The sequence below is a fragment of the Mytilus californianus genome, unplaced genomic scaffold (genome assembly GCF_021869535.1).
Source record: "Mytilus californianus isolate M0D057914Y unplaced genomic scaffold, xbMytCali1.0.p SCAF_3, whole genome shotgun sequence".
NCBI lineage: Eukaryota > Metazoa > Mollusca > Bivalvia > Mytilida > Mytilidae > Mytilus > Mytilus californianus.
The window spans coordinates 50,565,510-50,637,598 of record NW_026262679.1 but is presented as its reverse complement, the minus strand read 5'-3'; the positions used below and the strand labels follow the sequence as shown (position 1 = coordinate 50,637,598).

The window sequence follows — 72,089 nt, the reverse complement described above, 5'->3', positions numbered from 1 at the left end:
GTTCAAACTGTACTTGTTGATGCTACCGTTGCACGGGTTGCGATTGTTGTTTCTTTGTCTTTAGGTTGATTTGACCCTTATCTTAAATTGTAGCAACTGTTACCGCTTTTGATTGGTGCAAGCATGTCTTATACTTTTTAAATCTCAGTTAAACTAGGTGGGAACTTTGGGTACTACTACCAGATGTCGTACTTGAGTTTCTGTCTCTGTCGTATGGACTTTAGCTTACCAGGTAAAAATGAATAATTCCTAAGTAACTATATTTCAAACAACTGAATCTCATTGCAACTGACATATTTGATAACAATCCCATTTTCATTTAAATGCACAAAATATTTCGTAAAATTTAATAAATATACAGTAAATTATAAACAAATCACAACCACATAAGTTAAAATAATAATAATGATTGTAAAGATTTTTCACAAATCTATTTCAATAATTGTTTTCAGATTTCAAGCAGAAGTATTCAGTATTCAAAATACCTTTGTCATGTTTTGTCTCAACAAGATAATGCCTAATAAGACTTTCTGAGGAAGACAAATGCGGCTTTTAAATTATCAAATTGAATTTTTATGTACAAAAAAAGGCAATCGGTCATATTTTGACCTCATGACCACACTGCTTTCATTTGGGTTTATTTGGGATGATAACAGTTTAATAAGACTGCAAAATGCAATTTTCTGGAAAGTTCCAAAAGCTTTTTATCTTGCGTAGACGTGCGTAAAATACATTTCGCTGTTTTTTGGTTTTTTTTCAAAATAATAACTCTTTCAAAGCATGAACATGCATGATCTCTAAAGAATGAATGTGACAGTTTAATATTGTAAAACATTTCTGCATTCTATTAATTTTGTGAGAAACTAAGACCTGGCAAATCGAATTTTTCACAACTTTTGTCTTATTGATAAAAATAACATGAATTTGTCGTTAAAACACGAAATCCCTGGGATGTGTTTTAATTGATTTTAGTCTCTGATGCATGATTTTTTATTGTTAATTGTTTTTTGGCTTTTAACTAGCTCTCAGTAACTGCAAGTACTCTCAAATTGTACTTTCGTGTTGAGTTGACCTGTTGACACAATTTGTAATGCATATCTGTAATTCAATGTTTACTTATTTTGTGTTAGATCTCGTCTCACTATTTTTAATATGTACCACCTTTGATAAGTATTTAGTATGACGATAAATTTTCACTTCTGTACGCGTACTCTGAACAACAAATTTATTATTTTGTAAAAAAAAGTTTACTTCCGTACTCCTCACAACAAAATTATTATATTTACATTTACCTGTGTACGTTGTCTTATTTAACGCCATTTTGTCCCAGGTAAGTGTTGTATTATTGACACTCTTCCTACAACTTTTTTATTACTACCTGTAACATCTATGTTATATAGGCACCTACGTTTTAAGTTTGTATTTATATTGTGTCATAGATCAAACTTATTCGTTCAGTGTATGTTTACTTTTTTTGTTTAAAGTCTTTTTGATCGAGTTAAGCCATTTCAGTTGATATTTTATAGTGTGTCTTTTTATGTTGTAATGTTACACTACTGTCTAAAGTTGGCGCCTTTTAAAACGTGTAAACCCGCTGCATTTTTATGCACCTGTCCAAAGTCAGGACCCTTGTTCAGTGGTTGTCGTTTGTTGGTGTGGTTCATAGGTGTTTCTCGTTTCTCGTTTTTTATATTATTTAGACCGTTGGTTTTCCTGTTTGAATTGTTTTACACTAGTCATTTTTGTTCGGCATAGGGCCAACAACTCTATCCTGTAAAAAGATTTAAGTTACGGAAACAGCAACAAAAGAATCAATTCCAAGTAAAATCATGGCCAAAATCATTATCCAAAGAATAATAGATGCAATTGATAAACAGCTAAGAGAGGAACAAGATGCATTGATCAAATCTTTGCTTTACGTAACATCATCGAACAATGTACAGAATGGCAAAGGCAGCTTTACATCAACTGTGTGGATTTCCAGAAAGCTTTTGACAGTATCAACAGAAAGAGCTTGTGGCGAATACTTAGAGCATATGGAATTCCTAAAAAAATAGTCGAGCTAATCAAAAGTTTCTACAACAATTTCACTTGCAGTGTTGGGCATAGCAACATCTGGTTTGAGGTAAAAACAGGAGTTAGACAAGGATGTTTGATGTCTGCTCTTCTTTTCAATTTGGTCATTGACTGGTTAATGAGAAAAACAATAGAAGATGCTCCAAGAGGAATAAGACGGAACATTTCGTAAACATTAGAAGATCTTGATTTTGCTGACGATCTAGCTCTTTTATCACATACCCACCACCATTTACAAGAGAAGACGAACCGTCTTAATAACTTTGCCAGCCAAGTTGGACTTAAAATAAGCCAAACGAAAACAGAAGTCATGACCCTTAACATCGCTAACCCAACTCCTATCCTAGTAGATGGAAAAGATCTTCCCATCACAGAAACATTTATATACCCAGGAAGTACAATAAGAAACGATGGAGGCGCATGAAATGACATCATGAACAGATTAAACAAAGCCAGAAATATATTCAAATCACTAAACAATGTATGGAAATCATCACAGTACAGTAAGCGGACCAAACTAAAACTGTACCAGAGTTGTGTACTATCTACTCTGTAATAGGTTGCACTTCTGTAAATATAGACAATGCAATTTCCCATAGGAACTCCCTTTGTGGCTAAAGCTGTGCCACTTTTACTATGAAGTTTCGTGAAAAATTATATCCTAGAACGTAAAGTTGATATGCACTGCTTTTTTTATTCAAAGGTCAAAACATAGGGCTGTGCGGCATATTTTCAACATTTATATGCCCCGAACTTCTAAGAGTTTAAACTTATACTAACATTCTGTACAACCCCTACCTTCACTTCGAGTCTCCCTCAGAATTCAATTTTCCCCGTTACCATGTGTTTTTATACTGGTAACATTCCCAAGTTATTTCTCTATGAGATGAAACATAGAGATCATTTCTGGGAACCAGTACGTAAACACAACAAAATATCTATGAATATTATATATCTCCCCAAAAGAGGCGTTGCTTGTGAAGCAGCTGTATTTACAAAGTGCAACCTATACGGATCAGAAGGCTAGAGGATAACAGAAATCGATCTAAACAAACTGTCAGTTTTTCATACCAAAAGCTTAAGAAGAATCCTGCGCATTTTCTGGCCAAACAAAATATCAAATGAAGACCTTCTAAGACAGTGTAATCAAGATAGCATGGGTACAATATTAATGAAAAGGCGTTGGAAATGGACTGGGCATGTGATTAGAAGAGATAGAAATTCCATCAGTAGAACAGCATTACATTGGGCTCCAGAAGGAAGGCGCAAGCGAGGAAGACCAAAACACACATGGAGACGTACTGTAGAAGGAGAACTGAAGATCATGAATAACACATGGGGAATAGTAGAAAAGATGGCCAAAGACAGACAGAAATCGAGATCCTTTGTTGCTGCCCTACATGCCAATGGCATACCGGGCAGTAAGTAAGTCATTTTGGGGCCCTTTATAGCTTGCTGTTCGGTGTGAGCCAAGGCTCCTTGTTGAAGGCCGTACTTTGATCTATAATTGTTAACTTTTTATTCATTGTGACTTGGATGGAGAGTTGTCTCATTGGCACTAATACCACATCTTCTTATTTATATTGACCAAGGTCCAATGTCCATGTTGATGGTCAATTAAATTCCTGTACACGTGTTTGTAAAAAGAAATACGAATTAACCTGTTTTCAGATATACAGAATAGGATTATATTTCAAAGGTATTCATATTGGGATCGTACAACAAAATAAATTTATGAGGGTCTGGATAGAGGTGGTCTTCATTTTTGTATTCTTTTATTTTCTATGGAATTTTTTCCTTTATTTATTTAGTCTATTATACTCTATTCTGTTAACCGCATCCAAACCCTCAAGTATATGAAAAATTCTTTTTAATTATCATATTTATATAAAACAAATCAATGAGTAATTTTTTTCGACTGGAACTTTTAATATAGTAGGAGGATAGAGTAATTTTATAATTTCTTAGAATGATCATACAACATATAAGTTGTACCCACTGTGTATGTGCCACCTTTGTTATATTTGGCAATGTTTCTTCTCATCATCATACCGTTGTCTTCGATGTTGTTCTTTACGGGACAGACACTTGACAGAAAGTCTCGGTCCTTGTCAGTTTAAAGATTCTTCGGTTTATTTTATGGTCCGTTTTGAAACTACTTTTGTTTTTTGTTTTTTTTATGATACAAACTTCTCTTTTTCTTTTTGACAATCTTTTGTGTTATGGCCTTTCTTATTACATTCAAAGTTTCAGGAATTCTTGGTCCAGGATTTGTTGTCTTTATAGATTTGATTGTTTGGCCTTTGGCTACTGTCATAATCCTGTTTTGTATCATGGTACTTTGCCATTTATCTGTTGCTTATTGTCTCTAGTGACTCAGGAATGATTGATTGTTTGCTTTACGTTCAGTGGCAAATATTTCATGCTTGTTCAGGACAACAACAAATAAAAAATAGATATAATAGGTATGCCTTGCAATAGGAAGTAAACATGATGATTGGCGAGAAATTTGGAATGCCAATGAAAAATCAGAAATACTGAATTGGGTCAGACATTTTGCCTTACAACAGGACACCTCAAAGAGTTCTTCAAAGGGTTCTTAATGGCACTCACTCTACATTAGGCACCGGATTTAACCTTCCTATTTCTGTCACAATACAGACGCCCTACTTTGGCAAGGTTTTACTGCGAAGAAGAAGACCAAAGTGACCATATTTCTATACCACAGTCACCCTTGACTCGGAAATGCCCATTCCAAACTAGGTTAATATTTCTTCTGTTACAAATCTCTTTCCTCCTGTTTTCCTAATCTCTGTATCTTCGGATTTACGGTCATCAGTTTTATTGTAACCTGTCGTACTATGCCGACGAAGTTTTGTGTCTCTTTTACCTCTCTAATATTTTTTTATATAGAATACCTGATATATTACCTCTGTGATGCTTGTAATTTTTTTGTAAAGTATCTGAATAATAATACTCGATCCGGAAGACCTTTTTACATATACTCCAAACTCAGTGTAATGTTGGTTGCTGTGTCAATCATATGGAAAGACTTTCTGACCAGAATCTCGACCACAAGCACTTGAAATTACATATTTATTATACCTTTATAAAACATGAGGTACCTGTCTCACATTTTTGAGAAAAGATACACAGTCGTTAGATTTTGCTATATTTCGATTTCTTGGTAGTCGTAAGTCTGCATTAAATTATCCACAAATAGTGTATGACACGCCTATATTTGTAGTCGGAATCATACGTAGCAGGCCTTCCAAGTAGGTCAATCGTAAATAATTTCTTCTTTTCATAGCGAAATTGCATTGTTCACTCCGTAATGAATAATTAATTATAAACAGTATTTCCTAAAAGTTAATAGGTTATTGCCGTTTATAAATTCATCCAATGTTAGAATTTGTCTAACATTCATTTTGTTAAAATACACACACCTCGATATCCAATTTGAATATTCACAGTGGTAGGAAAATCGCAATTTCAATGCGAGATCTACAGTTGACTTACTTAGAAGGCCTGCTATGAACGATTCCGACAACAAAGACAGACATTCCATACAATACACCATGTTGTAGATAATGTTATGCAGATTTATGACCACGGAATCAAAATATAGCGAAATTTCACGACAGGGTGTCATTTTTGAAAAACGAGAGATGTATACATTGCGTTATATAAAGGTTAAAAATGTCAGTGACAAGTGCTTGTGATCTCGACCTTTAAAGCATATTCTTTTTTCTCTCTTTTTTTTTTGTCTTTTCAAAGTAGGGAGCTCTTGTCTGTATGTTTAAGGAAACCTACGATGTCCGGATCTGTTTAACATGGCTGCACATTCTGTAAATGATCTTTGGTGAAAGAAAAGAGGCGTAGCCAATTGCTTTATCTTTTAGGACTGAAACATTTCTAAGGCTTTCAAATTCTTTTCATTAACTCCAATTGTAGTTTTAAGCAATCAGTTCAAAATGCATCACATATGCGTTCCAGGGATCCTTTCCGTTATAGTATGGCACTCGAGTTCTGTGTCCATTGTCATTTTATCTTGGTACTTCTGATGATTAATTGATATAGTGTGCAACGCTGAAATACTGAATTGGTGACTAGTTCGGCTCTGTGGTTGTTTGATACTGTAGGAAAGCTCTATTTTGAATCGAGTATTGTGACAAATAACTGTTTAGATCTTAATTCTGCATACAGTTGCTTTCCGGAATTGGATGTTGTGAAATGTAAATTCTGTGAACTCTATTATGAGGTTAGTTGCTTTTGTGTCTATATGCTTCTATTGTTAAGATCCGGATTCTGTGAAATGATGTTGCTTGTAATATCATGGTTAACATGGTTATATGTACAAGTTTATAAATTTGGCTTCTAAAGCTATGTCGAATGAAAATTTGTGTTGACAAGATTTGGCTGATAGTAGGTAAAAGGAGGCTGTTTTGTTGGACTGTTTCAAATTTGCTCCTAATTGTATTCTAATTTGATCTTGATGAAAACAAAGAGTTGTCACTTATACAATGAGTTGGAACAGGGAATGGTTTTGTCTTTTTCTTCACTGGTAGCATGTTACTTGACAACATGATCCACAGTACGAGAGGAATTTTTATTTGTCAAATGAAAATATATTTGAGAACTGACTTATTGTATACCTTAATTAGGATCATGGACCAAGCTTGTACTAAAAGAATTATGTGATCCAGGATCCCCTGAAAAATGAACCTCGAAATTCCAAGATGAAATAGCATTATTGGGGAATGCTAAACTTCTCCGGATTTATTCCGGATCCCCTTTGACAGACATGAAATCTGAAGACATACTAAGTTGTTAATAGTCGTCCTATTGTCAAATTGAGCTTCTTAATGTTGATTGCTAATTGGAATGAAGATTTTTAAATTAATAGTTAAGTTTGATTGATATTCAGACAAAACTTGTTAGCTTGTGTCTCGCCTGCAACGAAAGTCACAGAATGCGAGACTGGGATTACAATCCTGCGGCGACGGCGAAAACAATTTGTATAAAGCTTGATATTTCAGAAGGTAAAAGTCCTGGATGCTTCATACCTTGTATGCAGATACCTTATTCGACAAAATTTCCGTCTATCATATGTCCATTGTCATTGATCTCATTTTCATGGTTCATCGACTATTGGAAAAATAGTGAAGTTTTCTCGTCATGTGAATTTCTCTATTATTATGAGTAATAGGCATGATAGGATAACTATATTTAGTATATGGGTTCCTTGTAATGTCTAAATGTCCGTTCACCTGACTTCGATCTCATTTCATTGATCATTGATCAAGATTAAAGTTTGGTGGTCAAGTCCGTATCTTACATACTATAAGTAATATGTAAAAATTATAAGGGGTATAGAATGATTGTATCGTGAACATGTACGACTGGTAGGTTTCATCTGACCTTGATCTTTATTTCATGGTTCATTGAATAATTTCCAGTTTTTGTGGTTTGGTCTATTTCTCGGAAACTATAAGCAAAAGGGTCACTATGGTTGGTGGATGGAATGATTGTAAGGTGTACATGTCTGTCTGGCAGTTTTCATATGACCTTGACCTCATTTTCATGGTTGATTAGTCAATATAGTATATTAAGTTTTCATATTTTTTGTCAGTTAATCGGATACTATAAGCAGTAGTTCAACCATATATATATATAAGCAAAGGCGGAAGATACCAAGAGAACATCCAAAACACACAAGTCGAAGAGAAACTTACAACGTACATGTAATGACAAAAGACGACGAAGAAACAAACTAGTCTTGGCTAGAGGTATAGGGGGAGGGTTGAGATCTCATCAAACATGTTTAACCCCGCCGCATTTTTGCGCCTGTCCCAAGTCAGGAGCCTCTGGCCTTTGTTAGTCTTGTATCATTTTTAATTTTAGTTTCCTGTGTATAGTTTGGAGTTTAGTATGACGTCCATTATCACTGAACTAGTATACTTATTTGTTTAGGGGCCAGCTGAAGGACGCCTCCGGGTGCGGAAGTTTCTCGCTGCATTGAAGACCCATTGGTGGCCTTCAGCTGTTGTCTGCTCTATGGTCGGGTTGTTGTCTCTTTGACACATTCCCCATTTCCATTCTCAATTTTATTCAAAATAATACAAAAATCTAAAACTAAAGACTGAGCGACTTACATCCACATAAACTCGGGTTGGTCGCAGCTGCTCAGGAAGACAGTTCCTACTCCACTATTGATATACATCATGTAACTCATGGGAAGTACAAATCGTTGATAATTCTTTTTTGGTGCTGTCACAATCAAGGAAAAGAAGACAGGATTGTGATTACGACAAATGAAACATATCCATAGTCATATGTGACACAGATATTCCGTAGTGGTCAACCAACTCGTGTTTGAGTCCGTAAAACGCTAGAAGGGATAACTTCTACTTTTCCACTCGGAACGCATGGGTCAATAGCTTTTATAAAAGCAGCAATCCTCTGTCAGGAAAATCATGGAATGAATGCAAGCTCTGGAATATAGTAACAACTCAGAGATATATGATCCATTTAATTTGCAGGCGCTGCTGGAAATTCGCTATATAGAATGGGTAATTTCACAATTGGGAAGCAAACATTATCTCTTTTGTCGTAGAGTTTTGTTCTCAGCAGATCCTCATTGTCAATTTCTAGACGTAAGTCAAGATTTGAAGCAGATGTCACTGTATCTTTTATATCCTTTATTTCAAGTTCGGTGGTATAGATGCGTTCAACATAATCATCAAACTTTGAATTATGATTTCCTCTTTTGTAAATGTCTGGGCAGTAAAAGTTGAGTTTCCAAGTGAATTTTCAATACCTCATTCCTCAAAATACACTTGTGACTTTATCCTTTTGTTCAAGTACTCTATTAATTATTCGGGAATGGGGAGTTATTTTTTTGTTATTGTTCATCTCCATATATCAAAACGTTTAGGATAACTCTTAGGGCATTTTCTTTAATTGTGTTCATCAATGCTTTAGGACGAAACGAGAGAACGAATGAAAAATAAATATATAAAGACGTTTAATGTAAAAAAAAATATTTTCAGCTGTATTACCTGGCTTCTTTTTTATGTGTTACTTGTGTGTAACATGATCAATCTATAACCTTTAGTTTGATTTGAATTATAAAAAATTACTCTTTTGTGAAAGAGGCAGTATGAAAAAGGGAAAAATCAAGAATCTTAGCTGATAGTGTGTTAACCTTTGTCTACGTTACATGAAAATTAAACATTCTTCGATAGTTTTATTATTGTTTGAATCATTTTCTCTAATGATGTATGTGTTGAAATCAGCCAAGCAAAAACAAATGTGGGGTAAGCTTTAATTGCCAATTCTTAAACACTTTTTTCTTGATCAGTTTTTTGTCATCTGATAAAATCGTTTAAAAATTAGAATAACGCTTCGTTTTCGAAATCATCAATAATCGAGTACTACCATTATGAGTTAAATAATATTTAAAGTGCATATACTACTGTTCAGAAATATGCTGTTTAATGAGTAGATGGCCTGCTTGATCTAAAAGTTCTGCCTGAGGATTACGGGAAATTGAAAGGAAAACAATTCTGAAATTAAATAAAATCAAAAAATAAAAGTAGAATCTGGAGATCCATTTTTAATATTTAATGTAAATTTTTCTGTTAGCAAGCAAAAGTCCATTTTTAAGAAAAAATGTGCGTCGGCCCTACGAATTGTCAAGGAAGCGACGGTTATTTGGATTTTCTCTATAACGTAATCAAGCATTTACACACTAAAACGATGTTGTATGGCACTTTGTCTTCGGGGACAACAACATATTTGTCTTGGAGGTAAGACATGTGTTTAACAGCTTTTCTGTCTTTCAAGATAGATATAGCATTAGTGTTCATAGACCATTCGTTTTTCTGAAATTCAACGACAGCATAGTCATAACCAATTCGGAAAGATTAGACATGTCTTCTGTTTTGCGTTTAGGTCATTAATACCACAATCCTCGGCTGAATTCATTAGTATTATGAAGTTGTGTTTCCAATTCATGGATTCAGGTTCACGATACTTCGGGTAAATGTTTTTATCACATTTCGATGAGAAATTTTATCATAATGTTCAAGTCAACAGTAATTACGTGACTAAATGGATTATGTATGAATGGGGAACTAGCACAGGTTTAATCAGGAGGTTAAGATTTGAAGTCGTCAATTTAGAGGTTCTGCAATACTTGTTTATATATGAAAATTGTAATCGCATTAGATGTGGTATGGGTATAAGATATGAATGGAACAGACTGATCTTTAAAGTAGGAAGGTAATTTCGATTAAACTGGTTTATGTTGATTAATTGATTGATTGATTGATTGATTGATTGATTGATTGATTGATTGATTGATTGATTGATTGATTGATTGGTGGTGTTTAACCCAACTTTAAACACTTTTGGCTGTATCGTGGCGGCCATTTTTATTAGTGTAGAAAACCAGAGTGCTGTATAGTTGATGCTTTATGATAAAGGATATCGGTGAATTGACGGCACTGAGACATTTGTTGGCAAGTGAAAGTTTAGGAAAGATCCTTACTCCGTTACATCTTTTCCAATCCGTCTGACAGGTTGTAATGTGCAAATCCCTGATAATTATTTTTACTGGTTTGAATGGTAGTTTGTAACTTTCCAAAAATAATTTTAAAACGGAATGAAGTTTCGAAAGATGTAGTGAAAATAGCTTCGTGTGGATATGTTTAATACCCACACAATTAATGTAGCATTGGCAGAGGGGCATTAATGGAAACATCAAGAAGAGTAGGTGATGTATAATGACGATGACTATTGATGCTTCAATGCTAAGGAACATAGTGGAACATTTTCGTCACATTCACTGAGCAGCAGGAAAAACTAGATATAACACCAAGAGAAACAGACAACACCGTGGCAATAAGTAATGAAAAACGGCGAAAAGAAAAACAAGCCAATAAAACACTACATTGAACACTAAAAATGTACAACACGAACCCCATGAAAATCTAGGGAAAATCTCAACTTGAAGAAAAACAATGAAACCCTTTCCATAAGATTGTGTTGTAAAAAACTTTGTTTTAGTTCGATCATAACTTAGATTACGTAAACAATGTAGACAGAGCCATACAACATTTTCGTTCTTACCGTATTTCGTTTATTTACTATCTTATTTTCCTTTAATTTCAGATTATGAGGAAACAAAAGCCAATGTAAAAAAGACACTTTTCGATACTATAATGGATCTTGGCGAATTTGAGGCCATAATACACTTTCTGGATCATGAGAAAACAAGAAAAACACCTGTTGACGAAGATTTGAATAGTTTTGTATTACATGCAGCAAAGAAAAAACAACCCTGTCTATGTAGACTCCTATTGAATAGGTTTCGAAATACTAATAAGTATGGAAGTATTCACAAGGCGTTTAATATTGCATTAGCGAATGAGGATATTCAAACAGCAAGGGTCTTAAGCTGGAGCATAACAAAAAAATTTTATAATTATCATCAAGAAAAGCTTTCTAATGCGATAAATATATATCCTGGTTTGCGTTGTATATGTAAAGAGAAAAGTTCCATAAAATGCTACTCTTCTTTTAAAAGTCGAGCACATTTTGTAATTGTTGTAGTACAGCAAGAAAAAGACCCACAATTACCTAATCAATTCATAAAAGTTGATATTGAATATGTGTGTCCTAATGTGTCGTCCCAATCTGAAGGAAATACAATATTAGAATATCTGACAAAAATGAAAAAGGATTCATTTTCTTTTAAAGTATGCATTTCAAACCAAAAAGCTCAAACATTGTTTCTCAAGCACAATAATCTTGGACTTATCTGCCCATCTATTGGTAGGTCCAGATTTTTCTCTTCTGAACAGCATACTATTAGCGATGAACGATGTATCCAATTACACTGTACAAAGAAAGGCATAATACCAATAGGGAATGAACATTTTCCAAGTATCATAAACGGATGTCCAACTGATGTGATTGAAGCCCAACCTCTACTTTTGTCAAATCTTCGTATAGGTGATAAGGTTGGATCAGAAACAAGTACAGGAACACTGGGAGGTTTTGTGAAATATCGAGATGTTTATGATTGTTTTTTAACATGCGCACATGTTATGTATGATGTAAAATCTCTTTTAGAATCCTCTTCGGATTTTACAAGGCTTTCAGGTGCAAAAGCGTACCTACACAATCCACAAGGAACAATAGAATGTGGAAACGTGATTTTGCGAGCCTTTTGTCATGACGACATAAGCAGAACAAGTGTGGATGCTGCATTGGTAGAGTTAACTAATGCATCTGTTAATCCAAATGACATTATTAGTGGTTTCCCATCTCCTCGCACTTGTTCTGATTTAGGTAAGTATTTATACTGCAGACTCAGTAACAATAAAACTATACTCATTTGTCTTCATACGATTCATACGTACATTTGAAACCTCTAGAGCTCGTGTTATATTTATTCAATGTATTGTTAGGATAGTTCATTAGACGTTTAGTTTAGATTGAATATAAATGAGGAAATGCTTAAATTATCTTATCACTGATAGTTTTGGTATACAAAACATCTGGGATTTTCCTTAGATTGTAAAGACAATTTTCGATTTTTGTAAGTTTTAACCAAAATAGTTCGTCCTTTGTAATGATGAAAGCCTTATGGTTTTGAATTATGTGTCAGTAGAAAGATCAATTTATATTTCGTACCCCAAATATATTGTTTATTGCAAATATAAATATGTACAAAACACTGGACAAAAAGACGTGGTTTTGACAAAACCATTTAGATTTCAGAACAAATTATCTGAAAGTAAATTAACCCTTGTTTTGCCTATGTTAAGGGTTTGGTAATTATTGACTCATTGCAATTCTAAATGTGTGCAATTAACTATGCATGAGATATTTGTAATTGGTTTACCAACCTACAATCAATTAATAATGAAAAACAAGGCTTGCACCGAGTAAATGTATTTATTCATCGTTATCATATTATAACCGGTGGTACATGTAGGAATACTATATTAAATGTGACAGACGAATTGTTTTTGTGTGTTATATTGTCGTATGCTCTTTTCTTTTTACAAATATGCATTTACGATTTAGTCTGCTGTCTGAATCTTTTCAGTTATTTTCTGAGTAATATATATGCAAACCTTTGTTTTGACAGTAGCGGATCAAATCCAGCACGCCTGAACGGTCGGTCCTTTAAGTTTTACATTACAATACATATAGTTGGTTAATAATTGGTTAAATTTCAAAATCAAATAACAATAAAAATAATTAGGTTTACTTGTAGTTTATTGTTCTGCCTTTTTATCTTATCATTTTGTATTTATGCACAAACTTTATTTTTATATCATATAGGTCTGTCGTCATTTTTATTGAACGATATTTGTTTGGACCGTGAAGATCTTCGTGTTTCCACACAGACAGTCGACACTGTAAGTGCTGGCGCAATGACAAAGCTTCTACAGAACATAACGCTTCCTAGACAATCAGATGTAGATGTACAGTTTTCAAATATTGGTCCAACTGCAGCTAGCGTCAACGCTAATGTATATCATCCGCTTTGGATTTATACTCCAGCCCACTTACAGTTACCTACAGGTTATTTGACTGATAGAAGAATCTTTCGTATGTACAGTCAGATGGCAGTTAACCTTCCGCTGATACAAGGTGACTCCGGTACGTGCATTTACATCGTTAATCATCCTGGTAACAAAAATGGATGCATTGGAATGGCTATTGCATTTTGCGGAGGATTAACAGTAGTCACTCCACTAAAAGACATTTTCGAAAGAATGAATATGTCGTAAAATTATGTGATCAAACCAAAAGATGATGTAGATCTAGTCAAGATCTTTGATGTTTTACTTTATTTGAAGTGATTTATATTCTTACAGTCTACTTACTACATCTTATCGGAAGCACAACAATTTTACAAATTTAAACAATTTAAACATTATAAACTTTAATGAACCAACTTAGCGTTGATATTATAAATAAAGGCAGCAGAAGTATACCGCTGTTCAATAGTCATACATCGATTAAGCGAAAACAAATCCGTGTTACAAACTAAAACCGAGATAAACCATTCGAAAACTTATTATCTTTACTTTCTGTTTCGACTGGTCGTCACAGGGCAATTTCCATAAGATTTAGGTCAAAGTTTAAGAACAATCACTCCTAAATTTTGCAAAAGTTAAAAAAAAGTGTTTGTATTATTTTATTTGTTTTTCCTTATAATCAAATGAACATTATTAGAAGACATAATACAATCATAGCAAATCAAATATCTGCACCGTATTTACAGAAAATTGCATTTTTTAAATATTCCAAAAAATGATAAAATTGCTTTTAAAGCAAAATACTGCTTGATGTATCAACATTCATATGCTCAAAATAAAAGGAATTTATCGATTATTTTTGTCTTTTTAAATTCAATTTATGTATATTTTTTTCTTTATCGCCTTTTGCACAATACTTTGCATGATCTCAACGAACCAGTAAAACGCTTCAGTAACTGTTGTGTTTTGTTTGTTTGATAAAAAGGAAGTTTGACATTGTTAAGAAGTTTAATCTCGTCAATACTCATGTCGAACTGTTAGCGCTATGCGCTTTGAAATCACAAACCAAGGTATCGCTATAAACCAGCGCATTATAAGTTCTCGATTTATTAAATTTAACAGAGCTTTTAAATTGAGAAAGATTGTATACATTTACATATCCTGAGCCCCAGAGATCACCCTCAGTGTAAAAAAGTGTTTGGTTTTACATTTCACTGTAGCGTTTTGTGGACTGTTCTATTGTTTGTCTTTTCAATTAGTTTTTGCTTTTGGTCATAGTGTTATCTGTGTTTCTTCGAGTTATTGCTTAGATTTTCTCCTTTTTTCAACCAATAAAAAATATGCAGTTTGTTCAATGTTCAATGATTTAATGAAATAACAACATTACTTAAAAATGTTAAAAGCTCATATTCAAGAGATATACAGACATTTGTGTGTTTGAGGAAATGTAGACTTTCACCTGTCCTTACGCCGGGTTTTATTTATTCTTTCCATCGATGTGAACATCTATTTATCTATAACATTTGCAAGAAGCAATACTCCTTCTCCATCACTTCACTGAAAGTTTACAATGTTATACTTAGCCAATAAAATTAACATGAATGGATTTGTTTTCAAGATGGACAATGTGAGAAAGAGTTAAGTACTGTTTTATCGTGTATTATTACACCTTATCCTTTCGTTTCCATTATTTCTTGATCGTACATGCATCATCTTTCAATATATCAATTGCCCATCAATGAGCAACAGCTTACCTTCCGAAAACAATTTACTACTAAATATGGAAAATCATAGCAAAGAAAATCTTGACTCAAATGGTAAAATAGTATTTATCTTTCAGCAAAAGTTTCAAATATGGTTTCTTACTAAGGCAAAGCACATAGACCATTCCAAGTGATAAAGTTGAAATAATTCTTTTGAAAATTTAATGGACGCCATCATGAGTTGGTTTTAAAAGTATCTAAGTCATTCATTGTAATGTTCCAATCACCAGTTTGTGGTGGGGAACGTGTTGCTCAGTCTTTAGTACTATATGTTGTGTTTTGTTTAATGTTATATTTCTTTTCCTCTTTTTTAGCTCACCTGGCCCGAAGGGCCAAGTGAGCTTTTCTCATCACTTGGCGTCCGTCGTCCGTCGTCCGTCGTCGTCGTCGTCGTCGTCGTTAGCTTTTACAAAAATCTTCTCCTCTGAAACCACTGGGCCAAATTTAACCAAACTTGGCCACACTCATCATTAGGGTATCTAGTTAAAAAATGTGTCCGATGGCCCCGCTTACCAACCAAGATAGCCGCCATGGCTAAAAATAGAACATAGGGGTAAAATGTTATGATGCTTATATCTCTAAAACCAAAGCATTTAGAGTAAATCTGACAGAGTAAAACTGATTATCAGGTCAAGATCTATCTGCCCTGATATTTTCAGACAAATCTGACAACCCGTTGTTGGGTTGCTGCCCCTGAATTGGTAATTTTAAGGAAATTTAGCAGTTTTTGGTTATTATCTTGAATATTATTATAGATAGAGATAAACTGTAAATAGCAATAATTGTCAGTCGACCCCTTTAGGAGTTATTGCCCTTTATAGTCAATTTTTAACAATTTTTCGTAAAGTTTTGTAATCTTTTACAAAAATCTTCTTCTCTGAAACTACTGAGACAAATTTAACCATACTTGGCCATAATCATTATTAGGGTATCTAGTTTAAAAAATTTGTCCGATGACCCCGCCTTCAAACCATCATGGCCGACATGGTTAGAAATAGAACATAGGGGTAAATTGCAGTTTTTGGTTTATATCTCTGAAACTAAAGCATTTAGAGCAAATCTGACAAGTGGCAAAAATGTTCATCAGATTTAGATTTATCTGCCCTGAAATTTTCAGACGAATCCGACAACCCGTTGTTGGGTTGCTGCCCCTGAGTTAGTAATTTTACAGAAATTTTGCAGTTTTTTGTTATTATCTTAGATATCATTATTATATCTAATATCTAATACTATTAATTATGATTTTAACCTTTAATGACTAGTTAAATTTAAAATCCAAAAAGTTGTGCTTAATAAAGGCAACAGTAGTATACCGCTGTTCGAAAACTCATAAATCGATAGAGATAAAAACAAATCCGGGTTACAAACTAAAACTGAGGGAAACGCATCAAATATAAGAGGAGAACAATGCTTTGGAAATCATGTAAAATTTATTTACATGATTTCCAAAGCATCAGTAAATACAGGTGAAAAGTAAAATCACAAAAATACTGAACTCCGAGGAAAATTCAATCGGAAAGTTCCTAATCACATGGCAAAATCAAATGACAAAACACATCAAACGAATGGACAACAACTGTCATATTCCTGACTTGGTACAGGCATTTTCAAATGTAGAAAATGGTGGATTGAACCTGGTTTTATAGCGCTAAACCTCTCACTTGTACGACAGTCTTATCAAATTCCGTTATATTTACAACGATGCGTGAACAAAACAGACATTATAAATAAAATAGTCAAAATATGGGTACAGCAGTCATCACTGTGTTACAATATCAAAACAAACAACTATTTACAGAAAAGCACAAAAGCATCTATCAAATTAAAAACCACATTCATTGCTTCGCGTGTCTGACGTCAGAAAATGTAAACGTCACATAAGAAAAAAGTTTGTCCTTCAATGATTATTCAAAACAATTTTATAATTTCACATGGGGAATGTTGGTATACAGGGTTAAAAAATCAAAAGTTATGTTAGAATTACTTTCAGAAATAGACCGAGATTTAAAATTGTCCAGAAGTTCTTTAGAATTTTTAAGAATCCACATATGGTTAATACCACTACGCCAGTAAAATAAATTTGTCGTTTGTCGTTCAAAGTATTTTCAAATTTATAATAGAACAATAACATAATGACATATAATAGAACACTATCATAATGCCGGGATCTTTTAAAGTACAGAGTCACGGTGAGCGACACAGGCTCTTGAGACCCACTAGTTTGTTTTTGCAATGGCATTGTTAGTTTTTTTTCAACTTAGGATTTTGAATATCTCTTTAGAATCCTTCGCCTCCCTTTTCCAATTATCGTTTCCATGATTTATTTTTTTTTTAATGTGCCTTTTTAGCTCACCTGATCCATAGGGTCAAGTTAGCCACTATCATTACTTGGAGTCCGTCATTGTCACCGTATGTTATCTTTTTAAAATATTCTCCTCGGAAACTACGATGACAGTTGAAAGCTAACTTTGCAACAATGATCATTGGGGTAACTACTTTAACAAAAAAAATGTGTATAGTAGTCCCACATACCGGCCAATATGGCCTGCATGGCTACAAATAGAAAAGATGGGTAAAACACAAGTTTTGCCTATTTTATTGAAAACCGAAAAAGATATAGATTTTTACCTTATTTTCATTGTTGCTTATTCTCGTGAACGTTATCAACTTGATACATCAAAGGTATCAGCAGGACACGTTCTATTGGTTAGTCACATAACTAAAATTGTCAGCTGAGTTTGTGCAAATAAATGACGATTTTTACCAATTTGTGCATTTTGGGTTAAAAATTTAGTCAAGATAGAAAAATGTAAACAGTACAATTGATCAACAGGACAGGATCTACAAATTCGTCAAGATGTCAGAAATCGTCGGGTGACTCCTAGTAGGATTAGTTGCTCTTTAATGGTGATTTCTATCAAATATTTGCATATTATACAAAAACTATAATGGATATAGATATCGATAAATAGCAAAATTGAACAGCAAGACATTTTTTTACAAATGAGTCAACATTGCCAAAATTGTCATTTGACTCATGATAGGAGTAATTCTCCTCGGAGAATAAAGCCATTTTTTTGAAAGAGATATTTTAAAAATTCATGATATTTTTAAGACAGATAAAATCAAAAGCAGGCAAAACTAGATATCATTGAGATGGGAGCCATCTCTGTGGGCCCCACTGTGAATAATGTGTGGTAAAAAAATTTGTATCTTTATCATTTGACATGGGGTTGTCAAATGAAACCAAAGTTAATGACCTTGACCTTTGACCTAGGAAGTTGTACATAAATTATGACCCATCCTCTGGTGTTGGTTTATATACATATTAAGTATAAACTTTGAAATCATAACGGTTCTCAAGAAATAAAGCGGACTCGATCTTTACCATAGGACATGGGGTTGTCAACTAAAACAAGTTTTTGACCTTGACCTTTGACCTAGGAAGTTGTACATAAATTATGACACACCCTCTGGTGTTGGTTAATATACATGTCAAGTATAAACTTTGAAATCATAACGGTTCTCTAGATATAGAGCGGACACAATGTGTTACGGACGGACGGACGGACAGACGGACGGACAGACGGACGGACGAACAGACTGATCACTATCGGGCGTCCGCCATTCGGCGGGGCCCTAATAACATGATACATAGTTTGAATTGGTTTTTGAGATCCTTGAACACACAGGTACATAGAAGAACCTTTAATACAGATCAGTTCAGAAAACAACACCGAAATCGGTATTACAGACACATAAAAAAATATATACAAAACAAAGATGTACATATCAAAGAATGCGGGTAATAAAATCAAGCTCAAAGTACTAAATCTGCTGAATAAAAGATAAAATTGAGAATGTAAATGGGGAATGTGTCAAAGAGACAACAACCCGACCATAGAACAGACAACAGCAGAAGGTCACCAACAGGTCTTCAATGTAGTGAGAAATTCCCGCACCCGGAGTCGTCCTTCAGCTGGCCCCTAAACAAATATACATACTTGCATTATCCCCCACAGAGCTGAATTTTTAAAGCACTGTGTGATTCAAAATATGATTCTAATACCCTCAACTGTTGTTTTTCTAATTTTTAGATTTTTCAGATTGCATAGTATTTTTAAATATTTTTTTTTTTAAATCAATGTTTCTATAAACAAACAAAAAAACGGTTCTTATTCACCCCTACTGGCCGATTTGTTTTTTGTACTCGTATGAAGCAGAATTCATTTAGAACCTTCTAAAAGACAAAAAGAAAAAGAACCTTGCAAAATTCTTTAATTTTACTTTCCGATATATTGATGCTGTCCTATCATTGAATAACCCATATTTCAGCCAATACTTACATCTCATATATCCCAGTGAACTTGAAATTAAAGATACTACTGATACTAGAAGGACTGCTTCATACCTTGATCTTTTCCTCAATATCGACACAGATGGACGACTTCATACGAAAATCTATGATAAACGGGACGATTTCAACTTCCCAATTATCAATTTCCCATTTCTCAGCAGTAACATACCCTCTGCCCCTTCGTATGGTGTTTACATATCGCAGTTGATACGTTATGCTCGTGCATGTTCACACTATACGGACTTCATATACAGGAGTGTGCTCCTAACGCAGAAACTGCTCCAACAGAGTTATGAGGAGGACAGATTAAAAATGACAATCCGCAAATTTTACGGACACCATCACGAATTGGTCGATCCATACGATGTGTCTTTGTCCAAACTAACTAATGACATTTTTACCACGTGTTAGATTGTGGTTTGACATTACGTCGTCTGATCTTTTAATTACCGAACGTGACTTATTCCCGATTGTGACTGTTTTGCTGAGTGTATTTAGTTTTTATGTTATATTTGTTATTCTCATCGGATTTTGTCAAATGTCTTATCGTTTGTAGTTGTAAATCTTATGTTTTTCTGTTGTATTCGTGTGTTATGGTAAAGATAATTAATCACCCAGTTCATTAATTAAATGTTAGTTTGGGTCAACTAAATTTATACGATATATTTGGTTTACAGTTTGATTTAGAAGAAACACCGACATAGCTAGATAATACTATTAATTAACTTATTACTACCACATTTTATATTAATTAGTATTGTAATTTTCATTGTTATTAATAAATGTTATATGAGTATTATAAACCAAATCTTGAATTCTATCCTCATTCTATCCTATTTTGGGGAAATTTCAGAAATTCAAATGTGACGTCACCTTTTTTTGCGTTGATCTCTTTGGCTAACTCGGCTGTGAATTTTTATGTGCTGGTTTATGTTGTTTTATGTATCCGTTTTTATTCTGTAGTTAGTCACTACTTCGGTGTTGTCATGTATATCTATTATATAGTCATATTTATAAATTTACTGTTTGCAAAAGTATGAATTATTCTAAATACTAAGGATTTTCTGATCCCAGACATATAGCCGTAATCGTATTTGGCACAACTTTTTGGAACTTTTGGTCCTCAATGCTCTTCAACTTTGTACTTGTTTTGGCTTTCGTACTTTTTTGATCTGAGCGTCACTGGTTAGTCTTGTGTGGACGAAACGCGCGTCTTGCGTATTAAATTTTAAACCTGGTACCTTTTGTTAGCTATTATTCGTATGTTTCTCTGTCCTGTATGTTCTCCCATTTATTTGTATTGAAGTCCTGTCATGTAATGCTGTCATTTTAATGTTATATTTAACATTGCCATAAAAGCGGGAGGTTTGGCTAGCCACAAAACCAGGTTCAACCCACCATTTTTTTCTTAAAATGTCCTGTACCAAGTCAGGAAAATGGCCATTGTTATATTATAGTTCGTTTCTGTGTGTGTTACATTTTAATGTTGTGTTTCTGTTGTGTTGTAGTTCTCCTCTTATATTTGATGTGTTTCCCTCAGTTTTAGTTTGTAACCCGGATTTGTTTTTTTCTCAATCGATTTATGAATTTCGAACAGCGGTATACTACTGTTGCCTTTATTTAGTAGATGATTGGCTGAGTTTAGAGGTCATTTTCTTTATCAGCTCTCTTGGATGAATCAAAATTTGCTAAGAACAAGTGTTATAGAAATTGACAACTTTACATGTGTATAACCTAGAAATCTGGAATGCGAAAGGCACTCGAATGGGATTTTCGTTTATCAAAAACGGAAATTTATTTAAGAACTAAATGCTTCTTTTTGTAAATTTATTGGGGTGTAAAAGCGTTGGCCGAAGTACATTTTGTATGAAGCGGAGCGCTTCATTCTAAAAATGTGCGCACGGTCAAGGCTTTTACAACCCTATAAAACTACTAAAAGAAGCATTCAATATTTATAGTTACATTTTTTTGCTAGGATCATGAAAACACGATTTCTATCAAGTTTCTTTTATTTACCTGTGCACTTTATTTTGGACGCTCGTGTCATCATGAATGTACATTTCAATACGGAATGAAGGTTAATTTCAGAACGACGCAAGATTGCTGTTAGCAAATCAAAATAACGTGTTATAAAGAAACATACATGTAATGTTATCATTTGAAAATCATTAGAGAAACAGATTATTACATCTTAGTAGTTGCTCGTGGATTATCAGATGAAAAAGAGGCAAAAATAAAGATCATTATCGTAAAAGGATGCCTAAAAATGTGCAGATGGATTTTTATTGAAGATTCAAATAATAAGTAACAAATTGATTATCATCCACTTAATACAATGATGCAATGACTGAACAATAGCAGTATAATTATGACCTATGGAGAATGTATATTTAACAACTGAGAAAGCACATTCATAAAGAATCCGATAAGGAAGATCAGTTTCGAGGAAGAGCAAATGAAGACTAGGTAAGGAAATCGACACGAATGCATGACTTCGAAATCGCAATATCTTTTAGTAAAATTTTCAAGCATCTCCGCCCCCCATAGATATTCGAAATATAACCCTCAGGTGACCGAGGTTTCTATGTCTTGCACTCCGGTGTTAGATGTTTTATGTTTTCTTTTGTACTATTTTATGTCTTTTTTTGTTATTAATTATTCCTCAAATTGGACAAATACTCATACCTTTGCATCTGGGATGCTATTTTGTGTAATTGTTTTCACTATTGTTTATTTACGTACCAAACAATTCAGAATAATAATTGCGAAACTAAAAAAAAATATTCTAAATTTGATAATGACCTTCATAGTTTAATTTAATATTCTGATACCATACCGTGACAAGTTCGAATTATTCCCCTTTCAACGAATCCAAATGAAATGAAATACAGTAACGGATTCAATGAGCGAATATAGTAATTAGGTCTTCCACCTTTATGTGAGAGACTTTTTGGTATTGTTCTGATTTACTTCTTCCACCATTTGCACACAGTAACTATTCGATATGAATAATAATTCAATTGTTCAGTTTCATATCTATTTCATCATATGTTTCAATTGCTATGAATATGCGTTAAACGAAAAAAAAAGGAAATGAAAATTATAAATTAAGCGACCTTAACCTAAATTAAGTGGTTTAACCCCGCCACATTCTGTATGTATGTGCCTGTCCCAAGTCAGGAGCCTGTAATTCAGTGGTTGTCGTTTGTTTATGTGTTACATATTTGTTTTTCGTTCATTTTTTGTACATAAATTAGGCCGTTAGTTTTCTCGTTTGAATTGTTTTACATTGTCATTTCGGGGCCTTTTATAGCTGACTGTGCGGTATGGGCTTTGCTCGTTGTTGAAGGCCGTACGGTGACCTATAGTTGTTAATTTCTGTGTCATTTAGTCTCTTGTGGAGAGTTGTCTCATTGTCAATCATACTACATCTTCTTATATTGCCTGGTAAATCCAATTTTTATTTTCCGACAGCAGTCACTTAATTATACTATTTGATATACGGATGAAGCAATTAATACAATTTTCAACGACAACTTTATATTAAAAAAAAATACTATAGAGTTATATGCACATTTTTGCTAGATTTCATAAGAAGTTCAAAGGTGGATCCAGTCCTGTTAATAAAAATTTGTTGTTCATTTTTACTGTTTATAGTTGCTGTCAATCAAATTATAGTTTTTAAAATAAGTAATTTTTAAGTAATTTTCATTTTAGAGCTAAAAAGTCATAAAGATTGTAATATTTTAGATCTTTCAATGAATTTTAAACACGTCTGAAGACAAAAAAAATAAACAATTCAGAAAGCTAGAATGCTCTTAGGTACAGAAAGGACACCTTTAATTGATTACTAAATAGATACAATGTGAAATGCTTATTGTAAATGCTTTCGTGTACGGAATGCTCTTCAACTTCCAAATTGATCTGGCTTTCCAATTGGTTTGATTAATTTGGGCGCCACTGAGAAACAGTACAAATTTAACTTGTTATTTTGACGTGTTTTGCAAGAACTAAGTCGATGCCACTGCTGTTCGACGTTTCGTCTCCGCAAGTACACCAGCCTAGTAGTCAGCCCTTTTGTGTATAAAATATTGATTGATACGTCAGTTTTGGTAAAGTTACTGTTCATTAAACCTTCAAAATCATTCAAAATACTATGGTTTTTCCATTCCTAGGCAAGTTCGCCAAAACTTTTTTGCAATATTTTTTGTTCAATGTTCATCGACTGCATCATTGTTTTTTTTTTATTTGGGTGCCACTAATGAGTCATAAGTAGCGGAAACGCGTGAGTTCCTAATTACCCAACATGAATTTCTTCCCCTTTAATTGGTTTTTAAACCGTTGGAGTCAAACTCCGCACAGTGATCGTTTCCGTTCCGGAACTATTTTCCTTGCGGAACGGAGCTGGAACTGCCGGGGTGTTTGTGTTGGAGTAACAAGAATAAACGGGACACGTGAAGATATTGCTGTTAGTTTTACGTACAATGCTATAACATAGATAAATATGGTTTTAACAGTTATATTTTGGTACAAATAGACCGAACCTGAACATAAGAAAAAAAATATCTTGATACAAAGAGGCTGAAAATAAGAAAAAACATAAATGTTTCAAACCTACAACCCACTTATGTCAACCAGTTATATACACACCAACACCATTTTTCAATTTATATATTAAATAAGTCTACTCTTCCTGGTTAATGAAATCTTCCTGATTGATTTAATCATTCATTGTTTTAACAAACTAATCAATCAAACGTGCAACATTCTAAACTATAAATGATAGTAAAAGTTTCATATCAAATTTCAAATATACCATTACAGAAGTTTACTTTTAATTTGGCATTAGTTGAATGCAATCGCAGAATATTGGCAAAAAAGCAAATTGCAAGGTATATAAGAATGAAATCACCAAAAGCCAAAAACAATCAAAGATGAATATTCTAACATTTTTCTCACTTCTCATTTTCGTCACTCATAAAACAGTTAGTTCGGGCAAGTATTTTTACTTTATCTCGAACTCAAAAATATAAATTAAATATTCTTAAATAGTTAGTCAGTAAATAATATGTATATATCAAATTTCCATTACATTTATTAAATGATCTATCATGTATGTCTGTAATGACTTTAGTACAAAAGCGTTAAATAGCGTTACTTTTAATATAGTTTTCTTACATGTATACATTGTATATATCTATTTATCATATACTTATAGAAAATAATGGTATAATTGTATCCCATGATAAAACTTATTTGTACATATTTTTATTCATTATATTTCAAGAATTGCTTTAGCCGTGTGATATGACTTTTGTTATCAACTGCTTCTGGTTTTAGCCGTGTGATATGACTTTTGTTATCAACTGCTTCCGGATTATATCAAATGCTTCCGTTTTATATCAGCTGCTTCCGTTCGCTATCGCCTGACATTTCGACGTCATTCGGCTAAATCCGGAAAATACACATCAGTGGTACTTTTTTGTGTAAAACAACAAAGTTGGATAAAAAAATAATACTAGGAATCAGGACAATATATTATTAGAAAATACAAAACAAATATTACAACAAATGCATCTTGTCTGTATGTCTTCTGCTGAAGTATATGATAAAAAGAACATAACATGTAATTTTTCATATCAGACCCCTTATCAGCCCATGGTCAAAATCATCCCTCGAGCCTGTCGGCTCTCGGGCTGATATCGTGACCTAGGGCTGATAAGGGTCTGATATGAAAAATGCCATGTTATAATCTATATTTATCAGAAAAAGTGTTTCTCTTTTCATAGATCCATGCAGTAATAACGATATCATTGCAAATGCTGAGAAACGTTCATCTGGATACCCGATTGACTTATCCAAAGATACGCCTATAAATGACGTGTTTCTGTCTGATGGATGGTACAAGGTTGAAAGCAGTATTGAAAGTTCTATGCCAAGAGAAGCACCAGGACCCTTGAAGTGTGGAACGTGGTATCCAATCTGGTTAAATGGTATGTTAATCGTTTCTGTAATTTTTTTCTATCCGTCGATTTTTTTTTTTTTAATTGTGAACCAATTTTTTCCGTCATACGAAGAATAATAATTGTTGATTTACATTGGTATTGGCATTCGATTGCATAATTCTTCAAACTGACTAGGATTGCCAGTTTAAATGCCAACACAAGGGGTCTCTCCGGTTACTACGGCTTCCTCCACTAATAAAACCAGGCCGCTACGTTATATCGAAGAGTGTTGAAAGTGGAGTTAAATAGCAACAACCAATCAATCAATCAATCAAATTTCTTCAGTAATTTTGATTATTTACAGATACCTTACCGACAGTTTCCGAAGGTATTTCAAGCAAAGAATTGTGTATGCAGTCATTCTTCGAACATTGTGCAAGTTCTTGGAATATAGAAATAAAAAACTGCGATGACAATTTCTACGTGTACAACCTGGTTAGTAGTCCTGTGGACAAATCAGCTTATTGTTTTGGTAAGTGTTTTAATCATGTATTATTCATAATATCGAAGTTAAGATAAATATATCATAACAAAAAGTATATTTACTAATGTAAGAGAATAGGAAGAATATGGAACAGGTCTACAATATAACAACCAATGGAAAAACTTCAAAAAAAAAGAATAGTTTTATACTGTTCTGGTGTTCGGTGAGAAAATCCAGAACCTTCTTGTTACTTGTTTTATATTAGTCTTTTTACTTATTACTTTCAATACTATTTCTCCATTCCACTATATTGTTAATGTCTTATATGTAGGTATTTTAAGTAAGCATTTAACATCGTTCGCGTAATTTTGTACGTAAGACTCATCATCGGCGCTCGAATCAAAACAGTTAGAAAGGCCAAAGTCACAATTTTTATGGCGGGGATATTTGTTATTAACAGACAAGATTAGGAATTATCCTTTTAGTTTTGCTTAATATACTTATTCAGAAGGATGAAAATTATGCAGCAGTTGTTCCATCATTGATCTGTGTACTTTTATGATTGGCATACATTCCTGGATCTTTGTTTAAAACAAGATTGTGTTCCCTTTAATGATGTGTTGTCAGATTTACTCTGGGCACTACACAAGACTGGGTCTTCCTGTCTTCTGTATTCCCCCTTAAAAATATTCAAAGCAATCTGAAGAAATGAAAAGAAACCTTCATTTTAGCACTGATCTTTAAAAGATTCATAGATCAATGTATGCTATTCTCTCTTTTCCATGTCTAAGCATTAAGTCTAAAAGCATTTTTCAGGATAAATTTTCCTTCTCAAAAAGATACTTGCTAAAAGAATCTATCTATTCTTAGTCAGACAGTCAGTTAATATGTTAATGTTGAAGTTCATAGTTTTTTTCTATAAAAATTTAATTTGTATTCAGGATCGCAAAAAATTCCATGTCCAGATGGACAGTCATCGGAAACAGGATATTACCCAGACTGCTCTGGTGAGTAAAAACTTTTGCTTTACAATAATCTGACGTCTCTCTTCAACTTATGATTTTTTTATTGTCCTTTTAGTATATTTCTCTTTTTTATATAACTATTACTTATACTAACTTACTGTACAACCACACAATCCTTTTCAAATAAGTTTTCACGGGGATCTCACTAACTGTAGTGTTGAACATATGTATAGGGTGTACCCATTGAAAAATGACATTAAAGATTCAAAGTACCGTAAATAAAGAAAACCCGGTAAAATATGTAGCTATCCCAAAAATCGACTAAAAACAAAACATAAGTGCATATTTCCATTTTGTATTAAAACTTAAAATACCCTTCCGGAGCATCTGAGATCATCTCGAATTTTGGTGGGGTTCGTGTTGCTTGACTTTAGTTTTCTATGTTGTGTTTTGTGTACTATTGTTTGTCTGTTGGTTTTTTTTTCTTTTTTAGCCATGGCGTTGTCAGTTTAATTTCGACTTATGAGTTTGAATGTCGCTTTGCTATCTTTCGCCTCTCTTTTAACTAAAATCCTTTTTTTCATTAGGAAAATTTGCAAATGGAAAATGGCTACCCCTAGTAACATAAGGAAATGTGAAAATAAATCCATATTTCAAATAGAAAACAAAAGAAACGATTCTTACCAAAAAGAAAAAAAAAGACAAGAAAGAGTTACATGTGTCAATATGTACTGAGGTATCACTTAAAGTTTCACATCTTTAGAAATTGCAGAAGGATGATATATGTTAAGCTAGCTTGGAAATAATTCCATTTTTTTAAATGTGTTTCTCAAAATCATTTACAACATTAAAAAGTTAAACAATAAGTTGCACAGTGGTATTTTGTATGAAATAATGCTTCATAATATTTTTAAATGGTTTAAACTGACTATGTGGAATTGGTTTTGATCATTGTTAAATGCCGTACTATGTCATATTATTGATTAAATCCGCTTCATTTGGACTGTGTTGGATGGCTGTCTCATTAACAATCATGCCCCATAAATGAATGGGACAGACGATCGATCAGTAACTTAGTGCACCTTTTTAAATATATGAGGACAATTTTAAAAAAAAACATAACTTTATAACTATTTAGTCACACACCATATGTAAGTTGTTTCCTTAAAGAAAAAGATCTGGCAGTCCTAATTTCATGTAAAAATAATGTTGTTTTCACAAATTAAAAATATTTAAATTTCTTCTGTGTTTACAAATAAAAATAAATATCATTAAAACACTTTTTCTTACAGCCAACTACCCAAAGGTTACACTAATTCCAACTGTCGTTGTTGATTTGATTCTTGGACCAGTAATTCGAAATCTCCCATATTTTGAGGAAAGTCTTCAGACGGCATTTAGTTGTCAATTCAACAGAGTTGAAGCAGAATATTATGATGTCCACTGGTATATCAATGAACAAACAGTTACAACGTTTAAGAATGTCTTATTCGATAATATTGAAGATACAAATCTTACAGAGGTTGATTGGGTTGGAAAATACAAGCTAAATATGGTGGTAAGTCTGACAGTGGCGGATCCAGAACTTTTCATAAGGGGGGCCCGCTGACTGACCTTGGGGGGGGGGGGTGGGGGGGAGGGGGCGCTCCAGTCATGCTTCAGTGATTCCCTATATAATCAACCACATTTTTCCAACGAAAAGGGGGCCGGGGCCCCCAGCAACCCCACCCCCCCCCCACCCCCACCCCCCCCCCTTACAACCGCCTATGTAAAATATATTACACGTATATATTAAACTTCTTTCAAAAATAGTTACGATATAGGATAGATCAGTAGTTGAATCTCCCCATGCTTTTGTATGAGATAACGGTTTTATCTTAGTAAATATTTTAAGCATTTACATGTGATGTATTTGCTATTCGATCATTTTATTAATTTAATGAACACGTTTTACAAGTTTGTTTTGTATTTAAATTGATTTAATACATTTTTAAATGGTAAGATGCGATTATTTATCAAACACTTTGCCGTTTTAATTGTTTGTCGCAAATCTTCACCATCTCTTTTTACTTATATCATATTTCAACATTTACTTATTAGGTAAAATGTTCTGTGCGATTAAGAAAAGCATTCGAATCCACACCAGGACTTGAACAGACCAGTGTACCTTATGCCGCAGGACTATTTGTAAGTACAATAAGGTATTATGTAAAACGGATACTGATGGAAAGATTATTTGCAATTTTTCAGTAAATTCGTGATGCATGCTGATCCTCTCTTCTATTACTTAAAGATATAATATTTATTTGAGGGATATTTATCTAAATGAAATGTTTTAAATGGTAAGACATTCATGGCTTATTACTTAAACCGTCTCCTATATCATATTTACTTGAATGTATGTTGTTTGCATCTATATTGAGTATCGACTGGAATACAATTATTTATCAGGGGACAATTCATTTTTACATTGCACTGATTTGTACTCTTTCACATGATTATCTCCAATTATTAAAATTAGTTCAATCGTTGGTAAATATTTTGTTACTAGCCTCATAATCAACAAGCCTCAACAATTAAAACAATATATACAAAATATAAAGTTTACCTCCTATGTGCAAAACAGATTTCTTAAAAATATTTTTTTTTTTTAATTAAACTTATTAATTTCTTTGCAGCCCTGATCAGGGAAAAGTTTAATATGTTTATTAAATTACCCTCTATCCGGGTGAAATAGTTTCATTCTTATCAGCGTATACAAGATCCTTATAAAGATTTAAGTTTGAGCTCATCAATCAACTATTTGAAGTTTTAAAAAAGGTTTGCAATTATACTGCAACCGTACTGAAAAAATCCCAAAACTGAATTGAATAATTACGTCTACTATTAGTCTATCTTTTGAAAATTCGTTTTGTCATCTAATGTAGTCTCGCAGTGAATTAGGGGGACAGTTATCTCTGTTTGCAATAGCTTTCTTTCTGAATCCGTCCTTGATTTCCTACGTTTATCAACTATCAGAATGTTATCCTAGGCAGCGGAATGGGTGTCAGAGTGGAGCAGAAATCGCCTTACCTTAAGAATATAGCTGTGTCTCTGGTTTAATTAGGGAAGATGTTAGTCATTTGTTAACACCTACGTTTCTAAAGAAAGTCATTAGACATTGAAATGGGTATCAATGCCCATACTTTATAATTCCGGAAAAAATAAATAAGAGGGTGTGGAATGATTTACAACGAAAAAACTATCAAGAAGAGACCATATGATGTAGGTCGCTTTACGGTCTTAAACAATGAGCAAAAACCATACCAGATAGCATGCTATAACAGGCCTGAAATGACAAAATGTAAAACAACTCAAAAGCAAAAACCGACGACCTGATTTATGAACAAAGCAATGAACGAAAAACAAATATTGTCAACAGGTTAACAGAAACAAACGACACCACTGAATAACAGGCTCCTGACTATGATCAGGCACGTACATAATGTTACCGGGTTCATATGAAAATAAAAAGATGAGTCAATGAGACAACTTCTCACCAGAGACAAAATGACGTAGAAGTTAGCAACTATTATAGGTCACCATACGGCTTTCAACAATGTGCAAACCCCATTACGCATATCAAGCAATAAAAGGCTCCTATTTGAAAAATTTAAAACAATTCAAACGAGAAAAGTAACGACCTGGTTTATGTACAAAACAATACACGAAAAACATATATGATATACAGCAACAAACGATAACCACAGAACTACAGACTCCTTACTTTGGAGAGGCACATACAGAATGTATGTGTTTTTGCGTTAACATGGTATTATCAGTCTGGCGAGTAAAGCCATGTGTTCCAACTGAATTTTATCGTATATGTTCTTATGTTGTGTTTTTACACCTCTGTCCCAGGTTAGGCAAATGGTTAAACACTCACAAACATGTAAAACCATGCCACATTCTTTATGTGCCATGGAACTTATGAACCAGCTGTGACTTTGTCGTTGTTTGCTGTTTACCATATTTGTGTTTCATTCATTGTTGTAGTTAAGACCAGGCCGTTCGTTTCTCATTTACATTGTTTAACTTTTTGTAATATTTCAAATTGGATCTTGTACAGATTACTTTATGGTATTGGGTTTGCCTATTGTATCGTATAGTGAACTATAGAAGGTCCCGGGACAAACTGTGAAGCAATTAAAGACATAGAACCACTCATACGGCCCGGTTAGAAAGAGCATACAGGAAAGTAGTACATATTTTACACTAAATAGTTCATATGCATAGCTGTAACTTCTTCAATAAGTAAAATATTTCGTTAATTTTGGTCTCAAATAAAATAAAAGCATAAAGACCTGAGTTCACTATAAAACCCTTTTTAAAAGTTTCTTTTGAATTTTAGAAAAATATATGAAATAAAGATAGGAGGGCATATTTCCCCTGTTGCTCAGATCAGAAGTACCTGTGTTTATACTACCCAAATTTCGGGAATCAGTGCGCTCTAATTTGCAATTAAAGGTACTAAGTAAGTTGATTTTTTCAGCACAAGTCAGGATAAGATTTAGTTTTGACATGAAATGACTAACACTTTATATGTACTTAAGACAAAAAAGCTATGAATTCTTGAATGGGTAGAATATAGTATAGAAAGCAATGGGACTATGTAGGCCTATGTATAAGTGGTGTTATTTCTTATGCAGCAAGAATCCTGCAATCTGATTGGTTAATTACCCGGGTGTAAAAAAAAAACCCTCTCTTTTTCACCCGGGGATAGAATTGTGCCAAAATTTCAAATTAATATAAACAAAATTAGGGGGAGGGGGATTGGCAAATTTAAAGATAAATTCAAAATTCAAAAACTATTGTTTTCCCAAAAATAGAAAAAGAAAAACATTTCAAATTCCCCTAAATTTGGTCAATGCGCAGCAACATCGGTGTCGAAAAATGTAGTTGAAGTTTTTCGTAAGCATTTTTCAATTTTACATCCCGGTATAACATTAGAAAAGGAACGTTAAATTTCATCCTGGTATCTATGATGAGATTATTTATTCACAAGAAATAAATTCATTATCTTGGTGTAATCAGGGTAGTACGGAATTTCACACAGATGTAAAATTCGGTACTACCCTGATTACACCAAGATAACTAATATTATTCCTTTTACCAATGGGTAGCTATATATATATATATATAGTACAATCGAATAATTTTAATAAGAACAGTCGTTTTGTTTTGATTTTGTTGAATTAAGGGTTTCTGTTATTAAAGGCAAATCTCTGTTAAAGGTTTTCACAGCTTTTCCAGACTTTGGTCGATTTGAATCTTTTCTTTAATACATTTAAAAAAAGAAGATGTGGTATGATTGCCAATAAGACACCTCTCCACAAGAGACCAAAATGACACAGAAATTAACAGCTATAGGTCACCGTACGGCCTTCAACTATGAACAAAGCCCATACCGCATAATCAGCTATAAAAGGCCCCGAAATCACAAATGTAAAACAATTCAAACGAGAAAACTATCGGCCTAATTAATGTACAAAAAATGAACGAAAAACAAATATGTAACACAGCAACAAACGACAACCACTGAATTACAGGCTCCTGACTTAGGACAGGCACATACATACAGAATGTGGCGGGGTTTAACATGTAAGCGGGATCCCAACCCTCCCCCTAACCTGGGACAGTGGTGTAACAGTACAACATAAGAACGAACTATAAAAATTAGTTGAAAAAGGCTTAACTCATCAGATGGATACAAATAGAAATACATATAACAAAAACACGTGGACGTGACCGGGTACTTGTACATCACAACAACAAAAAGACACTAAGTACAGATCTGAGAGTACTCACAGTTACTGACAACTAGTTCAAAGCCAATAACAACTAATATAAAAAATCATGCATGAATGATTTCGAGCGTTGCATGGTACAAAGACAAAACATTCTGTTTTATTGTTAAAGACAGTTTATCGTCTTAAATTAGATGTGCTTGGACTTTCACGAATAATTACTATCTTCTTGAATTCATACATGGAAATTAAGCAATGATTTCAGATCAGCCTATTGCTTATACTTATGATTTCACATCACCAAACTGCTTATAAGTCTTGAATATCTTGCGAAAGTTGCGAGCCACAAAGAGGGGGTTATACGATTTATTCACGTTTTGACGCAAGACATTTTTTTGTTTTGTTATATTTAAGAGATGTTTACAACTGTTATTTGACCACACAATGTACGATTTCCAGTATCTACATATAAAAAATTCAGAACTCATTTAATGTAGTTATTGAAGTTCCAAAACAGGGTAACTGGGGAATAGAAACATGGTCAATACAGGTCTTCTTCCGACCGACAGTAGAACCCTTAGAAAGTAGGGGAAACCCGTTTGGCTGTGCGGGATAAACAAGTACGCAGCCACGTCTGGTCAAAATAGGGACGTTAATCCGATGCCTCGTGCAGAGAGAGTGACACGCTCTCTGCACATTAAGAACCCTTGCAACAACTCTTTGAGGGGTCGGTAGGTGGCTGGTGGCAAGACAAAATTTCTGTTCTTATCCAATTTACACTCATTTTCAAGTGGCAGTCTAAATTTTCCCGACATTCCTCTCTGGCGGTCTTTATCACAAGACCTACCTATTGTATCTAATGTTTATTTGTTCTCGTCATGAACCTGCTTGAAATATTTACCCCTGAACGTTAATCAACCAACAATCAATTAAATTCAAAACAGCATCATGTATTAGTTCTTGATTGGTTAGTGTCCAGCAAGAAATATTTCCTTACTTAGAAAGGTATCACAATTCATGGACAAATGTTTTATCGATAGTATTTTTAACAAAAGTCATAGTTTTATTTTTCATATCAGTAACATAATAGATGTGGCGCTTTCATTTCTAGATTTTTTTTGCAGAAAACGTTTTCTTGATATTGATGCTCAAACTTTTAAAGTAAGGATTCTTTATCCTTCGTTTCATCAAATTTCTAGCGACCATCTAAGAACATCAAATACCAATTCTGTCTTTCATACTACTGTATTTCAAATTCATCTTTCTGCTGTTTGAAACTTCACAAGAAGTGAAACTTATCACTTAAGCTGAAGACATTATTGTTATTGGACGACTTGAAAACAATAAAAAAAAACATTTTTTTTTATATGTTAAGCTATTCCACTTAGAAATGTTTATCAATGCAAATCCAACAACAGAGTGAAGTTCCGAGATAATTTACCTAAGCACACTCGAGTTAGAGCACGATATGTTTTAAAATGTCTTCATATGTACAAGTACCCGGCCACGTCCACTTGTTTTTGTAGTATTTGTATTTTTATCCATCTGATGAGTTAAGCCTCTTTCAACTTTGATAGTTCGTTCTTATGTTGTACTGTTACACCACTGTCCCAGGTTAGAGGGAGGCTTGGAATCCCGCTTACATGTTTAACCCCGCCACATTCTGTATGTATGTGCCTGTCCCAAGTCAGGAGCCTGTAATTCAGTGTTTGTCGTTTGTTTATGTGTTACATATTTGTTTTTCGTTCATTTTTTGTACATAAATTAGGCCGTTAGTTTTCTCGTTTGAATTGTTTTATATTGTCATTTCGGGCCTTTCATAGCTGACTGTGCGGTATGGGCTTTGCTCATTGTTGAAGGCCGTACGGTGACCTATAGTTGTTAATTTCTGTGTCATTTGGTCTCTTGTGGACAGTTGTCTCATTTGCAATCATACCACATCTTCTTTTTTATATTAATAGTTCTGACTGTTAAAGTCTAATTACCCCGGTAAGACATTAACCGAAAAGGAGATCTCTTCCATTGATTCAAATATTTCATACTAATTTTATCAAATTTTATCAAATCATTATGTAGCTTTTAAACGATATGTGGACGGACGATCAAACATCGATTTATCACAATACGAATATTGATTTGTTTACAATGCATTTGCCATTGCCCATTTATGCCTGAGGCAAGAAATGTATACTTGTCCAGTGATTAGAGGATAAATATAATACCAATTTGAACATCAGACTCCGTGTCATAATTCCGATTGCACCTCTCATCCTGACAATATATAAGATTAGTATTAGAGTTAACAACTGTGGAATAATATTATGAAGATTTCAGTGCTATCCATCTTCTACTAAGAAATTAAAAGATGAAATCATTCATTTTTTTTTTTGGTATTATTTAAGACTTACTGTTTCCTCTCTATTTTAGCCTGAAAAATATGAATACCAGGTAAAAGAGAATGAAACAATAGAAATAAAATTGCAAAGCACGTTTCCAGTTGGGTGTGTGGTAGGGAACTCGGAAACAAACAGAAAAGCTTGCCAGTACAAAATGCACTTGACTTATTCAATGTATCAGAAGAAGAGCGATCCCAAAGACGATAAATATGACAAAAATACATGCAAGGGAAATGTTCAACAAGAAGATCTAGCTCTTAAAAGGCAATCGTGTAATATTAGTATTCCATGTTTTGCATGGAATGAACCTATCATCATAAATGTTACAGGATATATCAATGGCAGATACGATTCCGAGGACAGAATATCGTATTTAAAATTGAAAGGGCAAGATGGAATGCATACTCCAGGATTAGCTTCTCCTTGGGATGATAGTGAAACTCCGGAAATTAAGGTAAGTTTTTGATCTTTGATTGTCCATGCTAGATTTAGTCAATTGTTCTAGATCCTTGAATTATGTTTTGAATATGTGGTCATTTGATACATGCTTATTATGAATTCAAATCATGGTGGCTTCTGTAAAACTATTGAAAAGATTACCGACTTTACCATGTTTACCGTAAAGAAAAAAAAAACACAGTATGTCAAACTCAATGTCTGGCATATCACACCAAATAGAGGATATAAATTCTCCATATGCAGGTGCTGCTTGAATATTGTTACATAAAAATGGAATGTTTACAATGAGAAATCTGTTAAAGCTCTTAGCTGTAAAGTTTATTTCGCAACAAACCCTCATCCTTTTCTATAAGAACTGACTGTCTGTTGAAATAGCGTCAAAAAACATTAGAAATATTCTGTCAATAAAAAATCTACCACCTAGCTTGATGATTTGGTGCAAATATTCATACCATTATGGGAACATTTGGAATTTTCCCAATAGATGTCAATTAAAATTTAATCGGTTAGAATAGTATTATAGTTACATACGTAATGAACATTTTCTTTTGTAATAATGCACAGGAAACCTGAGGAATTAAGAAAATTTAACAGAAAAAGAAAAATACTCTTCAGTTCATCGATGAGAAAAAACATTTGATACATGTAATATAAAAGTAGAGACGAGCGAATGAGACAACTATACACCAGAGACCAAAAAACCAGGATGAAAACAATTAAACGTAATCGTAAGGTCTTCTACAATGAGCAAAATCCACACCGTAAAGTTAGCACAAAAAAAATGCCCAGGGATGACAACATTTGAAACAATTCAAAAGAGTAAACCAACAGCCTGGTTTTTATTCAAAGCAACACTAGTAAACTAAAAACAAATATGACAAACATCAATCAGCTACTACCACTGAATAACAAGCTTTTAACTTTGGACAGGCATATACAAAATGAGGCGGGATTACACATGTTTAAGAGCGTTTCAATCTTTCCCCCAGCCTTAGACAGTAGTGTAACAGCACACCATAAGAACAAAGTTTAAATATCAGTTGGTAAGGGCTTGACTCATCAGGTCGGCACAAAACACACAAAAAACTAACAAAAAGACAGAAAGAAAAATCACAAGGTACCGATCTAAGAGTACTTTCAATTACTAAAATCCATGTTCAACTAATTGATAAACCGTTTTCCCACAGAATAAAATGTCTACTATAGATATTTTATGGATTTAATGTATAACGATAAAACAGTCAGAAAAAAGCATGCTAAAATTAACATATCGACAGGATGTAGGTTCGTTAGAGTTTGTTAAGATGCATACTAGTAGTGGAACATATATGGTTGAATTAATGTTACTATCAATTACCGATAAAGACATTATTCGCTAATGCAGTGTTAAATTAGTAACTTTTTAAAAATGGTATTATACGGATTATGTCAGGATTTTGAAACATGAATGTGGGTCTCATTAGCAATAATACTCACATCTATTCATTTACCAATATTGAAAATGCATTCCATAGTTCCAACGAACAGTGCATTTGTAATTCATATTTTATGTTGATATAATGACCATAGTAAACACAAGGATAACTTTAAACAGTCTTACGTAACAACGTAACTATATATTACATTGTAGACACAAGCATGTGCTAATGAAGGCTAAGTTAACATTCATCTAATCTTTTAAAATAAGTACAGTAAGACTGCTTACTTGGACTCATATATATTAGACGCATGCGTATGCTAAAGATGACCAATATGACATTCATCTAATCTTTTAAAATAAGTAACAAAGGACAGTAAGACTGCTTACGTGGATTTGAATTATAAATCTATTTTACCTTTCAAAAAATGATGATTTTACTGTATGTCCCATCTCGCAAAAAGCAAATCGCAATTTAAACCACATTGTAGTATGCATCTGATTATACAAATATTGATTGATTCCTTCTTTTTGTTAGATTTTAGTTACCGATGTAGAACATACGATGGCTGGAAGAGTTTGTCAATCATACAACGACCCTCATTTTTACACAGCAGATAGACTTTATTGGGATTATTACGAACAAGGAGAATTTATACTTTACAGGCATAAAACTTTGCCGTACCAGGTAAGCGGTTTGGGTATCAAAACCGACTGACTGCCTTCTATGTATGTAAAACAAAAGTAATAAGGCAAATATCCATTCAATTTATATGACCATTTTCATATGTCTTCCTATCTTCAAAGTATCACAGTGTCATATGTGTACTTTGAGGTTCTAATTGTTAATATATATTATTGCCAATAATGTTTAAACCATCATTGCAGATTTAATAAATACTTATCTAATTTGAGTATCCAAAACTGTATAAAGACAAACAAGTCTTTTTTAATCAAACCAAAATTATAGTGGAAATAAAGCTATGTATTTGCTCTAATTCATAAATTGATGTGGCTCTTGATGAAGTTTTACAAACACCTTAAAATTAGCAATGTAAATTTTAAAAAAATCCGCCAAAGCGAATTTTCCTACTGCATATTTTTTTTATTTTATTTAAATACGTAAAAATTGATTAAAAACTTTTTCAAGTAAATTAAGAAAGACATGCCAGCTCCAGACCTCAATTGAACTGATTGAAAGATTATGTCTTCATCATATGAAAATCAAGCACAATCCCTCCCGTTAGGGGTTTAGTATCATACCATCATAAAATATATGAGAAGAACATAACCCGTATCATGCCAATAACTGGTTTTAGAATAAATGTGTGTATTTCCGATGCAAAGACCCTATGAGTGAATCAATATTAATACCAAAATATGCCATCTTTAATGATCTGACAACTGTATCATAACTATATCCCTTCTGAATAAGTCTGTTTAAAGGTTTGGTTAGCTTTTGAGGTGAATGTCGACATTTTTGTGCTTTGTATAGAATATTACCATAAAAGATTGGATGTGAAATACCTGAACGTATAAGATGTTTGCATATTGATTTATATTTACGAATGATGTCCTTGTACCGATGATAAAGTTTAGTAAATGTTTTGACTAGTTTGTGATATCGAAAACCCTGGTGTAATAATTTTTCAGTAATACAGAGATTTCTTTCGTTAAAATCAAATACGTTGTTATATACACGAGCGAATCGAACATATCTTTCATGATATATTCGTTTGACTTACGGATAAAAAAAATATTTTGAAGCTATTTATAAAGCGAACTATTGCGTAAATTTGGGTAAAAGAAAAGAAATATTTTATAACACCCATAAGTATATCAAAGTTACTCTCTTAGGACATTCAAGTTTGTAACCTCAACAGTTTTAATTTTTAAACTGATCCACGCCTAGATGGATTGATTACTATTTTTTAGATCATATATATATATATATATACTTAACGATGTAAACAGCTTAAATATTCAACCACGCAAAAAGATTTGAAAAATTCCAGTATGACCGAAACAATTCGATGATCCATTTAGGAGAAATTACCTTAAAATGAGGGTTTTTTACTAATTTTTGTGATTTTGTCAATTATTTAGAAAATTATAATAGATGGGTAAAAATTGTAAATAGCAATAATGACTAGCAAAAAAAGTTCTACAATTGCATCATCACTGAAACCGTTGAATGACCTTTTATAGGTTGCACTTCTGTAAATATAGACAATGCAATTTCCCATAGGAACTCCCTTTGCGGCTAAATCTGTGCCATTTTTACTAGAAGTTTCGTAAAAAATTATATCCTAGAACGGAAAGTTGATATCCACTACTAATTTTATTAAAAAATCAAAACATAGGGCTGTGCGGCATATTTATATGCCCCGAACTTTTAAGAGTTTAAACTTATACTAAAATTCTGTACTACCCCTACCTTTACTTTGGGTCTTCCGCAGAATTCAATTATCGCCGCTACCATGTGTTTTTATACTGGTAACATTTCCAAGTTATTTCTCTATGAGATGAAACATAGAGATCATATCTGGGAACTAGTACGTTAACAAAACAAAATATCTATGAATATTATATATCTCCCCAAAAGAGGCGTGGCTTGTGAAACAACTGTATTTACGAAGTGCAACCTATAATAATCGTTGACTTCAAATGACAACTTTAGACTCATTCGTATGGCTTTGCCGATTATCTCGAAAACAAAGATAAATAATAAGATACCGTAAGCAACAAATATTACCAACCATACAATAACTACAGAATATGTCATTTGACCAAAACATAGGATGGCTTATTGAAGAGTAATTGCCCTTAAATCATAAATTTTAGCTATTTTGGGACAAAATTTATGATAGAAAGAGAAAAACTATAATACGCAAATATGATCAGCAAAACAAGATATACAACAACAAAATTTTTATCATGAGTTATATTCTTGTCTTTAATGTTTTGGAGTGATCATTGTTGAATATAAACATATATCCAGGTAGCGACAGATAGTTCATAATGCGGTGACATTAACTGTTTTCACCATATCTGATTTTACAGGAAATCATATACTTGATTGTAGTAGACCTGTTAATAGCATTGTGTGTCATATACTGGATTGCATTAAACCTCTTTAGATTGTAGTATAGTAATAAACTTGTTTACAGGCGACTCGTGATCTATTATGTTGTTTTCAAACTATAATGCTTTATTTAGTGGCAAAAGCATACGCATTGTACTGGATAACTGTAGATTTGTTTAACTGCAATAAATCAAATACCACATATGAATGAAATACAGATCATGTGTCCATGTACTTAATAATGCTCTGTTCTACGTTTTAAAGACCTTTCGTTGTCGTTTGGTTTTGTCGTAATGAGTCACACCCTAAAAAATTTGAAGGCAGAAATGTAATTAGCTGATGTAATAATTAACATGACACATGAACTTTATTCACATCAGGATTAAATAAATAGAATATACATAAAATGGGAAAAAATCGCAAAGCTAGCACCCTAAAAATAAACCCGGATGTCTTTTAATGACAAATCAGATTCCGTTTTTCCTATCACTTTCCTAAATGCTTAGATACACTCTATTTCGTAGGATACATGTTCATTCAATTCACCTCGTTTGTAGAATTTGGTTTTATGCATAACAGTATATTTGTAATAGTGCTGGAAATGTGCATACATGCAGTAAAAAGTAAATCTGCAGCATTTATCTTTTACAGTATATTAATTGTTTAAAGCTGGGGTACCGATCAAATAGCATGGAACTCACCAAATTAAAAACTGCAAGTTTTCGGTGTCACAAATACCAGTCAATATATATCTGAAACTACTATGCAAGTCTTAACAAATTAGAAACTGCAAGTACTTGCTGTCTCATTTACCAAACAACAGACGATATTTGTATCTTAAACTTATATGCAAGTCTTAACAAAATAGAAACTGTAAGTACTTGCTGTGTCATATACAAACCACGCAATAGACGATATTCTTATCTGAAACTACTATGCAAATCTTAACAATCATTCACACCATGATTTTTAGGTCTACTAATACCGCTTAAGTATCTTTACTTTTTTTGCAGAAAACTCTTGTTTCATTCACTTTGGGTTTTTTTTTTTTTTACTCTAATATTCTAATTTTTACTCTTATGTTCTATATTGATTATGGCAGCAATGTTAGCCTTAAAATGTCAAGTGACGACAAAAGATCATAATGTAAAATAACATCAAATCAATAACAAATCAATAACAAATCACTTGTTATATTGAATATTATACATGTTTATTTTAAAACAAATATCTGTAACTTGAAAACTATATTGTTAAGCTTTAATGCATTGGTTTAACATATATTCTAAAGAACAAAAATCATATGTGTTAATTAATTTTGTATCAGGTAAATGCTCTTTTTGGAAAATGCAACTCTGTTGCATCATGTAATTGTGGAATAGCCATAAGGAGTGGTAGTTCAATGTTTGTGGTAAGAACATGTGATGAAATAACGAGGTACTCAACACATACGCATCCTCCTCTAATAGAAATGAGAGCCTGTGACGATGCAACTATGACTATTGAAGAAAACGGAAACACATACACGGTGAGAAAGATTATAATGTTTTAATTGGCTAGATTGTCGCCGTCTCGGAATAATTTATCTGCAATTTAGAAAATACTCGTTGGAGGGTATCAAAAAATATCATGACAACATGCTTCAAAATCGTAGGATTTGTAACCAACTCGATAAATGGAAAATGACTTTTTGTATTTTAATCATATATCTATCAAATTGATTGTTCAAACTTCGTTTGAAACAATCGAAAAATAGTCATCGAAGTAAGAGATAATCGCCGTCCTTGCATTTTGTTGAAATAATGTTAAAAGACGTAGGGAATTACAAATCTGCTTTTGGAAAAAAAGAATACTTGCGATTTCTACAAGTCTAAACCGAATAATTGCACCTGTGCTAGCTCCCCGTTCATATATTTAATCATTAATATATAAAGAACAACTTCAAAGTATTCATGGATTCAGTCAGAAATCATACAAGGCAATGGGCTGAACGCGGAAAAATACTATTTCTGTGCCTAATACAAAAGTTGAAGAAATATTAAAAACATATTTATTATCATGATTACTGAACTCTTATTCAAAAAAAATTATATTATCTATAATCAAATTGTTCATTGACTGTTTCAGGCTATCTAGGACCACTGAATTTGAATATCAAAAAAGTTATATAACTATTAAAAAATCACTCATTTAGATGTTCACAACACATACGTCTGACAAATATTAGTTTTTTAAGTTTTGAATTACTTCAATTTTTATTTTGTTCACCAAACTTCTTGCATTTGCAACAATACAGCAAAAAACGAAAACATTTCCTCATTTAAGACCACAAATTGTCTTAAACACAGATTTTATTAAGGGAAAATATCTTTTTTTGATCAAGTATTTGCCCATATGAATTTTTTTTTATAATCTATCAGTTGGTTTGAATGGTCTCGAACGACATAGTGATTTCGTCTTTCTTTTGAATATTTTGCCATAAAAGATATGTATCAGAAAAAAATGTTGCAATTTCTCGTTGACTTAATTTAAAGAGTGTTGTTTTACTAAGATATTTAAAAGTTTTTCTAATCTCCTATGAAACATACAATAATAGAATTAATCGAAAAAGTACTTAAAATAACGTTGTCCTTAGCAACATTAAAACTTTGTTTTGTAAAAAAATCTCATTACCACTCTCATTATTTTAGAACAAACCTATAGAATAACCACCCTAGAGATGTTTTAACCACCACTCTGAGTGTGTTTGATCTATTTATATGATCTGTTGACATGAAGTATCATTTATATGTTCATGTTTTCGTACATTTATTATCTATAACTTGTTGAATTTTACAAAACGCTAAGCTCTTTCTACCCCGCGGTTTAGATTGTCCTAGCTTAATTTGGTCCACTTTTTGAAATTGTCGGTTTTTAATGTTTTATGTTTGATTTTGCTTTCCAACTTTTTTGTTCGAGCGTCACTGGTGAGTCTTATATAGACGGAAAGTGCGTCTGGTGTACACAATTATAATCTTGGTATCCTTAAATTGACGAGTTTTTATAACCACTAGGTCGATGCCAAAATTGGCGGACGTTTCGGAGGTTTTTTCTACCACTTGGGATGGATTGTTTTTTAAGTTTTTGGTTCTTAAAGCTCCTCAACTTCTTATTTGAGTTGGCCTCCATCTGTTTTTATTTAAGCGTCACTAATAAGTCCTGTGTACACGAATCGTGCGTCTGGCGTACAAAATTATAATCTTATCTGTGGAGAGCTTTTACAACCACTGGGTCGATGCCACCGCTGGTGGATGTTACCCCCATTGTTGTATCACCAGGCTAGTCAGCACGTTTGTGTTGAAATGAATATATCATTGATATCAGCTGTAAATTTACTGTTAATAGAAAGTACAACTATTCAAAACATGCAGGTTTTATTTGGTATTAAGTAGATGTGCGTCTGGTGTTCCAATCATAATTCTGGTATCTTTGACGAGTTTTTAAAACGCTGGTGGCCGTTTCTCCCTCTCCATACCACATTGGCCCCAATTCAGTATTCACCCCTTTAGCGATCAAATGAAATTTTATTGATATGTTTTTTTTCTGTAAATTTACTATTTATTATTGTTGAATTATTCGTAAAAGTCTGGTGTATTCCATCACTAGGTAAAGCAGATTTTTTTTACATTTTCGGCATTTAAAGCTCTTCGTCTACTTATTTGATTTGACCTTTCATCTAATCTGTTTTGATTTGAGAGTCACTAATGAGTTTTATGAAAACGAGATTCACGTGTAGCGTACAGAATTATTAATCTTTGGTGAGTTTTTTCTTTGTTTTTTTTATTATATTATTGTCCCACACGTCTATACAAAATATTTCTTTTTAGAATATCTGTACAGTTGATTATTATTCCCATTTGAAATATGTTCCCCTTATCTATTTAGTTATTAATTCATTTTTAAAATGGAACATTTTCGTTATTATGAAATATTTCGAAAAACATATTTTCTCTGATTAAGGTCACTTTACCTTCTGGAACGGAGATCAAATTTTCCACCTATTACTACTATTGGATGGGACACTTCATATCACATATACAGGTCAAACCATCAATACTAGATGTTGAAAATTCAGAAGGTCTGTGTGGTAGGATTACAAATGGAACTCGAAATAGTGCTGACGACTTTACTTTAAGAGATGGAAGTACATTACATCCTAGTTACTATAATGGTTACACATTTAGTAGGAACTGGAGGTAAGACCATTCATAAATGAATATATCTACGTCTCTATTTATATTCTAATGCCAGGAATAAAAATAAACATGCTTAACATAAATTAACTATATTTACATAAGGGTTCTAGAATTTAAATTGCAAGCGTTATGCGTGCGTAAAATGATTATGTTTCATGACAGAATATGCTATAATACTTAAAGAACGATTTTGACGATTTACAAAAAACCCAACATTTGATCAAACTGAAGGAGATACAGGTTAGAATGAACTTGATCTGTTTTTCTTAGGTTGTTAATATTAAAAAATCAAATCAATGTTTCCTGTTAAAACATATCCAAGTCACCAGGCTTATTGTTAAAGAGTTTGTTACGTAGTATGGTTTCCTATGCCATATTATATTTTCGTTGTTGTTTATTTACAGGGTTAAAGAAAACGAACATTTTTTTGTTGATAAACCATTAATATTAAGTGAAAATATTAATCTTCGGCAGTATTGTATCTGCGGTGATAGTACTCCAGAGAGGGAGACTTTTCGTTGTGGTTTGGAAGCGCCACTACAAAGTTGTTTATCACAAACAGCTAATGCAGGAAATTTTCATACAACTTGCTCATTATTGCGACGTAGGCGGTCGATAAATGGCAATGGAACAGTAAGTGCAACCGACAGTGATGATGTCATCGACAACAAACAACTGATTATTGCAGACGACGACGAACTAAACGGTGAAATTCCACCAGAGACAGTAAGTTTATAAGTTTTTTATGTCACAGAAGGATATGTTCTGTTTAGATTTTAAGATACCAGTATAGCCGTTTGTTCTGGAAAGAATCGTGGTTCGTTTGGCAATTGACGATAATATATCACTAGTGTAAACCCGGCACTTTTTTTTTAAATTTCAAAAATATTTTATTTGCAAAAGTAGAACAACCGATGGATATTTATATATCATTAATCCATTCAGAGCATACAATTGAATAACATTAAATAGACTAATTGTTCTGCACCCGTATATTTTATGTGAACATTCACGCCTGCATCAATTGTGATATGTAAACGCCATGCGATGGGAAAGGATTAATTGATAACTGTATCAGATTTGAAGCTTTCCGAACGTCCATTGGTAGTTTAACTGTCGCAAATTGAGTTAACCTGGTGACGCATATCGGATATTTTCGATAGTAAAACTACCGACGGACGTCTGCAAAGCCTGAAATACAATACTCATTATTTTTATGCGAAACAAACAAATCTTTCAATTTTTGTCATTATTTCGGTGTTTATTTAAGGAATGACTGTAATATTTTTTCTGTCTATGAAGAAATAACATCAAAAATGTGGTGCACACTGAATAACCCGCGTAGCGGGTTATTTTAAAGTGTGCAACACATTTTTTATGTTATTTCGAATAGACAGAAAAAATATTACAGTCATTTCTTATAATTTAATTCTAAATTCCATTTTAAACCTGAGTAAACCATGAAAAAACGTTGATAACGTCACGGTCACATGACAAAATTATGTCTATGAGCTGATAATCAAAACAACGTCAGCCAATCAGAAGACGCGTTACATCCAAAATTAAATTATTTAAGGAATGACTGTAGTACTTTTTCTGTCTATGAAGAAATAACATAAAAAATGTGGTGCACACTGAATAACCCGCGTAGCGGGTTATTTTAAAGTGTGCACCACATTTTTTATGTTATTTCGAATAGACAGAAAAAATATTACAGTCATTTCTTATAATTTAATTCTAAATTCGATTTTAAACCGGAGTAAACCATGAAAAAACGTTGATGACGTCACGGTCACATGACAAAATTATGTCTATGAGCTGAGAAACAAAACAACGTCAGCCAATCAGAAGACGCGTTACATCCAAAGTTAAATTATTTTTGATTAAACGAAAATTTCGCGAAATGATGTTATCTTCTTTTGAACCTAAGCTAGGTGACGTCATTTGTCAATTTGATTTAAAGAAGAGTTTTAGGTGCAAAAGGTCAGTTTTTTGCTTTTTATTGGAGAAATTACGTGGCTATACATTCATGAATCAAATGTTGGCTTCCCTTAGTTACTGACATGTAGAAGATAATTTTACGCTGATTGTCATCCAGCCAGAACCACTTATACAAAATAATTGCTTTAGAAGGAATGTTAACGCGCAATGTTAAGCTGGCAATGGGATGCTTGGAATCATCACGTTCGTCATAAATTCTAATTTCAAGTTATCCAAATAAGTGTATACCCCCCTACAAAATATGATGCAGACTTTAGTTTCGATAGTGTCTTTTTATTTCAAGTTAACCATGATATACGAGTTGCAAGAATGCGTTGAAAAGGAAGGTTATTGAGTGACAGTGCTTCATCAATATATTATAAAGTGAAATTAATGATTATCATGTCTTTGAGAAGGATTTTTTTTAAGTCTGTTTGATAACACGACAGACAGCTGGAGTGAACAAAATAAGTTCCCATTAGAATATATACCGACTATTTATTGAAAATCAATCCACCTGTCGATCAAAAAGTCATTTTGAAGATTTTGTCGGTTTGTTTGTTGTTGAAAATTTTTATCATTTATTTTTCCTTTGGTTTGATGTGTAGTTGGCTACTTTGCAAGCATATCCCTTATTATTTTTATATGAAAAAACATGCTTTAATTTAATAACATCAGCTGTCTGCATACACATCATTCGTTTTTAGAACACTGAATGGCCAGCAGGTTGGACAAAGAATTTGGCCCAATCAACCTGTGAATCAAATTTAAAGAAAGAAATACTTGAAGAAGCACTGGAAGTTGCACATACTTCAATTGATGGTTATATCAAAACGTGCATGTCCGATATTCAGGTAAGTATCCAAAGCAAATTGTTGCTTATAATTTAGGGTAAAACAGCGATACAAACAAGAAAATGTTATATTTTTGTTTCGTTGTCAGTTTTTATGGAATTTCCTTTTTTTGAATGTACCTTGAATATTTTTGTTATGACATTTTTTAAGTGCGTAATAGATTTTGTACTTTTGGATGTGAGTGTCATGCAATCCATCACCCTCCAACGCATATCATAAATCGTTATCTATATTGAAAGCAGTTCAGATTCACACCCATAAACCAAATAGATATTCTTATTTTTCTTTACTAGAGAGACTGCTAGAAACGAAGGAAAAACAAAGTTTTAGTCCAAATAAGCAATTCCGACTTTTTGTTCACCAAGCTTTCTTCGCAATACATAAAAAAATCTTTTTTATTGCTTTGGAACATTGCCTGTGGTCATTTTTTTTCTAGTTTCACTTGATTTAAATGAATTGAAAAATAACATTTGTTTATTTCAATATGCAGTTCATTGTATTAGTACCTTATTTAATTTTATCATGAAAATGTTACGTAGTTTATCAATGAAACATTAATTTTCAGTTGGCAGGAGACACCCGATTTCTTCAGGACACCATTTCTACTGTTCGTCAGACTGTATATTCCGAAATTGTGAGAAACCAGTCATTGTTTACAAGAAATAACACAAATGACACAACGTCAGATTCAACAATGTCTGTTGCAGAAATGTTGCTTAGTGGACTTTGTAGCAACAACTGTAGCCAAAACGGAGAATGTCAAAATGGTAACTATATTTTATAATTTGGTTATCAAAATTGAGAATGGAATTACACTACATGCTAATTCATTATGCGATTGAAAATAAATGAAATTGTAAACACGGAACAGGGTTATAACAAAGTATACTTATTTGTTATAAATGATAAACAAAATGCATTCTGTTACATTCTCTTATCATTGGATATATGAAGGTGCATTCCTTTTTAATTCATACTACATATCTTGAATTTAAATAGAGTGACAAGTAACCTAATGCAAAAGCTGATAGCTCATTCAAGATTTCGCAATTGTGTTTTGTTTGCTAACCGTCCAGTTGCAAATATGTCATGCATAATAGAGACGAGAAAATTTACAATTTACACAATAGAAAGATTATCAATGTAGGACACTGGGTTAAAAGACTGGAATCGCTCCATATGAGTCATCGGTTCCCATTTCGACCGGATGTGGCGAGTATAAATCATCCCCACAGCCAAATGTGGCTCCCAATTTAAACGAGGGTTTTGCTGCAAGACGGAACAACTCAAATGAAATAAAAAGTAAAATAAGCCCAGAAAAAGATAAATGCAAAATTCTACTTCAAATTAGATTCCTTTGATGTTATATTTCACATTAACTCAAAGTTTATCAAATTGTTTAAGGGATATGCAAGTGCAATACCGGTTTTGGAAAGGAAGATTGTTCAGAAGACCTGTCCACGCCTCCATCAAACATAAGTATACCACTGAACGGAATATGCAATACAAGAGAGAGATTGTGTGCCAAAACAAATATTCAAGGCGTTTTCAGTTCAAGGAACATAACATGTCTATCGCGACATTTTCAGGTAAATAAAAGGATTTAGCAATAAAAAATTTAAATAAACATAAATATGTCGTGTCACAATCATGCATCTTAATCTAAACGAAATCAACTCATATACCGAACTGTTATGTTAATTATATCATATATACTGTGAATTTCTTGTTTAATTTAAAGTTCGTAAATAAACTCATCATAGATACCAGGATTGAAATTTTATATTAACGCCAGACGCGCGTCTCATCCACAAAAGACTCACCAGTGACGCTCGAATCAAAAAATATTAAAAAGGCCAAACAAAGTACGAAGTTGAAGAGCACCGAGGACCAAAAATTCCTAAACGTCCCGCCAAATACAGCCAAGGTAATCTATTCCTGAGGTAGAACAGCCTTAGTATTTCAAAAATTCAAAGTTTTGTTAACAGTTAATTTATAATTATGAACATAGCAATGATAACTCAAGTCAACACAGAAGTGCTGACTACTGGGCTGGTGATACCCTCGGGAAAATAAATCTCCACCAGCAGTGGCTGTTACACTCTGTTTTACATCCTGAATTTTATTTCCGAAAATGATTTTTAAGTATCTAACATACTTATTGTCATATATAAATATAAGAAGATTTGGTATATAAGATATGTTTATAATAAAAAAAAATGTTGTGTTTAAGAACGTGAAGTATGATCTATTTATATACATGATTTGGATCACCGAATTATAATAAACACTGGGAAATCAGTTTGAAATCTATTGTAACAAGAGATAGGTGTTAACAAAAGGATATTATGGGTAAACTTTAATGAGACAGCAATCCAAATGACAATGTAACTGAAAGATATATAGAGGTCGACATACTATTTTCAACAAGTTTGACTGTGTCTATACAGTTATGTAAAACTCATAATCGCCCGAAAAAACAAAAGTTCACAAGACTCACAATCTCTGACTTAAATCATTAAAGACCCGATAGGGTATAGGATGTGATTGATTAATTTTAAAATCATTAGTGTACACAAATGAACATTTGTAATCTTTTGGAATTAGATAAGGAATGATGGGTCTTGGAACTATACTGCTAGTCAACAGATGTACGCTGCTGAATATAAGAATACGTATCTAGTTGCATGTGATCTGCCTTCATCTGGACGACGAAAGAGATCACTTTCAACAACAGTGATAGCAGATGGATATGAAATAAATTTGTCAAATGATGGAACTAACTTTGGCGAAGACGTGAAAATCATAATTTATGACCAAGATTGCTTTTCCTGTGACATTGCAAATCTGTCATGCGTCTCTCTGGTAATGTAAACTTATCATTCACAATTGTCAAAACCTTCCCGTACCACTTCCAAACTATAAGAAATTTCAATTTGATTGTTAGAAACATCTGAATACATTAATATACAGCATATTACAAATGAAAACAATACTCTATAAATTGCAAGCTTCCGAATCGCTTTTCTAAATTTACCGTCACCAGGAACACTCTGGTGGAATGAAACTTAAAGTTTTTAATCAGTTCTAAATATAAACGAATAATTTAAAATAATTATGACTATAATAAGAACTGGCAACTCGAACCCTCTTACCTGTTTTCCATTGATATAAAAATAAGTTTAACTCGTCCGGTATCCAGGTTGAATGTTCTTATTGTCTTGTTCCTATGATGATTAAATATCCACATCTTTTCACTTTCACTTAATTAAATCCGGGAAGACGTATAAATAGGGGAATAAGATATTGACAATTGTACTTTTCTTTGATTGATGAATTTGATTGCCCCCTTTGTAATTTCCTCTTTTTAAAACCAATTCAAAACTTGAGGTTTAATAATTGAACGAAGGTATATAAATCAAGAACTCTTATAGTAAATAGGCAGAGGATAAGATACTCTGAAGCAATCATGATTTCTTTATTTTCCTCGATTTTTTGTTTTGATTGTTCTTGAGAAAACTTCATTGTTACTACATGTACAAGTATATAGTATTGTATTCCCTTTCTTTATCTCATAAATACATATAGTATTTGAAATGCATCGAGAAAAAAATAACAATGAATTTGATATGTTGGTACAGGATTCATGTCCAGACAAGTTAACTTCTGCTTCTCAAACCAGCTCTATTGAAATTGAGGGAGGAGGTAGTAGTCCAGCTACGACTGATACTGTATCAAGTACGACAACTAAAGCTAAGACGTCGACAAACATGAAGACGACAACAATCCCTTCAACATCAACTCCTTTCATTGGTAAGTTTTGAAGGCAAACTTTCATCTTAATATATATTTTGATAATAACTAAGAAGCAAACAAACGTGTTGCAGGTATTTGAAGACTAGTGAACCATCAACCGAATACGATGAATATACAATCTGGTAACTTTTCGAATGATTCCTACTCTTCTTTATAACTCTTGTGAAGAAGTTGTGTAAGGAGCACCCCTACTAACGAAACCCATGCACCGTGAAAATACGAGAGAAACGTATCAATTAAAATATGTAAATGTCATATGAAGGGTAGGCTACGGCTGAAAATGAGATGTTGTCATAACCGGATAGAGGACACCATCGGTAAAATTACAGAAAATAACTATCGCTAATTTGTTGTGACACAAACACATGGTATCGGTCAGTCAATTCGTAAATTAAGTAGTATCGATTTTATTCGTTCTTCTTTATAACTCTGTAGAAGAAGTTGTGTAAGGAGCAACCCTGCTAACGAAACCCATACAACGTAAACATGTACGAGAGAAAAGAATCAATTAATATACATAAACGTCATATGATTGGCAAAGGGTAGGCTACGGCAGAAAATGAGATGTTGACAATTTGAAATTTGAAATCATTGAGTTATCATGAATTCGCCGATACGTGTCAATTAAAGTCATCGCTAGTTGTGACTTTTTATTGTACTAATACAAGTCTCCCTTCGAAATTGAAGCAATTGAATATTAGTATCATAAACAGTTTCTTTGTGATATACTTACAAAATGTAACATTGAAGAATATGTAAGCAGCTTAAAACAAATATAATGTGTAGGCACATATTCTTAGAGAGATCTTTGACAAATATTAATAAGTAACAGGAGAAAATCAATATAGCCTTCAGCATATACATATTAATAAAAAAAAGTAAGGAAGCGAGATTCCTAATTTTACTAGCTATGATTGCAAAATACTCAGTTTAGAGCCAAAAGAACAGTTTATGTTTCGAATATAAGGATATAGTTATGTCGGAGATGTACTCAAACAATGTTTTGTACAATTTATGCACCAACCGCCATGCGAATCCACACAAGGTCAAAAATTCATTATGGGGACATTACATTTATTGGTTAATGTACAAATCAGACGACGTATCTGCCGTCCAAATATCTATTGGTGGTTGCTTTCGATTCCCTGTTAGGGTCAAACGGAAAACTTGAAAATTGACATCAAATATCTCTTCACTACGATCGAAGCTTCTAGAAGCTTTTGTTCAGTCGACGTCTCGGGGTCCAAAAAATTTGGATCACCATCACCATTCGCATCATAATTTTAAAAGTATCTAATATATGCCTCATATATTTTAACAGATAATGTGAACAATTCAAGTAATTCAATAGCAATAGTTGGAGGATGTTTTGGTGTTTTACTGTTTATGGTTCTGGCAATTGGCGGATTTGTTTTCTTCAAAAAGAATTGCAAGAACAAAGGGTGAGTACAGTACTGCTAAAATATGGTGAACTTGTTAAGAAGAATTTGCTTAATTGAATTGTGCCCAAATGCACACTTTTTTTAAGATTTTTATCATAATTAACGTACATATATACAATACACTGAAAACTAAAATTTCAACATCAAATGAAACTCTATGTGTAACTTTATTTGATATGCATATTTGACGAGTTTACTTAGGGAGCAACCATTTCACTTTAAGAGAGGAGGGAGTTAAGGTTTTTTGTATGAGTCAGAAATATTTTTGTTAGATTTTCGACGCTATCAATCAAATTTTTTTTCTCAAAATTAAAACACTATAAGACATGGGGAAAATCAGGATTCAGAATATTTTTTTTTTGTCATCTGCTTGACCAAAACATTATTTTTCATCTGATTGGGGAACAATATATTCATTTAGGAAAAACATAACTCCCCACCACGCCCCCTTGAAATTAAATTGTTGTTCCCTTAATAGTACGATATCTAATGGAAATGATACGCTTGGTCTTAAACGTAAAGATAGATAGTTGTCTCATTGGCAATCACACCACATCTCCTGATTTTCATATTATTAAAGCCATAGTTAGACTGTATTATTATGTAAATTTTTTTTGATTAATTTGATAGGGTGCAACATGTAGAGCAGGATCTGCTTACCCTTCCTGTTGTTTTATGTGGGTAGTTTTGCTCATTTTTTAGTTTTCTATGTTGTGTTTTGTGTACTATTGTTTGTCTGTTGGTCTTTTTCTTTTTAAGCTATATCTTAATTTATATGCCTTTTAGTATGAAATCGTTTGCATCTCTTAAAATTCATTCCACCCATATTTTTTTTTTATTTCAACGTTGTGTATTATTACTTGAACTTTGACTGTAACTTTTTATCAATTATAATAAATTCATTTTGTAGGCATGGTATCGAAAATATTATCCATGAGTATACCGATGACTTTTCAAAAGGTACTAACAAGTCAGATAAGCCGCTAACCCAATATCAAAGGGAGAACACAAACGCATCTGTGGGAAATCTTTCCCTTGATTTGGAAACTGACACATATTCTAGACCAAGAACTCCCGTGCAACTTTTTTATGCTGGAAAATAGCTTTGTAGTTAAATTTAAGTTATTTTGTATCATCATTTACTGTAATTAGTGTGCATAATAATTTCCCCAATCTATCATGTTTTTCCTAATAAAATTGGAGACTATCATTATATCCTTTTCCTCATTTTGAACGATACAAGTTACAAAATGTAAATATTGAAAATTATATTCTTTGAACAATCAACCATTATAGTTGGAATACCAGTGTTTTCAATCAAAATACAATCATTCTTTGTTCTATTAGGCCATTAACTGCAGAGATAGTCTGTAAACGTACACCTATAAAATAGCATCACCGAATGAGACTTATCACTAGATTTGTATTTGCATGAACAACACAACGGATGCTACATATAGAGCAGGAACTGCCTACCCTTTTGGAGCTACTGAGTTTTCCCCCGGTTTTTGATGGGGTTCATTTGCTCAATCTTTAGTTTTCTGTAAAGTGTTTTTGTACTTGTTCACCATTTTGTCGTTTTACGTTTTTTGCCTTGGTTTTGTCGGTTTATTTCGAATTACTAGTTTTGAAAGTCTCCCTGGTATAAACCCTCTTTTGTAACTGTATTCTTAAATCTCGTTGACCAAAAATAAGGGTATATTGGGTAGGGGAAGAACATTCACCATGCAACAGGCCACCTACGGACTCCTCAGAGTGTTGTTGTAAGGGTTGCAAATTAGTACAACTCTTACAGCCAAACAAACGACCCACTTTTGCAAGGGTTTAACTGACAGAACGGGAGTAATATATTGATAACCATATCTATATACCTAAATCTACACGAAACGATCATGTGCCTTTTTTGTTATATGGCATGTAATGAATTTTTGCATTTTTCTTTTTATTTCTTCACTAAATGACATTAACTGTTTAATGGTTCAATTGAATGAGTATTATCAAAATTACGAAGAAAAAAAGAAACGATCATTTTGATCTTAACATAATTTGATAAGTCTGAACCATGAATTATACAGTAATGTACAGTATTTCATTCAATTTTCAGACTTAAGAATAGTGGTAAATTCGGGACTGTTCAGACAGTTCGCTTATAGTCAATTCGGGACTTTTCAGTAGCTTTTCAGACAATTCAGGATAATGTTGATGTGAACAGGTAAATTCCAACTGCTGAAAAGTCTGCACATACACAGATCAAACCTTAATTGACTGCAAGTGAAATGTCTGATAATCAGAGCATAACTGCAGATTTGAAAATTGACTTTACCACTGAAAATGACGTAATAATTCATTGTTCAGTCTTTTGAAAGCTGTTCAAATAAGAATGACCATTTCAGATCTGAATTCGTTTACCAGTTTAAAATGGTACAGTACATTTTCTCGTGTTTGATACCGTTATACTTTCAAAATGAAATTTTACGAGATACCTCTTGATAACAACGACGTATTATGCGACGTCCGTTTATACTTTTTTAGCATCTTATGTATTTATTTTGAAATTCTCAATGAAAGTCAGCTCATATGAAAATATGAAAATGCTTTGATTGAAATTTCAGAGACACAGATGCTCCTGTATGCATATATGTATGTCTTAACCATGCTCATGACAGCTTTGTAATTTTAAATTGTAGGGCAAGCACTCATATTTAAAAAAAATCGTCAAACTATCTTGACTTCTATTAAAGGGAAAGATTTTGTTATTTAGTCTGCAGCTTTATAATGTTAAGCTATAGCAAATAAGCAATTTTTGCATCTGCAGTGATGCCATTTCCTGTTTGCCGATATTTTAAAATTTTGCAACACAAATTTTGTTTATATTGAAGGTTCTATGGAAGGTAACAATTTTGTATTTGGTCTGCTTCTTAATAATGCTGGGTTGTAGCGTGAAAGCAATTTTTATACGCCAGTCGTCAGACAAGACGCATAATTGTATACCGTGGTCCATCCGTCCGTCCGTTGTTAATATTCGAACAATAACTAAAAAACACTTTCACCAATTTTTCATTGAACTTTGGCATTCCAATACGAACAAACTGTGCCCTTCTTCTTGTCGACTTGTTCCTTTATTAATATGAGCCTGACTTCATACAGGAACTTCTTAGGAAAAAAGAAAATGGTTAGCATTATCCTTTAACAATTCTTTCCGCTATATAGATAATGTTCTCTCACTAAATAATTCAAAATTGTGTGTCTATGTTGAACGCATCTATCTTATCGTACTTGAGATAAAGCATAAAACAGATACAGTTATGTTTGCCTTTCATCTTGCATAACACTTAGAAATTGACAATGAGGGTCGGTTGAATACAAAACTTTACGACAAAAGAGATGATTCCAGCTTCCCAATTGTGAACTTTCCATTTCTTTGTAGGAACATTCCAACAGCGCCTGCATACTTAGTATACTGTGGATTCATTATTATTCGTTGGATACCAATTTTCGTGGATTTCGTGGTTGCCCGGCAACCACGAATTCTAATGTCCAACGAATTACAAATTTTCTATGGATATTCATGCAGACTTTGGCAAAACCACGAAAACAAATATCCACGAAAATGCAAGTTTTCCTTATTCCACGAAAATTGGTACCCACGAAAATAAATGAATTCACAGTATATAATACTGTATTGCAGGGCTTGTGTTTCCTATCATGATTTCCTTGAAAGAAGGTTGGTGCTCACAATGTTCCAAGTGGTGAAGTTGAAATCACCTTTTTTTTAGTTTTACGGTCGCAATCACGAGTTAGTTGACCGTGATGAAATATTCGTTTCACGTATGATAGCGGAATATCACCTGTATCGAATTAGACCTATTACCGGGTTTGTACTAACATTATCAACACACGACCGGTGCAACATATACAGCAGGATCTGCTTACCCTTCCGGAGCACCTGAGATCACCCCCATTTTTTTGGTGGAGTAGTTTTGCTCAATTTTTAGTTTTCTATGTTGTGTTTTGTGTACTATTGTTTGTCTGTTAGTCTTTTTCTTTTTTAGACATGGCGTTGTCAGTTTATTTACGACTTATGAGTTTGAATGTCCCTCTGGTATCTTTCACCTCTCTATTATGTCTATTGACAGAAGTTCTTTCAATGTTTATAAATTTTAGATTTTACGATTCCGAGTTATGGGATTTTATTCATAAAAAGGTGGTTGATTTCAATTTAATTCAGAAATGCTTTAAGCAATTTTCAAGAATTTTGGTGAATGGTTTATCTATATTGTCATAAGTTCCCTTTCCATTTTTGAAATTGCTGAGTTAACGAACTTTATCAAAAACTGTCCATTATTTACACTCTGAACGGTTATAGAATTTTGTTCTTTGAAAAATAGTGCCAAATTATTCATGTTTTGTATCAATTGGTATCACTGTGAGTGCATGTCCTTTGTTTTGGTGGGGGTCTATTTGAGCTGTGCTCACAGTATTTCTAGCTTATCATATAATTTCATTTGAAGTAAAAAGACGAGCTTAAAGGACAGCGTATCATGCGCTCATGGCGCAGTCCTTGAGTGCAGACACTTCCTTTTGCCGATAGTTTGAAATTTTGCAACACTCATTATACAAGGAACATTTCGGATTTTTCGTCGCTTCCATTAAAGGGAATACTCAACTATGCTTCAGTATACGTTGATTGATTGGTTGGTGTTTGACGCCATTTTCAACACTATTGTATTGTTTCGAGGCGGTCAGTGCTAATTGATGGAGGATTCTAGAGTGACTGGAGAAACGAGGGACCTACGGTTAGAAAATGACAATCCTAGTAGTTAAGATTGGAATCAAACTTAACTTCCACGTACAGGATTCGAACTCACTACCTCACTGTTGACACAGGCTAGTGATACAGTTGTTTGATCGATGTCCCTTCCAGTAAACATGTTAAATCAGTTAATTGCATGCATCGGTGCAGGTCCAAATCTGTTCTTGGTCTTGTTTTTATTTCTTGTTTCTTTTATACTTGAACGTGTAACAAGAATGAACTAAGATAAATATGATATTTTGAAGTATTTTGATTAATAGTAACTAATATATATTGCCTAATAGTACTAAAAATATGGATCTATTCTGAATTGTGCTTTATTTGGGTTTTTTTTAAGGGTCACCCCCATTGAAAAGAAATTCTAAAATCAAACTAGCAAAGTAGGAAAAAGTAAAATTACAAAAATACTGAACTCCGTGGAAAATTCAAAAAGGAATGTCCCTAATCAAATGGCAAAATCAAAAGCTCAAACACATCAAACGAATGGATAACAACTGTCATATTCCTGACTTGGTACAGGCATTTCCTTATGTAGAAAATGGTGGATTGAACCTGGTTTTATAGCTAGCTAAACCTCTCACTTGTATGACAGTTGCATCAAATTTCATCATATTGACAACGATGCGTGAAAAAAAAAAACAGACACAATAGGTACAATGTCAAAAATAGGGGTACACAGTCAACATTGTGTTATCATCATTATCACTATAAAAACAAACAAATGTAACAAAGAAGCACAAAAAGGCAAACATCAAATTCAACATCCTCATTCTGCTTTTTTATTATACGATTTTATTTATCTATGTAAATCTACTCATAAAGGATGGAAGGTTTCAAGTACTGGCGTAGAATCGCGCGTTTGACGTCACACAGGTAGATATAAAATAATTTTGTCGTTCAAAGTATGACGGGATACATAAGTACAGAGTCACGTCAAATGGATATCACAACAAAACAGACTTAACAATAAAAGTAATATTAATAAAATTAAAATAATTTTGTCGTTTAAAGTATGACGGGATACATAAGTACAGAGTCATGTCAAATGGATATCACAAAAAAACAGACTTAACAGTAAAAGTAATATTAATAAAGACAAATATAAGAATACTATGACACGTTAATAAGATGATAAACAACGTCAGTACGCAGAATTTATACTTCAAGACCATCGTGTATTATTTGTGAAGTTCATACAGAATATATATCAACAAGGTCTTGGTACCTTCCGATGAACTTTTTTAGAGAAAGAACGAGTCGTTCTTTGACATACCCCTGGTTCATCAACTGTCTGCTCATACACTGGTGACGTTTTACAAAGCTCTTGAATACCGAATAAGTTGGGAAATGTATATCCCATATGCAGGTGAAGTTGGTATATTGCTACTAAGGTGGGGGAAATTGATAATTTCAAAATTAAAAACATCTCGTTTGTCATAGATTCTGATACTGAGATGACTGTGTATGTCAAATTCGAGGTATAAGTCTAAAAATGAGGCGGAGGAAGCCGTGTCTGATGTTTCTTTAATTTCTAGTTCTGGGGAATATATTAATGGAACCCAATCAGAAAAGTTCGGATTGTTAATGGAAAGAACGATATATCTGAAAGTGAAATACATAACCTGGCTTCTTTGATCTTCTTGTTTTTGACAAGTGTCTGAAGGAACTCCGATTCATATGAAAATAAGAAGAGATCGACAAGGAGAGGCGCACAGTTCGTTCCCATAGGAATGCCGACAATTTGTTGAAAAGTCTACCTCCAAATTCAACAAATATGTTTTCAATAAGAAACTCCATCATACTGATCACTTGTTCCTCTGTGTAGCATGTTTTACCCTTTTGTTCGCTATTAACAAAATATGCCTTATGGTATCCCAAAGTAATAAATTTATAGCGTATGCTACCATTCTTATGTTGAAAAGCATTGTGGGTTATTTCTTTTAGACGGTTTTTCAATTTCACATGGGGAATGGTGGTATACAAGGTTGAAAAATCAAAAGTTTTTATAGAACTAATTTCAGAAAAAGACCGAGATTTAAAATTATCCAGAAGTTCGTTAGAGTTTTTAAGAATCCACATATGGTTAATACCACTACGCGAGTAAACAGTTTCACAGTATTTCTGAAGACCCTCTTTCACTGAGGACAGAATTTTAGTCAATCTTATGGACAATTCTTTAGTGGAACTTGCAGATGAGCCGGCAATGTACCGTTGTTTGTACGGAATTTTGTGAAGTTTAGGTATCAAATACAAACAAGGTAAGTTCTCCGATTTGTTGTTCAATGCAATGTTCATTGAAGCCATGAAGGAATTATGATTCGCCAAAATCTCATCCTTGTCAAATGATATGCTTTTGTATGTGGGATTACCTGAGTGCTCATTTATTCCTGATTCTTTTACAAGACACTCGTAGTAATACGATTTACATACAAAGACAATATTATTTGAAGCTTTGTCCGCAGGAACAACAACATACTTATCATGAAGAGATGATAGACATTTCACAGCCTCTTTTGTCTCTGAAAACGGAATTTGGTCGATCATTCACACAGTTTTTTAACTTATGAATGCGACGTTTTAACAGAGACCTGATTGTTTAGGAAAACACACACACACATATTAATAACAGGCCGATAAACTAAACCTGCCAAACAGTTTAACGCCAATCTGAACACTTAAAACATTCTTTTTATGTATTTAGCTCACCTGGCCTATAAGGCCATTTGAGCTTTTTCTCGTCATTTGGCACCCGTAGTCCGTTTACACACACTCATGAAATCTTCTGACTCTTGGAGTTATTGCCCTCTTCATAATGAGGCTTACCATTTTTTGTGTTTTTGCCTGATATCTGAAAAACTATCATAGACAGATAGATACTTTAATAAGCAAAAATGATCAGCGAGACTTGATGTACCAATGAGTCATATTGCCGAAATCATCAGTCGACTCCTTGCTCTTTAATGACGATTTTTACTAATATTTTAGGTTTTGCCTTTTATCTTGAAAACGTCAATAGATAGATAGACACTTAAAAAAGCAAAAATGATCAGTAAGACAAGATCTACACAGAATTAAATTTTACCGTAATTAGTGATGTGCTATAAAATTGAAACCGATTAATAAATACAGGTAGCTCTTGTGAAAAAATATACAGATAGAATAAATACTTTATTCAAATGATTATTTATGGTGAGATGTATAAATATATAGATAGATGATAATTACATGTACATTTGTACACAGATAGATGATAGTTATAAAGATAGATTTTAATTATTTATAATGCGAGTTTTTTTGTCATCATTTGCTTTTTCCCCTACAAATGAGACTAAAAATTCGGGGCCCCCTTAGTTGCCTCCCTGGGCAACTTAGGGTTGATGTAACAGGTGATAACTAATGAAATATGTTTAAAATTTAAAAAAAATAATTTGCTGCAATTCGTCTACTATTTATAGGAATGATTGCTTTTATTGGTATTTTTTTTACCGTTTTTTGTGTTTTGGGCAAAGACGAAAGAAAATAGAGAGAAACTGTAAACAGAAAAAAACTTCACCAATAAAAGATAAACAAAAAAGAGATTTTGTCATATTTCTATTCTAGTCCAAAATGTTGGAAAGAATCCATTACTTAAGTTGCTCATAGACCTAGGTGAGCTACACAGGCATTTAAGAGCCTCTAGTTTATATTTTCTTTAACACACTAGTTCACAAGCCACTTTTTAAAATTCTATTAAAGTGAAAAGGTGTCTTCATTAATAGACATATATTTTCTAAATATAGGACAATATGTCAAACTCTCAATCGTCACAGGTCTATAACAGTGGATTATTTATAAAGTATCTAATTACTGAAGTATATTTGTGTTGGCTTTTAGCTGGAACACAAATAAAAACATATCAGGAAGTGGTCACATCACAAAGGTAAACATTGACCTGGTGTGAAGCAAATAAAAAATAATTTTAGTTATTCTATCGCTTCTACAATAACAATTTAGTCTTAGATGCATGATATTTTTTTATTAGTTGTTATTGGCTTTGAACTAGCTGTCAGTAACTGCGAGTACTCTAAGTTCTGTACTTAGTGTCTTTTTGTTTTTGGGATGTACAAGTACCCGGCCACGTCTACTCTGTGTTTTTGTTAGATGTATTTCTATTTGTATCCATCTGAAGAGTTAAACCTTTCTCAACTGATTTTTATAGTTCGTTCTTATGTTGTACTGTTACACCACTGTCCCAGGTGGGGGAGGGTTGGGTTCCCGCTAACATGTTAAACTCCGCCACATTCTGTATTTATGTGCCTGTCCCAAGTCAGGAGCCTGTAATTCAGTGGTTGTCGTTTGTTGCTGTGTAACAGATTTGTTTTTCGTTCATTTTTTTGCATATTAATTAGGCCGTTAGTTTTCTCGTTTGAATTGTTTTACGTTTGTCATTTCGGGGCTGTATATAGCTGATTATGCAGTATGGGCTTTGCTCATTGTTGAAGGCCGTACGTTGACCTTTAGTTGTTAGTTTCTCTTCTTTTTATATTTGAAACACTTCCTTCTCCGAAATTAATATAAACACTTTCTATTATTTGCTTTTTATTTCAGTTGTTAATGTTAATTTTTAAAAGAGATATATTTTAGACAACCATCTACAATCATAATATGAACTTTAACAAATCAAAACCTTCATTTTTAATTCAATTTAAATCATGTATTATATGTTAAAATATTTATTCAGACATGAAGAACTATATACATAAATTGATTTAAAAATCAAAGATAGTAGATTTAAAGTATGAATGGAAAATAGGGAACATAGCTACACTAAAAATTTGATAAGGATAAATAGTATTTTGTCTTCTCTATAAATTTGATAAATTGGTTTGTCCTAAAAAGTAAATCTATGATAACCAATATGTTATTTTCTCTGAATTTTTGGTAGAGGAAATAGTTTTAAAAACAACACGCTAGAAAAAAAGCAGCGGACCAGAAAGATCGTCTCATGACTCCAAAAATGTTACAGAATTGCATATTTCACTACAATATAAACTTACTGATAAAATATCGAAAATGAACTGACAACGACACGGCAAAAAACGAAAATGACCAAAGGACAAACAACAGTATATAAAACTAAAGACTTAGCAACAAAAACCCCACAAAATAACGTGTTCATCTCAGGTGCTCCGAATGGGTAAACTGATCTGCTCCATATGTCGTCGTGTTGCGTATGTAAGTAAAAACCCCGTAAATAAGTGAAATTCGGTAGCTGATATTCGAGGAAAGGGGTTGTGGTTACGACGAGTTAAATATATCCGATAAAAAGACATTCCAAAACGGTAAACCAACTCGTGTAACCTCCAAAAAAAATTCTGCGGGATGATTTCAGCTTCACCACTTGGAACTCTTAGTTTAATAGCTCCTTTTGAGCAGCAACCCTCTATGAGGCAAATTATGATAGGAAACGCAATCCATCATCAAAGAACTCTTGCATCAGGAGTTTGTGTCTTTTGTCTTTTTGTTAGTTGTGTTTGTGCTTCGTGTTGATCTAAAGAGGCAATCCCAACTGATTTTTTAACAGTTTCGTTGCTGTCTATCATAATCTACTTTCGTTTTTGTTTGTTTTTTAATTGTTTTAAATGCCTTTTAAAGCTTTAAATAGTGTATGGGGTTTGCTAATTGTGATAGTCCGCATGGTGACCAATATATGTTTACATCCACATAATTTGGCCTCTTGTTGAAAGTTGTCTCATTGGCAATCATACCACATCTCCTTTTTATATAACTATCATTTGTGAATGGTATACTGACAAGAGTAAATCTCTCTGTACTGCTACATTTTATTTTTCTATAAACAAACAAAAACGATATCAACAAAAATAATGTAAGCTTAAAAATGGTAATGAAAATTAAGGATCACAGAAAACTTTGCTCACACAGTCTCAATAAGAATGAAATAAATGTTATATTCAAAAATGAAACATACTTTAAAGTAGGCAAGGTCTAAAAGAATATTTTTTTAAAAACACAAAGAGTTCGGTATATGTATTCATGACATTTATGATATAACATCAAGGTTACATTTTGCATGTTAATGTTTGACAGTAAACATTGCAAATGGATCAACATTTTTACATGCAGCTTTTACCTCCCCAATGGTGACGTTTGAACATTCTCGACTACAATACGGTGGTGGTTTGTCCGGAAGAATTTGTGGTGATAGGCTAGAAATCGACACTCCGCGTTTATATGGTGGTGGACTGTCATCCGTTTTGTTACATTTCATTTTCTGTACGTTTCCATTTTGCGTCTTGCCTCCAACAAGATAATTTCTTAAATTACATATATGAAAAAGGTTGGACATTCAATGATATTATTTTCTAAAATCTAAGAATGAAGAACCGATTTGGTGTGTTTATTCAAATAATAAAATGAATAACAGAAGCTATTGATGTTAATAAAAAAAAAAACCCTGCTTACGATTTTGTATTAGTTTTATTTGTTTGAAATGATTGGATATAAAACTTTGTTATACAGCATCTGGAATTAATTCCGTATTTAAGTACTGAATTTGTTTCTACATTGAAAAACAAAAAAACTATGAGTTCGGACTTATGCTTTCCCTTCTATTGAAAAATAAAGTTTAGTTTAAGAAACTTGGTTGAATATTGAAGCTGTAATAATGATATGTAATAAACATGCAAAAAATAACATACTAGTATATTTGCGTTTTTTCATCACTATTTCGTTTAATAGTAAAATAAATTTAAAATGCATCTTTATTTGATCGTATCATTGTTGGCATATTGTGTTGTCATATTCTATAACGAAAACTTATATATTACTTTTACTAACCGGATTTTCTCTGGTTGTTTCGTTTTCTTACACAATAAAACGAGAATGACAATTGCAACAAGGACAGCAACTCCAATCGTTACTATCAAAGCTATCATTAGTATGTTGGCCTTGCTTTCTGAAATATTTATAGTTCATTTGTTAGGCATGAAATGCACGCTGGATAAAATGAAAGTTGATAGTTAAAGTATATTTTTTTACTTGGAACGAAATATTCTCCCTCGTAGTCAATATTTTATCTATCTCAATATATCGTAACCTTTTGTCACTTTACAAGATATATTATCATCCATGACATATTTTCAAAATCGACCAGTAGTTTTCCAAAACTGTCAAATCGGATTGAGAGGTCAAATAGACTTTTAGCATTGCCATGATTCTGTATTCCAATCTCTAAATGATATCTGAAGCAAGATATAAGACAATTTTTCATGATATAATGTATCTAAAGTAAATATTGATATCTTAACTGATAGAGAAGTTGTAAAGATCAAACATTAAACTTTTACAAAACGTTATCGACCAAATTTAGAACTGGATTATTGTACATTATTATGCAGTTACCCCTCCTCATCAAAGAAACTAAATTGTACATCGTAAAACTATTGTCTTAAATAGCAAGGGTATTACTATAAATGTACCTTCAGTATCTTTAACATCTTTAATACCATCCGAATTCCCTACTGCACATATTTCTGATGTACCTAATAAGTAAAATACATGATAGTGGTTTCTTTTCTCAAAAGAATGACAAGAAACTGTTGCTCGAACATTAAAATTCAAGTTATAATTAATTTAAGTAATTGTAGTTATGATTAATATATGAAAAGATTACAGGAATCACAAAAAATACTAAATAGTAAAATAGACTACACCAGCCACTAACATTTGACTCCTCCCCAAAAAAGCGTGCCTCCAGACACAAACAATAACAAATTTCAAATTGTCAAGATAGATTTTGTAAAGGCACAACTTGGCCTGGTAATAATAGTTTAACAGGTATAACCACCGCTGGTAAAACTTGAACAAACAATAAACGGCTACAGTTTGCAGCATATTTTTAAATAATAGAAAATGGACACATAATTTGGAAAGCGGTCAAAATGATTTAGAATCCTAGGTAGCTACAGCTGTTAGTTGGAAATTTTACCTCAACAAAATCAGAACTAAAACGCCGCTAAAATTGGCAGTTCAACGAAAACAATTATCATTTTAACTGAATCAGTGAGTATATAACGCCTGCTACGCTGACTGTTGAAAGATGGAAAAAAAATTCCGAATTAAAGACAAATTAATATGTTTTTATCTGTATAATTTAACGGGTCTCATCTTTGAATTTAAAGTTGTAGTTCTTACCAAAGCAGTATCCAGACAAAGCAATATTACTCCGCAACAGATTATATACAAAGTAACCTCCATCGCAGAGTTTGATGCCAATATTCCAGGAGTAAGTACAGTTATTTGTAAACGTCTTCATACACACTTTTCTTTGGGATTGCTCTCCAACACTGACTGGTAGCTGACCTTTTTAAAATGTTAACAAAGTAAGATAAAATTTGAATAAATTGTTTCTAGACACAAATTCCTTATCTACTTGCAACTTTTGCATTGTGGCATTCTATCGGAAATAGGTCTTTATGTTTGTTCGACCTATTCTTAAAGTGTGTATCATCAATTTATCACAGTACTGATAAGATCTGTAGATACATTAATGTAAATTAGTTTCTGATGGATAGATGTCTCATTGTCTGACATTGGCATTTCCTCATTTATTTATTAAATTTAACCTCAACTAAAAATATTTTACAAAATTAAGACTCTCATTTTATATGTTTAAAAAAATATTACTATAATGTAAAAATATTAAAATACATTAGCTATTGTTTTAGTATTTACCATCCAGCCAAATAGGATACCATGTTCCACATTGTAACAATCCTGGTGCGGTAATTGGCATTTTCCCACACTCATCCCTCTGAACACGATACCAACCACTGTCTAAAAGGTCATCACTGATGTTAACGTCTTCTCCAAATTTGAAAATATTAGCTTCAGCCCTTTTTTCTTGAAAATCTATCAGTTTGTGATCAATACATGGTTCAAAACCTTGAATATTGCAAAATAAATTCTAATTATTTATCAAATTGTGCGTGTCATCATTCGGTTTGATAATTTTTTCTACGAGACAGAAATACAAGGAGATCTGGGGTATGTATTGACGTAATGAAACATTCATGTGTTGGAACAAATACATATAAAAAGATATCGGTGTATGTCAGCATAGACTTTTAAGCAAAACAAAAATAAATATCTAAATAATATGTTCAGCTTCAAATAGAGAACATTTTTAGTAAATATTGACTTCCGTAAAGTGACATGTAATTGTTCACATCCTTGTTTTTTTGTGTATGGGTGGTTGTCATATTGGTAGCTATACCACATCTTATATTTGTATATATAGATGGTGTATTGCTGTTCTGAAAGCTCATTAGTACAAATATATAACCGACAGTACATGGGCGCACAACATTCCAAATCAAACGAAAGTCAAACAGAGGTAGACCAGGTGTATGATTCTTTAACAAAACATGTCCGCTGTTTCCAAATACAGCAGAGGGTAAGACTACAGTTTTGAATGTCATCTAAAAAAAAACTACTAGGGTTACAGCAAAATTCACACAAATTAAGAAATAGCAGCAGATCTTGATCTATCTACCCTTAAATGTATATTTCTATTGAGTTTCATACTTATCTTTCTATTTTCATGAAAAGTATAACAGATAGACAGAAAGATTAAGTTCAAAAATGTCAAGATCCACAAATAATTCAAATTAGCAGGTATCACCAGGCGAACTCCTTATAAAAATTATTGCCCTTTAAGGTCGATATTTTCCTTTTCTTGTTTCAAGCTTAGTATTGTAAATCAAAGTAGTCAAAGAGAAACAACTAAAAGGAAACCAAAAGGGTCAGCCACACAAGACAAAAAAATCAAAATGACCGAATCGGCAGTCAATTTCTTATGGTTGACTTGCCTTTCAATGACAGTTTTAATCAATACTTTGCTATAATCTTCAAGCTATAGGTGATAGAGAGATAACAATGAGCAACACGACATGATCCTAAAATAAGTCATTTCGATCAAACAAATTAGTAAATACATTATAGGAGCGTCAAAGATCCCAGTTTTCAGGTGTCTATCATCATCAATTCATAAGGAAAGGCACATTCAAATTCACTGGGATATATAGGATGTTAGTATTCACTGAAAAGATGAATTATGAGAGAAAAAGATATGACCAATACATCTAGAAGAGAAATAACGAATTTTATCAGGTACTTACTTACTTTTGTCTTCAGCACGGTTTTGTACATACATGCTACTACATATAGACAAATTATGAAACGATTTGCCGAGAAATTTAGCAGATAGCTTCTGAAAACATTTATTTTATTACTGATTTCCATCCGAAGTTGTACTAATTTTTTTTCTTTCTACTTACCTCCGACCTGGTTGTCAGTAACGCTAGTTTGTGTTGTGGTTGCCGCATATGTTGTTGTCAGTTCTTTATTAACAGCGGCTGTGCCTTTTTTATATAAATAATAAATATTTTATTGACAATATGTCTTACACAATTTTTGTATGTCAAGAATCTGACATCAATTATTTCAATTTTGTTTTCAAAGCTTCCTTAGAAAACCACTTCAAAGATCCCAGGGTTATGATTTAAAACACCAATGTTATTAATGTCATCATTGGGGATCGAGTAGAAACAGTTGGTAGGCCATATCAATAAAAAAAAGATATTGCAACCAAAAGTTTTAAAATTTTGTGATAGATCTGCTTGATTTGAAGAAAAAGTTTAGTATTTCATAAAACGTAACGAGGTATTAGCATTTTATTGTACCATGAGATAATCACAATCATAAATATAGTAAATTAAGGTTGTATTTACTGTTCCTGTATTTTTCGTCAGCATTTTGATTCATCGTTGTTCGTGCGGAATCCCTATAGTTGCTAAATGTAAAATAATAGTATTTCCTACTTAAAATTATTACAAGAAGATACATTACCGAAGCAGTATGCTGAATTTGCATTAGTACTTTCGACCAGGTTGTATACTAAATAATTTCCAGGACAAAGCTGTATGCCTATTGTCCAAGAGGTAAAACATTCCTCATAAATTCCTTGTAGACAAACTTGTCCTTCAATTTCTTCACCGACGTTGTTTGGGAGAGTCCCTGAAATAAAAACGATTGAAGCAAAACTTTAGACGACATGAAACTGTTTCCGCAATGGTCTGAAAAAGGAATCGAATCTAAGACCATGCCCTTTTAAAATGGAATAAATAACATAAGCAATATAATGCTACTAGTATATATAACAATCATACATGTTATGAACTTTTTAATATTATCTTACCATTTAGCCAAATCGGATACCATGTGCCACAATGAAACAGCCCTGGTGCTTTAGTTGGCATTTGCTCTCCGGCATCACTGTTAATCCGATACCATTCATTGTCAAGGAAATCATCACTTAGGGAAGGAACTATACCTAACTTCAAAATATTACCAACTGCTCTACGATCAACATTGTTTATTGTAGTGTAGTTAACGCATGGATTTAATTCTGAAAGTGTAATTAGAAAACATGGTGAAATCATCAATGATTTATAGAAAATACAAAAGTACTCGAAAATTCAGGTTGTTTGTATCAATATTGATTCACTGCCCTACAAAAGTCCTATGTCACAATGTAACATAATGATGCAATTAAATACAAGAGGAACTATACAACAAGTACGGCTTGGGAATGGGAACAAAAATCATTCTTATATAAAGATTTAGCAACTGATGGCGCTGACATGTGTTAATTTAATAATGTATATTAAAGGTGTTTTCTAAAGGGGTGATTTTTCGTTGCGATTAACATTTTTGTGTTGAAGAGTTGTACGACTATAATCAATGTTTTTGCTAAATAAGTTATTTCAGAAAAATATTTTTGATCTGGGATATTTTTTAAAATTAATTTATGTTTGCATGATTTTGCAGTTAAATTCTGGAACAGAGTAAAATGCTTAAAAAATAACTGCATAATATTATTAATATAATAAATTATTTTTATGATTAATGAACGTTGCATTAAATAATGAAGTACATACCATCAGAGGCAAAAGATGTGTCAGACAAAGCAATAGTGATGAACAGTAATATCTTCATGTTGTCATTAACTAAGGTATATAGAATACACTCTTTTATTTTTCCATAAGTTTGAAATAACAATATATCAATTAAGAACTAGAAAAACAATAAAACAAAAAGATATGATCCCTTCCTAGTTTGGTTATTCAAATAACAAATCAATTGAAAAACTAAACAATTACAGCTATTTAAACGATTGGCCTGTTTAACCAAACAGGACAAGGCATTTATTAATAAACTGAGTACCTATAATTAGTAAATTGAAAGGAAGTTTAACAAAAATCTACGAACCTTAAAAGTCTACAAGCAAACTAAAGCATTGTATTTTGTACAAATATATTAATATTTACAAAATCATTCAAGATACCACACTTATAGTTTTGTACGCCAGACGCATGTTCAGTCTTAAGACACACACAAATGGCATTTGAATCAAAACAACTTTAAGATAGATAAAATAGTTGAAGATCAACGAAAACCAAAAAAAATCAAAAAAGTTTTGCAAAATCTGGATAAGACCAAATTCGGTTAACAAATTGTAGAAAACAATTAAATGAAACAACTTAAAAAAGAATTTCAAAGTTAACTGGAATTCACACTACGGCAACATCGTATGTAAAATTTGAATCAATATGATTACATATTTTTGTTAATTCTAAGTGCATAAAGTGACCTCAAAACAGTATTTTTGGTAAATGGGTAAAATGCCAACTCTAAAATATTCAATTTCGTTTTCTTACTTTCTTTCTTTCTTACAACATGAAAGCGAGAAAAAAATATATAACGGTCAACCAACTCGTGATGGAGTCCCTAAAACATGCTATTGGATGCTTTCAACTTCACCACTTGGAACTCTTGGTTTAATAGCTTCCTTGTGAGCACCAACCTTCTATCAAGGAAATCATGATAGGAAATACAAGCCCTGGAATATCGTATCAACTAGGAGATATATACTCCGTATGCAGGCACTGCTGGTAAATTGCTACATTGAAATGGAAAGTTCGCAATTGGGAAGCTGAACTCATCTCTTTTGTCGTAAAGTTTTGTTTTCAATCGACCCTCATTGTTAACATAGTCAACAAATTGTGAATTATTTAGTGACAGAACATCATCTTTATAGCGGAAAGTAAAGTTAAAGGGTACTGCTAACTTCTGTTCTTTCTTCCTAAGCAGTTCCTGTATAAAGTAAGCCTCATATGAATCAAGGAACAAGTCGGCAAGAAGAGGGGCTCAGTTTGTTCCCATGAGGCTGCCGATTGTTTGTTGAAAACACCTCCTTCAAACGTAACAAATATGTTGTTAATCAAGAAATCATGCATATTGATAATGTCAATTTCAGAGAATTTTTTTTTGTTTGAATCAGAGTGATTTTTTACAAAGCAGGATTTATCCCTTCCTGAGACGAGATACTTGTATCTACGTTGTCCATTCTTTTTCTTGTACCTCCCTGTTATTATTTTTTTCTCCCTAATGGTGTTTGTTTTGGTTCTTATTTCGTCTACGTTAGTTTGATATGTATATTACTGTCGATGCGTCATGGATTTCAAGGAATTTATACAAAGAAAAATGGAAAGGAAAATACTTGTCCAAAAATAAAAGAGTATTAACTTCTTCATTGATTTTTGAAATAATGCATGCGAGTTACATGGGTTTTGCAGATAACTGCTGCCGGAAATTTCAAACTTTGATTGTGTGTTTATTGTTTGTAAACATATTAAAAGTTTGCAAATTATCAGAAACTATATTTTCTTTCAATTTCGCAAAATTTTTCCTTGAATGACCAAATGTTGATCTTAAATGTGGTATTATTTCCAATGGAAAAAATATCCACCAGGAACTAATATAGGTCACCGTACGGCCTTCAGTATGAGGAAGTACACAACTAATTCATGGCCCTATTGCTTTGTATGTTAAATTCATCAATTTCAAGCAGGCACAGCTCTTTTGTTTTAAGTTCAAATAAAGTGACAATCATTGCATGTCAAAGCAACACTTCATGGTGCCTTATACTGAAAAATCAACATACCTTTAATGGCATATAAGAAAGAACTGGTTCACGGAACTTCGGATGTACCAAAACAGGTACTCCAGATTTGACAAACAGGCAAAATGTACCCTCTTTTTTAAATTTCATGCAATTTTTTTATTATTCAAAATTATAGGTCAAAAAGTGTTTTACAATGATCACCAGTCATTCAGCTTTCATTTGATACCAAAACTACATAAATATTCTACATATTTTGAAAGTTACACCCATGCGTAGGAACTATTTTGTGTTGAATATTTACTACTTTCTGGTATGTGCTTTCTGGCCGGGCCCGAATTAGTGGTGTTACACCATGAATATAATCGTTACCATAGACCCATACCTAAGATCATTACTTATCTTATTCGCCAATGTTGGACACATTCAATTTAACCAAAAGTCATTTTCTCTTGTTAATTTGTTGTTTCATTTTATGAAAATAGTTTTAAAACATATTTGAAAAAGATTAGCCAGGATTTGAAAATGATATTTTATATGTTTTATAACATGCGTTTTATCATATATATATGTATTATCAAAAGTAAGTCTGTGATGAGTTAATTATAAATTTTTTACATACAAATGGT

At 32.8% G+C, this 72,089-nt stretch overlaps 2 protein-coding genes across 2 annotated transcripts; one reads left to right on the top strand and one right to left on the bottom strand.

The window, feature by feature from the left end:
* Positions 1-23,572: 23,572 nt before the first annotated feature.
* On the top strand, positions 23,573-53,837 carry LOC127733521 (uncharacterized). Its single transcript, XM_052242873.1, has 16 exons — positions 23,573-23,582; positions 25,550-25,753; positions 27,131-27,196; positions 28,447-28,712; positions 35,368-35,790; positions 37,751-37,900; positions 41,625-41,825; positions 44,297-44,532; positions 44,937-45,258; positions 47,220-47,366; positions 47,932-48,133; positions 48,771-48,955; positions 49,974-50,231; positions 51,008-51,179; positions 52,504-52,624; positions 53,535-53,837. The coding sequence occupies exons 1-16, from the start codon at positions 23,573-23,575 to the stop codon at positions 53,725-53,727; spliced, it is 3,156 nt and encodes a 1,051-aa protein (XP_052098833.1). The 3' UTR covers positions 53,728-53,837.
* Positions 53,838-63,245: 9,408 nt separating this feature from the next.
* LOC127734805 (uncharacterized) lies at positions 63,246-69,600 on the bottom strand. The gene is made up of 9 exons (XM_052244820.1): positions 69,437-69,600; positions 68,695-68,904; positions 68,346-68,513; positions 67,775-67,858; positions 66,171-66,380; positions 65,631-65,798; positions 64,916-64,978; positions 64,275-64,392; positions 63,246-63,751 (listed from the first exon to the last, which is right to left on the bottom strand). The coding sequence occupies exons 1-9, from the start codon at positions 69,492-69,494 to the stop codon at positions 63,511-63,513; spliced, it is 1,320 nt and encodes a 439-aa protein (XP_052100780.1). The 5' UTR covers positions 69,495-69,600; the 3' UTR covers positions 63,246-63,510.
* Positions 69,601-72,089: the final 2,489 nt, after the last annotated feature.

Excerpts from the sequence above, each read along its gene's own strand:
- LOC127734805 (XM_052244820.1), bottom strand. The coding sequence starts at position 69,494 with ATGAAGATATTACTGTTCATCACTATTGCTTTGTCTGACACATCTTTT. Across the intron at positions 68,514-68,694 it reads GTATCCGATTTGGCTAAATG|GGACTCTCCCAAACAACGTC; the intron begins GTAAGATAATAT and ends TTTTTATTTCAG. Across the intron at positions 66,381-67,774 it reads TACTGACAACCAGGTCGGAG|GTTTTGAACCATGTATTGAT; the intron begins GTAAGTAGAAAG and ends GCAATATTCAAG.
- LOC127733521 (XM_052242873.1), top strand. Across the intron at positions 48,134-48,770 it reads AAACGGAGAATGTCAAAATG|GGATATGCAAGTGCAATACC; the intron begins GTAACTATATTT and ends AAATTGTTTAAG. Across the intron at positions 48,956-49,973 it reads GTCTATCGCGACATTTTCAG|ATAAGGAATGATGGGTCTTG; the intron begins GTAAATAAAAGG and ends TTTTGGAATTAG.